Source organism: Bidens hawaiensis, unplaced genomic scaffold, assembly GCF_021521415.1.
Source record: "Bidens hawaiensis isolate Kalapana, Puna unplaced genomic scaffold, B.hawaiensis_p1.1 tig00027337_1, whole genome shotgun sequence".
In the NCBI taxonomy this organism is placed as follows: Eukaryota; Viridiplantae; Streptophyta; class Magnoliopsida; order Asterales; family Asteraceae; genus Bidens; species Bidens hawaiensis.
In genome coordinates, this window is record NW_027494427.1 from 160,045 (window position 1) to 232,133 (window position 72,089).

At 36.1% G+C, this 72,089-nt stretch overlaps 4 protein-coding genes and 4 pseudogenes across 6 annotated transcripts; 2 read left to right on the forward strand and 6 right to left on the reverse strand.

Moving 5' to 3' along the window:
• Positions 1–2,361: 2,361 nt before the first annotated feature.
• LOC143575346 (glutaredoxin-C11-like) lies at positions 2,362–2,916 on the reverse strand. The gene has a single exon (XM_077059752.1). It carries the CDS (start codon positions 2,890–2,892, stop codon positions 2,593–2,595), a length of 300 nt encoding a protein of 99 aa, XP_076915867.1. The 5' UTR covers positions 2,893–2,916; the 3' UTR covers positions 2,362–2,592.
• Positions 2,917–18,129: 15,213 nt separating this feature from the next.
• On the reverse strand, positions 18,130–18,825 carry LOC143575337 (uncharacterized). The gene has a single exon (XM_077059741.1). It carries the CDS (start codon positions 18,823–18,825, stop codon positions 18,130–18,132), a length of 696 nt encoding a protein of 231 aa, XP_076915856.1.
• Positions 18,826–22,663: 3,838 nt separating this feature from the next.
• On the reverse strand, positions 22,664–28,082 carry LOC143575333 (dihydroorotase, mitochondrial-like). Of its 2 annotated transcripts, XM_077059737.1 has the most exons (9): positions 28,036–28,082; positions 27,115–27,152; positions 26,787–26,938; positions 26,191–26,372; positions 25,073–25,209; positions 24,807–24,972; positions 23,877–23,993; positions 23,613–23,773; positions 22,664–23,102 (listed from the first exon to the last, which is right to left on the reverse strand). In XM_077059737.1, the coding sequence occupies exons 2-9, from the start codon at positions 27,142–27,144 to the stop codon at positions 22,905–22,907; spliced, it is 1,143 nt and encodes a 380-aa protein (XP_076915852.1). In that variant the 5' UTR covers positions 27,145–27,152; positions 28,036–28,082; the 3' UTR covers positions 22,664–22,904. The 2 variants fall into 2 exon arrangements, with proteins under 2 accessions (XP_076915852.1, XP_076915853.1); XM_077059738.1 differs by lacking the exon at positions 28,036–28,082 and having other exon boundaries at positions 26,787–26,930; positions 27,115–27,151.
• Positions 28,083–33,351: 5,269 nt separating this feature from the next.
• Positions 33,352–34,025, forward strand: LOC143575335 (nuclear transcription factor Y subunit B-1 pseudogene; annotated as a pseudogene).
• Positions 34,026–35,455: 1,430 nt separating this feature from the next.
• Positions 35,456–39,113, reverse strand: LOC143575347 (potassium transporter 5-like). Its single transcript, XM_077059753.1, has 7 exons — positions 38,702–39,113; positions 38,393–38,609; positions 37,991–38,239; positions 37,519–37,569; positions 36,964–37,224; positions 36,474–36,896; positions 35,456–36,391 (listed from the first exon to the last, which is right to left on the reverse strand). Exons 1-7 carry the CDS (start codon positions 38,903–38,905, stop codon positions 35,529–35,531), a joined length of 2,268 nt encoding a protein of 755 aa, XP_076915868.1. The 5' UTR covers positions 38,906–39,113; the 3' UTR covers positions 35,456–35,528.
• Positions 39,114–50,677: 11,564 nt separating this feature from the next.
• Positions 50,678–51,351, forward strand: LOC143575348 (nuclear transcription factor Y subunit B-1 pseudogene; annotated as a pseudogene).
• A 1,431-nt stretch (positions 51,352–52,782) lies between these two features.
• LOC143575349 (potassium transporter 5-like) lies at positions 52,783–56,440 on the reverse strand (annotated as a pseudogene).
• Positions 56,441–61,912: 5,472 nt separating this feature from the next.
• Positions 61,913–65,876, reverse strand: LOC143575350 (potassium transporter 5-like; annotated as a pseudogene). Its single transcript, XR_013142742.1, has 7 exons — positions 65,547–65,876; positions 65,057–65,276; positions 64,508–64,755; positions 64,348–64,398; positions 63,495–63,755; positions 63,006–63,428; positions 61,913–62,844 (listed from the first exon to the last, which is right to left on the reverse strand). The product of XR_013142742.1 is annotated as a potassium transporter 5-like (transcript).
• Positions 65,877–72,089: the final 6,213 nt, after the last annotated feature.

Consider the following 72,089-nt stretch of genomic DNA (forward strand, 5'->3'; position numbering starts at 1 on the left):
GATGACCAAGACTTTAACATATTAATCCTATTACAATTAGATAACTAAACCAACTTGACCGACTTGCCAACTTAGGTCTTTTCATATTCACCAACTTGTGAACACGGTCCGGAATTACCAACAAGCATCCTCGTAATTTCATGACCGTAACTGTGACTTTATTATTCTTGTTCTTCAGCCATTGATCGTCTTAAGTTATATATTGATCCAGTCCTTCGGATCATGGTTCAGATATGAATTTCAACTTGAAATCGAAATTTGAATCGATTAACCAAGAAAATCAAATAATGGTTTTCTTAAGTTATATATGACTCAATCTTGGTTCCGTGGTTCCCAGAATTAATAAACAAGATCTGCAACGGCTTCTTGAAGCAATCGTTCGGTAGCCTTAGATCTTCCTTGGCGTATTTGATCGGTTGACCCTAGATCTCATTCTGTAGATCTCTCATTGGCAAAAGCGATCATCCCTAAATCTCTACACGATAGCGACAGGCTTCCATGCGGCGGCTAGATCTTGATATCAACCCCGGGTACCTCGAGCTTGGACCACAATTACATCAAGCTCCAATACCACTTCAAGTCCCAATTTTGATTTCAACTCCGGGAGCTTTGATACCAATTCAAATCCTGATCGATAATCAAACACAAAGTAAATGACTAACTCTCGTTTCTATTATCCAGAAAATATAAATAAAAAATCTGATTACAAACTTTCAAACATTGACTTGATTTGACTCTTAATGAACCCTAATTTGGTTGCATCTCATCTTAACAATCCCTAACTCGGTTGCCCCTATTTATAATGTTATCTCTAACTTAGCTAATAAAAAACCTAATAACCCTAACTTATTCAATAAACAACCCTTTTTAGTTGTTAGGCTGGGCCCTACACTTGGGCAATACAACAATTGAGCCAACAAAATTCTAGATCCGTCTTTGGAGGTAAGTTTTGCATACATCTAACCCTCGCTATACCCTACTAATAGTCTTGCTATTGATGGAACTTTTGACTGGGTCTGGTTATTGTATAGATGCCAATCAAATTTCCAAGAGTACAATTTGCTCGTTTGTGAAAAAGGGATTTTTAGTCAGCTATTCATCTGCTCCTAAGTCCAAATCTAATGTTTCGGATTCTTCACATGTTACCTCCATCGAGATTTTAGCTCCATCAGATGAGAATGGATATGAAGCTAGATGAAAATGGATATCAAGCTATATGTACTCTTAAAAATAATCACTACAACAAATCATTTTTAGGCCTACTTTTCAACACCTAGATCGCCTACTAGTGTTTATGAGTCTCATAATTTAATTGCTTTAAAATTATATTTAGAAATCCCGGTTAATCATATGTTAACTTCCATAAGATGAACACAAGCATTTAAAATGGAACAAAATGTGTACAATTGCGAAGAGAAATCAAGAAACAATTAAGACACAAGTTTATGCAACAATGGGTTAAAAAGTGATCCAAAATTTGAATTGTAGTACTTTTTTGGGTGCAAACAGATCAACTTTTAAAACTGTGAAAAGGAGGAAGAAAAAAAAAACTCCTTCACAAAGAAAACTAGAAAAAAACGATTTAATTTCTTTTTTTTTTAAATCTGGAACTTTTGGTGGGACTAGATAGCATTAGTTGTTAATATACCAGTTAATCCTTTTGGCGTAGGTTGACGAAAAATAGCACAAGTGAAATGGTGGATTAGGAGATGAAGTGTTGGTCAGGACGGTGTTTTGTTGTGCCATATCTGGACCAGCTTTGAGGATTTAAATATTTATGTCCAGTCAAAATAAAAAGGCTGTAGCTAATAGACCTACAAGTTATTTGATTATTAATTTTCTATTTTTAGTTTTTAAATTTAGTTTGGACCCAATATATTGAAAATGATTATAATTCATACCTATTTAATAAAAAATTATAATATATATATAATAATATATATTTACCCTAGGACCGATCATGACAATATGAGTCATATAGCGCAGTTGAAGGAAATAGTAGTGCATAAGGTATAGGGCATAAAAATCACAGTATTCACAACACCAACTCACGTGAGACATAAATTGATCAGCAGAAAAAAACACATCACTATGGAAACATGAAAATTCACATTTTTCACATTTTTATGGCTGTTAAAGACAATATTGTTCGTTTTCATCTACCTGCCAGAAACACCTTAGGTGTGGGCTAGGAAAGTTCGGCCCATTGGGCCTGATCTGACCCACATCATTTCCTTTAATTCCCACAACAGCTCTCTACCAATCATGGGCAAAAGATATATAGTGGCTTGGGTTTTCCTTTCTTATTTTCATGTAAGTTTCGCCATTGCTACCACTTACACTACTCCCTAAACTCCATATTATGTACAAATACACATATGATTAATACATAAAGAAAGCAATAGTTTACAAAAAGTTATGTATCTTGAATACTAGGAAGTCATATATTAACAAAGTGTGACTTCTTTAATTGTACAGTCAAGAGAGCATGCAAAAAACATTAGCGGCCCTTATAATTAAAAGTACAGTCATGTTATTCTCACATGATGTTGTACTTGGTATATAATTTTATTGTATTAATAAAACCACTAGCTAAAACCATATAGCTTTTGCCTCAATAAGCTTCTGTTTCAAGGTTCCATCAACATGAAGAGAAATGACATCGCGGGCCGACCCTACATATTTACCACCTATAAACACTGCTGGAATAGCGGGATTACAACCTAGGCGTCGTAGGGCCCACTCCATATCAGCATCATGATCAACTTCATGAATTGCGGGACTGGCACCGAGTTCATAAAACAGTGTCTTAATGCTGTGGCACATGCAACAAGAACTCTTGGTGAAGATAACTGCAGCTTTCTTAGATGCCAAGTCAATAACTCTATCCATTTAGTAAGATTGTATTATTAACAATGTATAGTAGATCAAATGTAAGATGTTGGTGGTAGACTTTGAGGTTTCATTGCTACTTATATAGGGGATGCTAAGGAAGAATATAAACAAATATAGACTATGATAGAAGAGAATTCTTTCGGGATAAGAATAATGCTCCTGATCATTATTTGTTTCAAAATAATCACTTTTGCTGTTAACAAGTTGACACATGGTACCACTTTTGCGGTTTGGTTTCCTGGCTGGGTTGTTTACTTTCAGTCGTTTTTTTACTTCATTTATCCTTTCAAGTATCATATTTTGACTTAGTTGGAATTGATGATACGGTTATATTGAAAATCATTTTAAGAAAATTTTATTATCAAAGCTTAAACTCTTAAACCAAACCAGACCGTTAATAACAGTTTGGTTTCAATTTTTAATGGTTTAGTTTTCGTTTAAAAACAATCAAGACCGGCATTGAACACCCCTACATAACATATTAACTTTTTCATCTGAAAAAATTATAATAATATTATATACAAATTAAAGAGAATAAAATACTTGTTTTTACGTTGCAATATTTTTACAAAAATATTAACGTATGAAAAACTTTTTGTCGTTTAAAAATCGTGGGTGAGAAGTTGGTTTGAAACTAAAAACATGATATGGTTTAAGATGAGGGGCTAAACTTGTAAGTTGAGTGAATTGTGTTTAAAAGACAAGTTTACTCTTAATTACACATGCACTTCATGCTTTAAGTGTTGTAAATTACTTAAAAATTAGTGTCTTAATTTGCACTTATTTGGTGTATTATATATAGTATAGATAATAGCAATACATACTATTAATAAAGATGATATTATTATTAAGGGTTTGGATCAAATACAAATGAAATTAACGTGATAATTACTCTATGATGTAATTACACAATTACTCTACTTGTATATTGTTGGTGCATAATGTCAGTAGTTCATAGTCTAGTGTCTGTAATCGAGTCTGTAATGATTAATTATGTTTTATATGTTTTTAGCGAAGTTGTTCTAACTTCACCTATGGCGTCTCCGCTGGTCTGAATTGCATAGCGACGGTCACAAAATGCACCAACATATATATAATTACTCTATTTGATTCTCACAATTAGCACGTTAATTTTATTTGTACGTTAACCTCTCACTTATTATTAATAACAATAGTTATAATAATAACAATAAGAATACTAATTAACATTAATACAACATGCTAGAAAACTTGATGAAAAAGAGTATTTTTCACCAAGCATAAAAGTGTACTTTTCATCAACCTTGGACACGAATATTTGTGACATGGCGTATGATGTAGCGTGCGAGTGGCGGACTCAGGGACATGTGGTGGCCACGTGTAAAGTGGCACGTGCAAGCAACCTACATGGTGTGTCTTATAGTGTTTAGAAGTACTCATTCTCATTGATAGGGCAAGACACTTTCTGTTTCATCTCCTTTCTTGTATAAGTATTTACGATTACTTGCAAGTAGTTGTACTTTATTGAGCTACGTGCTTCCTGCATTGTAATTTATGTAAACGTATTTTATTCCTTTAATATGTTTGCTTTCTACATAAAACTAATAAGTTGGTGATCACGTACGTTGTGGTGACACAAACTAGATTCACGAATGAACCCAATGCCTACGCATGTTACCTCGCTGGAAACCGAAAGGATATCCAAACCCCCACCCGCACCTCTCTCTCTCTGTAGTTGATTTAAACAGACACGATGCGGCCGAGACAGCGCAATAACTCGATCGGTTGGTATCAATTAAGTTCGTTAGGATACTGTAAATATATTTTGCGACCAAAGTTGAAACTAGAAAAGTGCGGGAAAAAAGTGAAAAAGGTTTATTTTGTAATTTGTAACAAATTTACAAAAGTACGTCTTGCATCTTTAGGTCAAAGTTTAAAGGCTAAAATTTTGTGTAATTTATAAGTGTTATAGTTTCTGGTTAAAATTGACATGCTATAAATATTTTGCTAAAAGTTTAAATATATGAAACAAACATATATATGATTGAAAAAGTAACAACGAAAGTTTGAAATGCCAAAAATCTTATATTAAAACAATAATATGGTTTGGGTGATGAGATGGAGCTAGGTGGAAAAGTGGGGGGATATATTCTTTGTAAATTATACGAATCTCTAATTGATTTGAGGCAATATTTTCAGGAAATAACTTATTCAATGATCTTAATAATAGGAACTCAAACAACTCGATCATTCTTAGCAATTACATCTTTTTCCATTAAAAAAAAAATTAAATTCATTAAATGATCCACTTAATCTAGATATTACTGTTATATATATGCTCACCAAGAAATAGCAAGAACTGGCATAAGAAACTTTACTTATGCAGTCACTGTCTAATAGAATATCAAGGGAATAAAAGGTTCTATTTCATTATTCTGGATGACGATTAGTATATAGTTTAAGAATCGCACGCAGTAAGGTTATGAGAATTTTATAATATTCACCTCAAGAAAGATATGCATGCATCACCAATCATAACCACCCAACGATTCTTATAGATAAGTCCTCATCTGTTAGTGCAGTGCATCACAGGTACTGAATATTGCTCACTTGTGTCCCAATGCTTCAAGAAATTAACTTGTTTTGAAAAAGATGCAGATATATTCATGATATATATATATATATATATATATATATATATATATATATATATATATATATATAGGATCAGGATCATGAGAGAACCCTTTTGAAATTGAGAACTTTGAAACCATTTTGTACCAAAAAAACCCAAAAATAAAAAAAAACACAAAAATCAAAAAAGTATAAAAACCAAAATTCTTATTTTATCATCCCGGTTTCATAAAAAAAACTTGGTTTAGCTAAATTATATATACATATGTATAATATATACATATATGTATATTTACATGTTTTTTTGTACACATGTGTATAATTTAAGATAAATGATACTGTACATATGTGTATATTACGAAACCAAAGATTATATAAAATTATACATATGCGTGTAATACGACGTTTTTTTTTATTTTTTTAATTTTTTTAATGAAACCGGAATGAAATATAAGAATTTTGGTTTTTTTTTACTTTTTTATTATTTTTTGTTTTATGATTTTTTAAATATTTTTTTAAAGGTGTTTTTAGTGTTTTAAAATAGTTCTCAAAGTTCACAATTTGCAAAGAGTTCTCTTAGGATCCTTACCATATATATATATATACATCTAATATATATAGGGGTGAGATCTAGAGAGAACTCCTCTTAAGAAGAGAACTAGTAAATAATTATTTTTAACTATTTTTAAAAAAATTATTTTGTGATTTTTTTTTCTTTACTCATTCTAATAAGATGATATTGATACTAAAAAAAATTTGTTGGTGTAGTACTGTAGTGCATATGTGCACTAATGCCTATTGCATATATACAACAGTGTTTTATTACATATAATACAACACAATTGTATTATCTAATACACACTATTGAATATATGCAAATACAACACTAATAATTTTATGCAAAACACATTATCGCATATATGTAATACAACACTAATGCACATATGTACTATATCAATTTTTTTAATTTTTGTATATAATATAACACTATTGCAAATAAATAATACAAATAACTATATATATGTTATTCAACACTATTTCAAGTATCAAAATGCACACTATTGCACATATGCATTATAAAAAAGTCGGTGTATTGCATATATGCATTACTCGTTAATTTTTTTTATTTTATTTTTATTTTTTTTGTGGTGAAGAATAACAACATATAAGAAGGATGAAAGAAAAAAAAATTAAAAATATTTTTTTTAATTAAATTAAAAATACTTCATTATTAGTTCTTTAGTTCTCTCAATAAAGTGGAGTTCTCTCATGATCCTCTCCATATATATATTATTACTAGCTATAGTCAGCCATAAACATTTCCATGCTCATGTAACTCTCATATATATATATATATATATATATATATATATATTATTACTAGCTATAGTCAGCCATAAACATTTCCATGCTCATGTAACTCTCATATAGGTCAATGACACAAATTCGATATATAATACATCTCACTATCCTAGAGTAGATGGGAATAAGGACTAAGGAGTATGTATTTGAAGAACGTACTCCATTTTTGGTAAAGTGGGTAACCGTTCAATTTTAGTAGTTATTATTAATATTTAATCATGTTTTAACTTAGGATAAGTGTCTTAGTATTAGTATTAGATTATTAAATATGTAGCATGTGTTGGAAATTTTTTGGACACAAATAATTGTTAGTATGTGTTACTAATATATTAATTGTTAACGTCTTTAAAATGGAGTAATGATAAATGCGACATCGATACTCTAAGTTGTGATTGAGAATTTGAACTATGAAAATGAGGTTATTCCACATTGATGAAATGAGAAATTATGTTTGTCCTACATTGATATAATGATAAACTTGTGGGCTTCTTATAAGAATGGAGGTTCAAAAGGTTGTATTCTTGAATGACAAGACACATTCAGTGGCATTTACAAGGGTGCGGAACACCCGATGCGCTCGTGTACGGGTGTGACGCTTTGATAGCGCACTTTACACTTCGCACACTCGTATAGCATGTATGTAGAAAATATACATCTCATATAACAACCATATCACACACCACACACCAAAGTAGTTTAGTGTGTTCATCTCCAGTTTTCACGTTTTGGTTTCGGGTACAGTTCGGTTGCTAGGTTAATTATGATATTACACACTGATACGGCTGTTGTACCCTGAGTGATAGACGGGTTCACCTAGATTGCCCGAAATCTGTTTTAAGGGACCTATGTATAACAAAAATCACCAGCCATGTTTTGTGCTTCAGACTAATATATGTTACTTTATAATAACGGTAGCAAATGTTAAATGTAGTTTAGTACTTTAGCTAGAACTCACTTAGTGAGACTGACTTTTTAGTAGGGTTGTCATTTGCGTACAAGTTTAAGACACGATAAGACATATTAATAAAATAAATGCGGTATGTGATTTTTTTTATTTTTAAAAGTAATTGAAATTAGTATGCTAAACTCTATCATTTTCCCTTATTGGTACATGAAACTTTAAATTGTCTTATAAGAATGACATATAACGTAGTTAAACAAGTCGTATTCATGTTTGATAATTGTGTTAAGTGCGTCTTTTCTACCTGTTAAACATGTTAAGACACAAATTAACATCCCTACTTTTTTGTATGTACGTCAAGTTGACAGGTAAGCACACGTGAACAAGGAATGACTTGTATTTGGACGGGTTATCCAGGCTAAAATCTGACATCCATTAAAGTTGAACTTTTATTATTTAGTAATTATGTTTAAAGACAATGTTTTATTCCGCTTTGTTTTATGTTCACTTTACACTATTTTCGTTGCTTTTATGCTAAAATTTGAAGTTTATGAACTATATTGTATGTGACATTCGTCAATTTTTAAACTCGAGATCCAACGCGTTTTAAATTTCAATGTAATTTGGATTCTCATTTAATCAATAAAGTTTTGGCTTTTATGTTATTTTTTATGGATATATTGTCATTTATGTCACTTTACGCGCACAACTCATTTGAGAATTTATGTTAACTTATTCCGACCATAGAAACTTTGAATAATTACACATATATGTTTTAACTATAAGAAATATTTTTATAATAATTATGTACATTCATTGATAATATGACAGATTACATGTTATACTAGACTTTTGACTAACGTGTACATCAATCAAATTAATATTGTAATATCTTTCTACCACTTTTTAAACTCTTTTAAAAGGGTCAAACTTTCGCCCTTAAATCACTCCACAGATCAATTTTATCATTTAAAGCATTCTTAAAGTAACATCTTTCTTGTAGTATAAATAGGAGCAAACTCCTCCATTCAGGTTTTGCACCACTCTTTGACAAATTTAAGAGAATTATTCTTTTTCTTTTTCTCTTCAAAGGTAGAATTATAATTATTCAAGTGTTCTTCATCTTATTTTTGTTTCTTTTAATTCTTGTCCGTCCATACTAGTTAATCAAACGATCATATGGCCATAACACAATCATGTCTAGGAATCCACATAATCCATACTCCATAGTGTATAGGGTGGATGGGACAAACAACACAAGGAGATGATCGATTACGAGAAGGTCACACTTGAAACATTCTTATATATTTATTTTTCTAGTTTTGAATCATTATATGTTATTAAAAGGACCTTGATATTATTGATGATATATGTTAATAAATGTTATATCATAATATGCTAAAAATCTAAAATTTTATTTTATCAAAATTCTTTTCAAAATCGTCAAAACATTGCTTCTAGCAATGTTTTAGTTTTGACATCAGTTTTAGCAACAAATTGAAAAAGTGCAAGACGGATTCTATGAAAAACTTCATTGAAATATGATTTTAATCATTTATTTTTACACATTTTAATTCATTTGTATGCATTCGCAATAAATATTTTAGAAACAATGCGCAAATTCATACCCTCTGATTTAAACGTCTGTTTTGGTATATTTAGGGTCTAGATTTGTTAAACTTTTCTAAATTTTCTTACTAAAGTTCGTTAAAACATCCTTATAATGTTTGGTTATCAAAGTTCAAATAATCGAAATGCTAATAAATTTACAAAGCAAGCTGACATTCGATTGATTATAATTTTTTCTATAAACTGCATTCTTTCATAATAATGTATTTTTCGTACGTCTCGTAAAAGTACATTATCTCGGAACAACTTGGTTTTTAATAACCATTTTATCAGAATGCTGAAAAACAAAACTAAACAAAATTGTGTATCATTGTATGTACATAAATTTTAATATGACAAGTTATTAGAGAATATTTAATTATAGAGAAAAATATTCAAAATTTCTACAAGCGGGTCCGTATTTTCGATTAAAAATTGATTGACCACCTAAGCATGTAAAGAATTCAACAATGATGCGGATGCCTACTGCCTAGATAGTAACAGGTTACAGGAACAAAATTAAAGGGGCACTTTCAAATATACCACCTACCCTGGCTAAGCACCCTGAGTTGAGTTAAAGCAGCCTCATTCCATACATATGGTCACATCAACATTCAGATCAATTATTGGTAACTATAAACCTCAAGCAATATACATGCATGCATGTTCCAAGTGAAATAACATGCTGGTAACTAAGGCTAGCCAATAGAATTGAAAAGATGAGGAACCTAGCTAGCATGTATTATTGGTGTAAGCATAATATGATGTAAATTTTATTCCTAAAATGTCTTTTTTTCATGAGATTTAATTCCAGCTAGCTAGTGTGCTAAGCATATATAGATGCTGCATCACACCAAGTGTGCAAATGGTTCAGGGCATTTTCTGGTTTGTCTCCCATGATAGCAGATATTAATTACATAACTATAATAAGAGAGTGAGACGAGGAAAAAGAACCGATCAACTTGCCATAAATGTATATGCATAAATGTGGCATTCACATGCATACCAGCGGTAGCAAAAATATTCGGCTTATAGTTTTAAATTTCAAGTATTATGTTATTTGAAAGATGCATTAAGTTTTAAATGACTCTTTGCTTGGTTTTGAGCTAGCCAATAACGTCAATAACTCAATGTAAAACCCCAACTAATGACGGATTATTCGTCTGGGCACGAAAAAAATGATTATTCATAGCAAATGACATTATTAAAAGTTATAATATTAATTCATCACATTAAATCATGCCACACAATACAAATTGCCTCAAAGAAATAACATAACAAGAATGATAACATTGTTTATTGATTTATTAGCCCAGACCTATTGTGGTTCTAAGTTTCGAACTTCAAAATAAACATTAAGCTTGCATATATGCATCATGTATAAAATATCTATCAACTACAAGTAGTTGGTGAGCAACCATAGATTGATATATAAATAAACATTTAATAAACTAGTGGTCCATATTAAATTCCCGCACTAAGATCAGTTCTCACATTAAGTTCATGCGAGAAGTGATCTTAGTTCCAGAATTGCGAGAAATCAATATGGACCACTAATTTATAGGTTTTAAATGTTTAAAAATAAATGAAAAAAATTTAATAACACTAAAAACCTTCTCTCTTCAATTAATAAAACTAATAAAACCATTGATTTATTTCTTTAATTAACATAATTAATCAAAATAATATATTTAAAAAAATATAAAAAAATCATCTATTTTATAATCAATTTATCTTCTCTTTTGGTTTTTATCCTAAATGGATACAATTTATTTATACACTGCAATTTCTTTCTATTTAAACCAATTTTTCCAACACAATATAATGCATAACTTTTTTTAATAGATGCCAGTACATATTTTTTTTCTCGGTTGACATAACTACAAAAATCACTATGATGAATAATACAAAATATATATCATACGCATGCGTCCATTAAATATCAAAAATAAAATATATGAGTTACATAAATCAAAAGACCTACACTAGTTTTAAGCACAAAACAAGTATAACATACACAAAAACATGTTATTTACATATAAAATTCTACATCAACAATTATACAAACTACATAAAAATACATATATCATACATGTGGACATTATATTTTAGCAAAAATATACATCAGCAAAAATTTATATCCTATGCAAACATATATAACCTACACTTTTGTTTTGACATAAAAAAACATATAATGTACACATAAATATATAACATACATATAAATTTCAGCATCAACAAGTATATATAAGCTATGCAAATTCAGCCATCCCTTTCATCTAATACCCAAAATAGCCATCTTGACCTGTCGGATCCAACAGAAGCATGTCAGCCACCGACGAAACACAACCACCTCTAAAATTTTGCCACGTGTCAGCGTATTAATGGATCCAACAGAATACGCAACGGATCCAACAGAACGTTAAACTGTCTGACTGTCGGTGTAGGAGGCTGCTTTCGTCACGCCCGACGGTTTCACCTTCCCATCATATTTTTACAATATGAACTCTGGGGTTCATCACTATCTTGCGCGGATTCTCAACAACAGATGTGATTCGTGGAAAATAAAAACCATGGTTGTGTTCTCCTCATAAAATTAAGCGATTTACACAATGAATTTGCTTGATTCTATGAAGAAATAAGAAAGATGAAGATGGAAGTTGGTTATAGAGGTTAAGGGTTTGAGATGTAGGAGATGAAGTTTTTCATCGTATAATGAACCCATTTCGTTGGTCCTTATTAATAAATAAAAAAGGATTAAATATCATGCGAATCGATTAAGAAGTTGGTTGTTTTCTCTTGTCGGACGGGCTGCATACGATAAGATAAACTTACACAAAACTTTTTATTGTTTTTATAAAGTCATTCTATTATTATTTCTTAATTACATTCATAATGCATCTAATGACAAATATTATTATTGTGATAAAAATTGAACACATAGAGGGAAAGACCAAAAAGGAAAATAACAAAACGAAGCTTTATGGTTTTTGATTTGATATTTAAAAAAAAGCTACAAAATTACAAAAAAAAAATGTTAAAGGTGAGAAATATGTCAAATAAAATTGTTAAAGAAATTAAAAGTTTAAGGGATGGGGTATGACAAGTAGGGGTACGTATAGCCTAACCCCTTTTTGAGTTTGTATTTTACGGCCTTTTGTTTTTATGTCCATGCCTTGTTTTTTTTTCGGAAATGGCCATGCCTAAGGAAAAATCTCCAAAATAGCCATTTTGACCTCCGCCTTTCCACCTTCAGCCATCGGATCCGACAGAAACATGTCAGCTTACGACGAAACAAAACCACCCCTAAAATTTTGTTGCGTGTCAACGTATTAATGGATCCAACAGACTACGCAAGGGATCCAACTGAATGTTAAACCGTCGGACCGACAATGCTGGAGGTTGCTTCCATCAGGTCCGACGGTTTCACCCTCCTGTCATATTTTCACTATGAACTATAGGGTTTGTCACTTTCTTGCGTGGATTCTCAACAATATATATGACTTAAAGAAAACAAAACCTATGGTTGTGTTCTACTTGAAAAATTAAGCAATCTACACTATGAATTTGCTTGATTCTGTGGAGAATTAAGAAATACGGAGATGGAAGTTGGTTATGAAGATTAAGGGTTTGAGATGTAGGATATGAAGTGTTTTTATCGGATGATAAACCAATTTCGTCTTTCATCGAATGACAAAACATGTAGGCACGTGGCAAGTTTTTAATGGCTGTTGCGTTTTAATCTAGAGTTTTATTAACTTTGTATCTTATTAAACTTAATTTTTTAATATTTTCTATTTTTATTATTTATTGTTAAATGTAATTATTTATATTAGTTTAATAATAAACATATATTCAAATTTGCATTTTTTATAATTTCCTTCCGTGTGATAAATGGAAACCTAGTTTATACAATAAATCATTGTTGGGTTCTGAATGTTTATGAAAATTTGAGTTAGAGTGTAGTGTATATATGAAAGAGATGAAATAAATTTACTACTTAAATTAAGTTATGTAATGCTAATGCCAAACACAAGCAAGCACACTTGGGTGATATGCTATCGAGACAAATTATTTGATTAAGATAACTCCTTAAAAGAGTCTTTTGTTTCTTCTATCTCCCGATGTCGGATTGGTCAAAATAGTAAATCTCAAAGAATCAAAAATACAAAAATATTGCAAAAAGTATGGAAATGACGATGCAATATACGAAGTTAAACTGTGATAATTATTATATATGTATCCGAATCCAATGGTAGTTTTGTCATTGAAACTTGAAAGAAGACTTTCAGAGAACATGCAAAATCTCAAACCTGATAAACATAGAAATCCAACGGTTGCGATCATGTTCTTGTTCAAATTAATATTGAGGGGTCAAAAACATAAGGCGAAATCCATTTGACCCGTTTCCAATTTACCTAAGAGGCTTTTTATATTACTCTGTTGACATGACCCAAACATTTCCATTGATACTAAACGAGTTAAAATTATCCTCATCAATGTTAAAATTTGAAAACTTGAAAGGCTTTCCGTTTTAAAACTTAACATGACCCAAACGAATTTAATGCCTTAACATGCCAAGCCAACCGGACTGTTAAAATTTAATGCCTTAAAAATATCAGTAAAAATAATGAAAAGGTTAATTGTTGGGTTAAGAAGGAGTTCGCTTTATCCAAGGGAAAGGGACCACCATGGTGAATCGTTGCTTGGCAGATTCGTACGCCGATAAGACCAAGGCTTGGCTGGTGGGTACTTGGACTAGCCATGACGTTAATTGTGTGTGAACCAGAAGGTGGTGCCCACACCATTCCCTACCAAAAGTAAGCAACCCAAACCCTCGGAAACCAAAGCGGCTCCTAGCTCCTAACCCTTCGTATAACCTTAATGCTCCCACTTGGGTCACAGGCCCACGTAACTGTGCCCGGCAGTATTATGGCTCAAAATGAGTTTTAAAAATAGCACTTAGGTTCTTCTTGCTACCAATGTGGGACGGGCCAAAAACAGTAGTTTTATGATGTAAATTTGCTCAGAAAGGATTGATTCTCATTAATTGAAGAAGAGATACAAGCCTTAATATTTATACACATAGCTGAGCTAATAACTGAATTCTAACTAACTAACTAACTAACTAATGATAGTTAAATACAAAGGAAAATAAAAAGATAAATCCAACATCCCCCCTCAAGTAGGTGGTATAGAAACACCTAACTTGTGTAGAATATCTCGATGTTGTGGAACACCCAAGCTCTTTGTAAATATGTCCGCAAGTTGATCCGAAGTTCTAGTATGTGACAAAGTAATAAGTCCCTCTTGTAGTTTGTCACGGACAAAGTGACACTCAAGCTCTATATGTTTTGTATGTTCATGGAAGACCGGGTTTTTAGCAATGTATATAGCAGCTTGGTTGTCACATTTGAGAGGTATAGGAGTAACATCAGGAACATGTAGCTCGTGTAATAAATGAGTCAACCAAGCTAATTCAGCTGTGGCCCGTCTCATGGATCTATACTCAGCTTCTGCTGAACTTAAAGCAACCGTTGGTTGTTTCTTGGATTTCCAGGAAATTGGTGATCCTCCAAGAGTAACAAAATAACCACTTACGGATTTTCTAGTATTGGGACAAGAGGCCCAGTCAGAATCACAATAAGCATGAAGATCAAAAGAATCCGAATTATTAAAAAATAATCCTTGTAAATAAGTGTCTTTCACATACGATGGAGTATGTAATGCTGCATTCCAATGTGAAAGTCGTGGTTCTTGCATAAATTGACTTAGGAATTGAACTGCAAATGAGAGATCTGGCCTCGTATGTGTTAGAAATTCAATTTACCTATTAACCGCGTGTGTCTCAAAGGATTAGAAAGCAATTCACCTTCATTAGTTTTCAACTGTAAATGAGGGGGAAGAGGAGAATTTTGAATATGAAGATTAACATCATCAAAATCAGCCAACAAATCTTTGGCAAACTTTCTTTGTGATAGAATAAGACTTTTGTCATGATGTAAAACCTCTATCCCGAGAAAATAATTCAAAGATCCCAAATCTTTAATTTGAAAAGTATCATGTAAGAACTCTTTTAAAGAAGTAATCTCCTCAACATTATTCCCGGTTACCAAAATATCGTCCACATAAACAGCCACATGGACAGTAGATGAGCCCATTGATTCAGTGAACAAAGAATAATCATTACCAGATCTCACATAACCTTTTGATTTAAGAACACCTGATAGCTTGCCATACCATTGTCTTGAAGCTTGCTTTAAGCCATAAAGAGACTTTTGCAATTTTAAAACTTGATTAGAAGGTAAAGACATACCAGGAGGAGGTGACATGTAAATTTCCTCATCTAGATCACCATGCAAGAATGTATTATTCACATCAAGCTGGAATAAAGGCCATTTAAATTTTGTTGCAATAGCAATGAGCGAACGAATTGTTGTCATTTTTACAACCGGTGAAAATGTTTCATTATATTCAATGCCAATTTTTTGTGTATCCCCCCTCACAACCAAACGGGCTTTACACCTTTCAACCGTTCCATTGGCATTATATTTAATCTTGTAGACCCATTTACACTTGATAGGTTTCTTCCCTAAAGGAAGATCAACAACTGTCCATGTATTATTATTTTGAAGAGCCGTAAATTCTTTGTTCATCGCATCTTGCCAAGCTAGGAATTGAACAACTTGTTTATAAGAAGTAGGTTCATGCAAGATATCAAGGTGATGAGTTATGTTTTGGCTGGAATTAGAAAGTTCAAACAAAGGAACTGAAACAGTGGCAAGACAAGCATTTGTTAAAGTATGACAACAGTTAACATGTGAATCCGAAAGATGAACATTATTGCAAATATAATCTTGCAAATAATATGGTGGATGAGATGTTCTGGTTGTTTTACGAACATGAGGAGGATCTAAATGATCAGAAGATGAAGAATGAATAGGAGAAAATGGAGTAGGAGTATCAAAATTTGGAACATTTGTGGAAAAAGATGGAGAAGAATCAGAATGTAAAACATTGTCGTGAGAAGTTGAGTCATCAAAGAAAAAACCGAAATTATCAATTGGTGGGAAGATGGAAGATGAATTAGAGGATTTGAGAGATGGAAAAAGATGCTCAAAGAAAACAACATCTCGAGAAACAAATATGGAATTAGTGGTAAGGTTATATAGTTTGTAACCTTTTTTACCAATAGGATACCCAATGAATAGACACGCTATAGCACGAGATTGAAACTTATCACGACCATGTTTAACAGTAGAAGCATAACACAAACACCCAAAAGCTTTGAGATGAGAATAAGAAGGAGGTTTATTTGTTAGAACCTCATATGGGGTTTTGTTACCAAGAACCGGTGTAGGAAATATGTTTATTAAATGAGTTGCGGTTAAGACACACTCTCCCCAAAACGTTAAAGGAAGTTTTGACTGAAAAAGCAAGGCTCTTGCAGTTTCTAGGAGATGTTTATGTTTCCTTTCGACAACACCGTTTCTTTGATGAGCATGTGGACAGATTGTTTGATGAATGATTCCTTTACTTTTAAGATAAGTAGCATGCTCATGACTACTTCCCAACTCAAAGGCATTATCCGATCTTAAACATTTCACTTTGACATTAAATTGAGTGTCAACCATCTCAATAAAACTTTGTAAAATGGAAAAAGCATTTCCTTTAGTTGCCAATAAGTGTGTCCATGTAGTTCGACTAAAATCATCTACAATTGTTAAAAAATATTTGCAACCATTGTAAGTTGGAACTTTGTAAGGGCCCCAAATATCAATGTGCAAAAGATCAAAGATAGCATCAGTAGATCTATTACTAGACGGAAATGGTAAACATTTTTGTCTAGCTTTACGACATATGGAACAATGATCAAGAACATCCAAGTTTTTATTGGAAATGATATCTAAAAGTTTCAACTTATAGGTTGGTAAATGACCAAGCCTATGATGCCAAGTTGTATTAGAAACAACATAATTACATTCAGAAGTACTAAACAAAGAAACATTAGAACAATTGAAGGAAGGAGTGTTTGTTTGCAAAATGTACAGCCCATCTAAGAGATCACCCAAGACCAGTGGACTCTTCATTGATGGGGCTTGCAACAAACAAGATTTATTAGAGAAGTAAACAATTCCATGATTATTATCACAAAGTTTAGAAACGGAGTGTTTGAAATCAGGAACGAATAGAACATTGTAAAGAGTTAAAAGTTTGTGAAGGATAATTGTTCCAATCTTATGAAGCGATATAACATGACCATTAGGAAGACCAATAAGAAAAGGTTTTGAAATTGAATGAAGGGAAGAAAAAAGATTTGGATCATTGCACATGTGATCACTTGCACCTGTGTCAATAATCCATTTAGAATGAAATGAAGTAGAATTACAGGCCATAATACCTGCAAAATTGGCAAAGTGGATGGAAGAAGTAGGCTGTGGGGCTGCAGCTTTACCAAGATTGTGTTGCTGAAGAAGCTGCATTAACTCATGGTATTGATTGATAGTAATTGAAGATGCAACATTAGTTTCTTGTGGAGAGGCAGAAAATGGCAAGTCTGACTCCATCTCAACATTATTAGCAGCCCCACGTTTTAGCTTGGTGAACTTGAAGTCTTTTGGAAATCCAATGATTCGATAACATTTGCTAACAAGATGGCCTGACTTCTTGCAGTGAGAGCAAACTTGATTCTTTTTGTTATCATTATGATTAGCATAAGATACATTCATAGAGGCAGATTCAGTTTGAAACTAAGAAAATGAATGAATTTCTCGTTGTTTCTCATCTTGAACAACAAAAGAATATGCTTGATTGATAGTAGGTAAGGGTTTCATCATGAGAATATTACCTCTTGTTGTATCATAGCAAGAGTTTAGGCCCATAAGGAACTGCATAAGCTTTTGATCCTCATCTCTTTTAGCCATTAGAGGAGCAGTGTCACATGTACAAGTAGGAATTGTGTTCAAAGATGACAATTCATCCCATATGGTTTTGAGTTTGGTGAAATATGAAGCAACATCAGAATTACCTTGAACAAGATCCGATAAACTCTTCTGTAACTGATAGTATTTGGCACCATTATCTTGACCATACCTATCATTGAGTTCTAGCCATAGTTGACGAGCCGAAGTAACATAGAGAACACTAGCACTGATTTCTCGAGACAAAACATTCAAGATCCATGAAATTACCATATCATTACACCTATTCCACATACTAATTTGAGAAGTATCAGTTGGAGAAACAAATTCGCCATTAACGAACACCAATTTGTTCTTTGATGATAAAGTGATAGTCATAGCACGTTTCCACGCACCAAAACCTGAACCATCGAACGATTTGGAAACAAGAATCATCCCTGGATGATCAGACGGATGCAGAATCAACAGATTGGAAGAATTGATTGAAATTGAATTTGGAACAGATGCAGATGAAGTTGCAGACATGATGAAAAACGGAACGAAATGAAGTAATCAAGAACTGAATTGAACGAAGATTGAATGCGGAAGCGAAACGAAAATCAGAAGAAGAAGATTGAAATCAGAATCGATGTGGATGATACCATGTAAATTTGCTCAGAAAGGATTGATTCTCATTAAATGAAGAAGAGATACAAGCCCTAATATTTATACACATAGCTGAGCTAATAACTGAATTCTAACTAACTAACTAACTGAATAATGATAGTTAAATACAAAGGAAAATAAAAAGATAAATCCAACATATGAACCCAAAGTTTTTAACACTTCAAAACAGTTTTTAACTGCAAGACTTTTATGTATGTACTGGTTGTCAAGGAAAGTGACAAACTAAATGCATAAAGTAAGGGATCAAACAAACGGAAATGACTTGAGACATATATTTCTTTTTGATTTCAAAATTTGAATGCTTGATCATTCATGTGCATTACCCAGAAGCTTGGTTAGGACGGCATTCGCTGATGCGGATAATTTTATCCATGGTGGTTATCCATTGAAGGGTAACGATTGCGTCTTCCAAATTACTTTCTTTTCGCAAATTCTTTTTAAGCCTAGCTATTTATTTATTTAGGGTCGTTCGTTGATGCATTGTTTTAACTACACATGGTCTTAGTTCACCTTGTAATTTGCCGAAGCTATATCACGTGACAAGCTGCAACATTTGTTGCAACATATTATGCTTCAGTCAATGAAAAAACAATCACTTGTAGTTTCTTCGAGCTCTAAAAAATAACACATATCTCAACCAAGAATAGATTGGCCGAATCATTGTTATATCAATATCTGAAGCTTATAAGTGATTGTGTTGTTGTTCCTTTATGATATAATTTCGCGATATCGTATAGTATAGTAAATACATTTTATTCGATCCGTATCATACGTTTATACACGTACATGGAAAGTGAAGATCCATAACATATAAATCCATTATCTGCTTTGAAATGAAAATCATTGCTGTAAATTTAGGATGACAATCAAATAGGCTGAGAACCCAAATTAAACTTTCAATGCATAAAGTTTCTGAACATTTTACTAAAAACAAGATTTTTCTTGAAATAATAATAATAATAATAATAATAATATACATGTAATGTTGTATCGGACACACAAATTATATGTACTGTTCTCTGTGTATGTGTAAATCACCTTAACTTTTGAGTTAATAGAAAGGTCAAACTCAAAGGTAGTTTTGTCAATGAAAGACAACTTCCAGAGGCTGGTACTATTGTAATTTTGTAAATTTAAAAGTCAAGGGTAGTTTTGTCAATGAAAGAAAACTTTCTGTGAGCACTATTGTAAAATCTGTTAATTTTGAGGTCAAGGGTAGTTATTTCATTGAATAACAAAATTTGGTTCATTTTGATGTCAAAGTAGTTTTTTCATTGAATGAAAACTTCCAAGGGTATTAATGTAATTTGAGGCCAAGAGTAGTTTTTACATTTAAGCAGCTTACACTTACAGTTTCACAAATGATATTATTTTGAGTAAATTAGGTTCATTTTGAGGTCAAGGGTAATTTTGTCATTGAAACTTGAAAAGTGTATTTGTAGCAACTTATATCTTGTTTTGCACTTGTCATAACATTTAAATTTCTATATTTTTACAATTTATTAATTTGGGTCTGTAAACAAGAAGCAGGTTGGGTCAAGACGTTATGTTGACCCGAAACAACCCTCCAACTTTTTTGAAATTTCTTTTCATACTTTGCAATACGTGTACTAAAAACTGTATTACATAGATAGTCTAGTTATTTATTTGAATTATATGTTTTAGCATATGTATTATGAATAAAATTGCACTTTGGGTGACTTTCCTTCCATTTGACCCGTTTCCAGTTTATATGACAAACGAATCCATTGATAACGGGTTAAAGTTATCATCATCACTAAACAAAATTAATTCATGACAACTGGGTTACTATTGCTTCTATATAGTTTTCTATTCTAAAAAAATGGAAAGCAACAAAAAGGTTAACTGTTGGGTGGGTTAGGAAGGAGTTTCCCTTAGCCAATACCTATGGCTTTTCCTTGGGAGTTCAAACACCACGGCGAATCGCCGATACCACCTAGCCATCTCTTTGGCTGGATCTAGTCTAAGGCCTAATCTGGTCCTTGCACTAGCCTGAACAGTGTACACCATATAATGTGTGCAACACTTAATAATTAAGAACATTCCCCACCATAGGAACCATGAAGGCCAAAGCGACCCCTAGTTCTTAACCCTCCATATAACCTTAATGCCCCCACTTGGGTCACAGGCCCACGTAACTAAGCCCGGCAGTTGTATGGTTCAAAATGCGTTTTATAAATAGCACTTTTTTTCTTGTTGCTACCGATGTGGGATGGGCCAAAAATAGTACTTTATGAACCAAAAGTTTTTAACACTTCAAAACAGTTTTTAACTGGAAGATTTTTATGTATGTACTTTTTGTCAAGGAAAGTGATAAACTAAATGCATAAATTAAGGGATCGAACTAACGAATATGGCTTGAGACGTATAATTCTTTTTGTTTTGAAACTTTGACTGTTTGATCATACATAGCAATTGGTAGTATACAACTTACTGATGCTACAAAATAAGTTTGGTTTTTCAAACATACTAAGATCAGATATAATAAGTTTAGTTTTCATATGTCTAGAGTTTTGATTGTTTATTCCCAATTGAAAGAGAATAAAACTGTGTATTATTTCCGATAGGAAAGATGGTTCACCTGACGAGTAATTTTGAAAATGGTAGGCCAGAGACTTGTGCTTAACACTGTGTTTGTTAGCGATTTCAAAAGCAATTTCATGAAGAGGTTAATGACTTCAGCTTAAAAGGATATTGTTAGGTTGCTATGAAAACTATAAAAAGTAAGTGGTAGGGAAAAATAATATTGGTGACACTACTAATTTACTAAACAAATGATTATCATTTCCGGTCGTTAAATGACACATTTTCCTTGCTTCGTGATTCTAATAAATCTTTTAACAGTAATAGTTGTGCATCCCACATCTCGAAATATACTAGGTTACCATTTCCTACATTGTTAACTCGTACCATGTTTTTCAACATTTGGGGATCATTATCACAATGATTTTGTTTGGTTAGCATGGCTACATTCGTGATCTAATAGCTCACAAGCTCTTGATTCATCTGATACTTTTAATTTAGTTACGATTTATGAATTGAATTTATGGATCTAAAAGCTATTTTAATATATGGTAATGCATATTTACGTTTTTATGGTAGTGTCTAATAATACCATCAATAATGGGTGAATCATGTGAAGATGCAAAGTATATGTGGTTAACATTATTATTTTGAACAGGTTGATAACAGTATTTAGAGTAGGTTAATTTGTCGTTCAAAAAGTATGTAAACTTAATAACGGGCGGTGAATCATTTCTAGAAATTTAAAACTATGGTCTATATCAGCTGGTACCGTCTTTCTCTTCGTTACGGGCAAACTGAAGTAGCCAGGTTTTGTGACTTTGCAATTGAACTGGTTGTTCAACCAAATATTTTCTAACTTATCTCACACTAATCAAATTAATTTCTAAACTTAATACTTTTAAAATGGTTATATTTTATCCAAGTAATAAGTGTTCCTTTCTTAGAGTTCTTGTAATTTTTATGTTTACTTCTAATTTTTACATAGAATCATTAGTATAAATACTTCTAACAGTAACCAAGTTGTGGATGCTCGGTTTTTTATGTGAAACAAAAACAAGATGTCACAATTTATTTTCCAAAAAAAAAAAAAAAGAATCACATAATGTTCATAGAAAGTGACGAAATTATAATATACCAAAAAACGCAATCCAACTACTTTTTATTCATTCTCACCTTATGTTAATCTCTAAACATACAAAAGTCAATCCTAGTTCACCTCTAGTGTACAGAAGATCAGAAACCAACACGGTAACTTATGCATAGAAAGAACATAATTCGCTGTCGGTCTTTATGAAAAGAAAAGTCCTGCAGGCGCATTAACGGACTCCGCATAGTTGGAACAAAGCAGCAGCTTATTATAGGATTTTGGAAAAAGGTAAATGCGATTTAGGTTAAGAAGGTAAGTATGGAAGCCAGTCAAGGGATTCACCAGCAGACATTGGAACTATACTTCCAGAAGCATACGAGTATGCTTCCGGAACCTTCCATGTTGACTTTTTCAACGTGATTTTTCGTGTGTTTCTTGGAAGACTATAAAAGTCTGGCCCGTTAAAGCTCGTAAACGCCTCAAGTTTGTCCAGCGCACCAGCCTAAAACAAAATATTACAAGAAAAAATTTAATATTATATATTTCTATAACATGAAAAAGGTAACGATAGTCATATCTAACCCGTTTAAAAAACAAGTCATGTTCTGGGATGACCTGTTTAGTAAAACAGGTCAACCCATTAAACCGATTAACCCGATTTTTACAGCCCACAACTCGATTAACACATTCACACCTTGGTTATCATTTGTCAGCCCGCCAATCAAATTAACACGTTTAGATAAACGGGTTAAACATGCCGTGTTCGGTTTGCAAGATATCAAACGTGTGCGTGCTTTTAACACACTTAAAATCTTGCAACCCGAACATGATTGACACCTCTATGTTTGATCTCTAACGGGCCAAAGGAGTAAATTAAAATATAATTTGCCAAAAGGACAACATGTCAAATGGACTGAGATGAAACCCACCTAAAGTATACTTTTAATAAATAAACCCTCCAAAATATTTTTTGTTAAATGATTAAACTATTATGGAAATAATCCTTAAATACCTCTTCAAAAACCTTAGCATAAACAGACAACGCGACGGGAGCGTTAAATACACCAGCACATCCACACGCGCATTCTTTCCGTTGCCTGTCATGCGGTGCACTGTCCGTTCCTAGGAAAAACCTTCTATTCCCACTTGTTACCGCAGCAACAATAGCCTGCCCTACATTATAATAATAAAAATAATAATAATAGCAATAGTAATAATACAAATAAATGATAACAATAATGATAATACTTCGAGTTAGAATATAGAAAACACATACTGTGAATTTCCCTCTTGAGTACTGGAAGGCAATAATTATGTGGCTGCAATCCTCCTTGAAAAAGCGAGTTTCTATTCAAAAGAAGATGCTGTGGGGTGACCGTAGCCGCAACACAACCTAAACACCATAAATTCATGTTATAAAGGTAAAACTGGCAATCATGACCCGTTCTTAAAAAAATAGGCTGATATGGGTCAACGGTGTAAACTTGAGAGAGATTGAGCTCAAGCTCAAACGCGGCTCCGGCTCAGCTCGTTCATTATTAATAAATTAATTTATACACATTTTAAAGATAATACAAATATATACACACACACGCACATTATTTAGTTAATTTTATCACAATTTTATATATAAAATAAGTAATTATATATTAAACAAAAATTATCTAAATAATAGACCCGTTTAGGCTCACAACGCAGCCCGGACTCTACTTGTATTGACTATTGAGCTCTATAAGCTTGAGCTCGGCTAGTGATTGTTTTCAAGCTCAAGCTCGGCACACTTGCTATTTATTAATTAACTTATATACATTTTAACTATGTTTTATATATATTTCAATTATAATTTATATATAGCATTATACATATATTTAGTTACTTTTCTCATAATTTTATATGTAATAACTATTATACTAATATATAGCAAATATATCAAATAAAAATTATACAAATAGGCTTGTTTAGGCTCACAAGCCAGCTCGAGCTCGACAAGTAAAACTCGGGCTCTGGCTTGTTTATTAAACAAGCTAATTTTTAAACTCAAGCTCTATTAGCCTCAGTTCGATCTGAGCTTTTAGCGAGCTGGTCTCGAGTAGCTCACGAGCAACTCAGCTCGTTTACACCCTATGGGTGACTCAAATTATACAACAGGTCAAAATGGGTCATGCCCATAAAACTAACCAACTTAAGACAGATCAAAACAGAGTACCTTCCTCACAAGACTCAACAAACTTAACAGCATCCATAGTAGTGACATGCTCCATCACAACTTTCAATTTTGGCAACTTTTGAATCAACGGTTTTAAAATCCGATCAATGAATACTCTTTCTCGATCAAATATATCGATCTCGGGATCCGTGACTTCTCCATGAACCTTGCCATACCATCAACATTACAAGTATAATATAAGTTTAAAATATTAATTACAAATCGCGTATTATTGGATGGTTAAAGATGTAAAAAAAGGAGAGTACCAAAAGGGGCATATTAAGATTAACCATTTCTTCCAAAACAGGTAAACATTTACCGAACAGATCAGTTACACCGTCTTGAGAATTTGTAGTGGCGCCTGCGGGGTACAGTTTTACACCATACACAACTCCGCTCTCTCCTGTAAACAAACCGAACGTTCAGTGAATTGTTCAGTGGGAAGTTCGTGAATGTTTGTTTAGTTAAAACAAACGAACATGAGCACATGTATTGTTCGTTCATTTATGTTTGTGAGCATAAGCTCACTTAAATTCGTCCATTTAATTTTATTTGTTTCCGTTAGTTTACGTTTGATTAAGTTCGCTAGTTTATTTTTCTTATTATATATTTATATTCATTTCAATCTTTTAAGCCCGTTACAACTTAATCTAGTTTAAAACCATTTAGGCCCAACACATTGTTCACATTTACCTTTAATTGGTTTTGGCTCAGTTATGTTTGTTCATTAACGTTCGTGAACCGTTCATTTATACTGTTAACAAACGAACATAAACGAAACTGAAAACGAAAACAAACACATCCATTTTCTTAACGAACAAACATGAACAAGAAGAACATGTTCGGTCGATTGTTCGTGTTCGATGGTTGTTCGGTTAAAGTTATACAGACGAGCACGAACATGCTCCATTCATGTTCGTTTACAGTCCCACAAGTTATTTATAACAAGTTTAGTTGGAATAATTATAAAAAATCAAAATGCTCAACAACACGAGTTTATTTGTTTATTAATCACATTTGGTATACATTTTGGTTGAACTAAATTATGCAGATTATTAACATTTAAAAAGTGTATTTGGGGATCTATACCGAACTACCAACTAATTCTTTTATAAGTAATATAAACTTTAACATCAAAATTATTCTAAAACTCTTTTTTCTCTGAATTTAAACAAAAAAATATTTTAAAAATGTGTAAATGTTAATATCAACAAAGAATTATATTTGTATGTGTAATGTTCATATATTAAGAAAACCGTTTCTATAATCTAAAAGAATCTCAGTTAGGATTTGGTTTCAACCCGCCAACACGACCCGTTTAACAGCCCAATTCACATGAACTTCCAAAACGCAAATAATACAAATAAGAGCATGATAATCTTACTTGCTAGTTTGATTTCATGTGGACTCGTTTTATCGGTTAAATATAGCGTCATCAACGGTGTGAAATCAGTGTTGCCTTTTAATGCTTTCATGATGGAGTCGCGATACGCCACTGCAGCAGCGGTAGTTGTTACGGGTGGTCTCAAATTTGGCATGATTATTGCCCTTCCAAATTGTTTTGCACTACATGAATATAATTGTCAAAGAAATGTAAATATTAGTATTTAATTACAAAAGTATTTATGGTTCACATAAGAAAAGAATACACAAGAATCTTATGATTATATATATTTAAATTGGTTATTACATATATATATGAACTTGTGATTAGATATATGTAAGTAATCACAAAATTACATATAACAAAAGACAAAACTACCCTATGACAATATTAACATATAAAATAAATAACTAAACTAATATATAAACGATTGGTTGTTAAGAGTTCTTGAAGTTCTTAAATTTCTTGGGAGTTATGAAGAGATCCAAATCCAAAATAATAATTATATTAAAAAAAATAACCTGAGAAAGACACAACAAAAAAAAGTATAACAACAACAATAATAATAGTAATAACAATGTTAACAGAGATATAACCTGTGAGAAACAACGGCTTCAAGAAGTTCACCATCACGAAGATGAAGATGCCAATCGTCTGGTTGAGCAATCGAAAGTTCCATCCGCACACCGTAATTGTGGCTTTTAAATTGTTTGAAACCTCCAATATTTGAATTATATGGTCTGGAGGGCTATCATAAAAAATGTTACTCTTCAAAAAACAAATAAAAAGATATGTTTTTCTCATAGCTATTGGAAGTGATATATTCATCTATTGAATTGTCATAAGTGAATACATTCGCAAATCATGCAAACATTGGCAAATATAATACAAGTAATAAGTTAAAAGATTGCATCGGCTGCTTACTCTGTTAGGAAGAGCAAATGTTTTAATCATGTGTGCAACTGCAGGATCAAACAGGCAAATGAGATGATATTAAAAATTAAAATCCATCAATCAATTTTCATTAGAATCACTCTAAGAGCATTGGCGAATCCAGAACTTTTTGATGATAGTGTTGACCATGGAATCTAATACATATAAACCTACTTGCTAATTTCTTGATGAATTCTCAATGTCTATTGACTAAAAAGTGATCATGATCAGCTAAGATCAAAATAAACAAATAATTAGTTTTCTGAAATCTGACTATTGACATAAACGTCAATCATCATCAATCCATATAACTTAACTAAAAACCATCATTCCTTAACTGAATCCATAAAGTTTGTCGATTTTCTAAAAACCCCCTACCTCTCATTACCTATCTTTATTATTATTATTATAGATATTATTATTATTATTATTATTATTATTTCTTTCTTTTTCCTCCATTTACAAAATATTTTGGCTTATTAGAGTATTCTTCTAAAAGTGATTTCTAATAAATTTTTGTAAGAGTTTGACCAGTTATGGATGTTGATTGGTATATTTTTTTTCAGGTAGTTTGAAAACATATTGATTCACTTTAATTTGAAATAATCAGATTAAGAAAATAACGAAACGACTAGCAGGCATCATATAAAATAAATTCATAGATTATAAGTGTAACTAATAAACTAACAGGCAGGCCTGAACAAATTACCATATATCTAACTAAATAATATCTAACTAAAGAACTGAATCAATTAGGCTTAAAAGGATGCACAGAAGTTGAGAAGTATTTAAGCTGTGCATAAACAGTAAAACTTGAAATAATTACATAAAAAAGAATGCTTTTCCCATAATTTCAACCACCGGACTGACGGAGAGTAAAATCATCAGATAGTTGAGTTAAATTCGACTGACCGATAGAAATATTGCCGGTGACGGTGACAGTGGCGTCGGGAACTGTCGTCTCTCAACGTCAAACTAGGGATGATTAAATGGGCTATGGGCTTTTATTTACAAAGGATTGAAGAAAAATGTCAAATCGAATGCTTGACCAACTGCTCTTAATAATGTAACTAGTGCAGACTGCAGAGTAAACATTAGAGCAAAAAACGGATTATGTCACTAATCAATTCAAACATATCATTCAAATAAGTTCAATTTGTAGGTGTAAATTAAAATTTGAACATTTAGGGTTTATATACAGATACAATTAAAAAGTGATAACTAAACTTAATCTAACAAATCGATACATACCTTTAGTCGTTTAAAGCTTGATTGTTGACGCTTGACAACAAGCAGTAGCTTCAATATCGGTTGGTCGATAATGGAACCCTAAAATTATTAATATATTATTAATAAATCCTAATTAATTTAACAGGTAACAAAAATATGAGAAGGAAATGAAATATAAGTAAAAATACTCAAAATGAAGAATAATGGAAAAAGAGGTGGTTTCTTTGTTACCTCGGTAAAAAGGTTAATTGTTGAAAATAAAACAATAGAAAATAGTTATATCATAAAGAGGAGTAAGCGGCTCCGGCTAAGTGTAATATACGTATTTGGAGGGCGGAGATGGATAGAATTCCTACTCGGGGAGCGTTGGAACGAAGGAACATCAGGGTTACGGATAGTGTGTGTGTTTTGTGTGATATGGGGGAGAGTCGGCCGACCATATCATGACGGGTTGTGGGGTTGCGGCGGTGGTGTGGGAGCATATTAGCCGTTGGTGCAAAGTTCCCCCTATTTTTGGATTTTCGGTTAGAGACCTTCTTGAGCTCCATAAAACCTTCAAGCTTGGACTTGTTGAAAAATAGGCGTTTCATGGGATAATTATAATTGCTTGTTGGAGAATTTGGAAAGCGAGAAATGAAAAGGTGTTTGAAGGTAATGAGGTTAAAGTGGAAGAGATAATTAGAGATATTAAAGCTTTGGTTTTTTTTGTTTAAGTATAAGTTAAAGCATAGCTCGATAGAATGATTAAATTGGTATAACTTCATTTTCATGTAATTCCTTTCTTTCGAGGCTACTTCTAGGATGTAGAGGCATCTTGGTTGGTATTGAGCCCCATTGGGCCAAGCCCATATTGCTTCTGGGCTAATTAAGGGGCAGCTATGGTAGGATTGGAAAGGGAGGTTGAACTCCAAAACAATAATATTTTTCAATGAGGTCACGTGCTTGGATGTCTATACATATTTCAAATTTTGTGGTTTTGTTCGGTTGGGTCGCATGATAAAGAATTTAATACCAAATCCAACAACAAAAATCCATAATGAAAAGGGTTATTGGATTTAAGTGTTAGGATATAATTAGAAGTTACATTCTCTTAATAAGCCTAAGATCACCCGTGATGGGCGTTTCAAGGAGGAGAAAACGGCCTAAAGGGCGGGAAACAACGTTTTGGGAACCATTTTGGTGGCCGTGTTGTGTACAAACGGTGTGGAGGGGGAGACTTTGTCAAATTGATTATTGATAAACGGTCATGTTAATAAAAAAATCAACTTTTTTCTTATATAATTCATTTAATCCCCAATCAAAACTCACGTTTTGTCTTTATAAAATGGAATATCTCATATAATAGTGACCAACTTTCAAAAGTGTTCCAATTAGGTCACTCATGCATGTTTTTTTCAAATCGGGTCACTAAATCTTCAAATCGAGCCTCACCGATTTTTTTGTTTGTTAAGAAATAAATGGAGGATAAGACGGGGGGGGTCGGAATTTGCAATATAGGTTGTTATATTTTTTAAAAATTAAAAAACGTTAATTATATTAAAAATCAAAAATAAAAAATAAAATTCACGCCACCACTCAACGTCAACATCAAAAAAAAGATAAAAAGATTTTCTATGTGAAACAAAAATTAAAAGCGTTAAAAAAACATGTTAAAACCTTTAATTTAATAAAATATGAAAGTTGAGTGACCTAATTGGAACACTTTTTAAAGTTGAGTGACCTAATTGGAACACTTTTGAAACTTGGTTACTATTCTATAAAATCGCCCCTTTATAAAACTATCTACTTAAATTCTACAAAATTCTTCATGAATTCTCCATTTTCTTCAAATATATACAGTCGGTTTCTAGTGAATAGCAACCACACTGTCGATGACCAGGTGGGCGGAAGAGGCACTTACGAGTGCATATACGCCCATGACAAAGTATATAAAATCTCTTCATTCTCCAACACGCCCGGTCTTGAAAAGAGATTATATTGAACTATACCATTTGAGCGTGAATGCCCGTTTGATGACATATTACTTTACTGACATGCCGAGATGCAAGAACCTAAAGATTTTTAAGTGTCGATTTCGGATGTCTAAACGTTTATTTTTTCACATTACTGAAGATATGGAGTGCCAGTTTGATTAATTTCAGCAAAAACCTGACACGCGAGGGACGCAGGATTACTATATAACCTAAAGAAATATAAAACTAAAAAAGTAATGTTTACATATATGTTTCGATAAACATGTATATATGTTTTAATATAATCGGATGAGAGGAAATCATCTAATAATATACCTATGGTTTTTTTAAAGAGCAAACTGTGGTTTTCGTCCATGTGGTTTGTCCAATTTTACGGTTTTAAATAGTTTTAAAATTGTGATTTTCGTCACTGTAATTTCAATTTACTTGCAATTAAACCTGAATTCACTAGCCCCGGTAAGTTTGGTCGTTAAACTCATCAACGTGTCCCTCACGTGAGGGGCAGTTTTGTCTTTTTCTCCCAAAATAAACCCCAATCCTAATTCGCAAGCCCGCTCACGTGTGGGGCTAGGTTGTATTTGGAAAGAAAAATGACAAAATTGCCCCTCACGTGAGGGGCACATTGATGGGTTTAACGATCAAACTTAACGGGGTTAGTGAATTCGGGTTTAATTGCAAGTAAAGTGAAACTACATGGACAAAAATCACAAATATGAAATTATTGGACTAAAACCGCAAATTGTGACAAACCATAGGAACGAAAACCGCAGTTTACTCTTTTTTAATTCCATACCCAAATAAACGATACGTAAGTTTTGTATTTGTTATTAGAAAAAAACAAAAGAAATTAAGAAAAAACAAGAGACATCATACTATGATAAATAAATATATTTGTTTAATAGTCGCTAGTTCATGATTAATTATTGCCAATAATAGTCTAATTGTAATTACAAATTTGCAATTTAACATACACAAATTATTATTTAACACATAGTTAAGAAAATGGAAAATAAACTAACCGTTAACAGTTTCCATATTAAGACAAGTCGATTTCGTTGCATAGCCTGCCATAAACCGTCGTTAACTAAGTATCCAACATAAAGGCCAAATAGGCTTTCTATTTTAAGTCTGTCTTTAGTTCCTTAATGTACAAACATTGAAAAGGCCAATAAACTCTACATCTCCAATCTTCCTAATTGGACATATCAATCTTCAATTTCGCTCGATACCAAACCCACAGACACCCAAGAGAGCTTTTATATCCTCGATCAAGCCATGTATGGGTTTTTCTTCAACAACCAATGCATTTCGGACCTTCCACAAACACCAAAATGAAGTAACAATAACCTCGTGTACAACTTTAACCATCTTTTAAGAACTTATGGATATCCAAAAGGTTTCTCTAAAATCTAAAATCTCATTTAAAGATCACATGCATTGTGATACGCACATTATTTAAAAAGTCTCATGGTCGAGCTTCATTGTTTGGTAAATGTAATAATTTTGAACTTATGCGTTGTCAAATAAGATTAGGTTAGTGTTAAGTTATTCGTGTGTGAGTGAATTTTGGAACCTTTTTTTGTCAAGTTCGGTACATAAAGGATAAAAAGGTTTAGGTTTTAGTATTTTACACGCATAGATGTCTAACAACTATGATCACTGATGGACCTTCACCAACGAACTACTGACGATCTATATTCACTGGGAAAGTTCTGGCGGATTTGTTCATCACTAAACGCCCGCTATCTGTAGTAAAGTAAATCTTAAATTACAATACACTTTACCATAACCTAATTACGTAAGTTTAATTGTTATTTCAAGTGGCGATGTTATCCATAAAGGATAAGGGTGACACAATTGTTAAACCAAAGATTAATAATTAGGTAATCCTGGCAACCTAAGTTTTGCAAACGAATAGTTCAAATATGAAGGTTTGATAAATTCTTTTTAGGTTTTGTTTGGTAGCACTCATATTACGAGGTGAACACGTGCTTCCTCAAAATAAAATCAATTAAAATATCCTTTTAATCCAATAATTGTTGACACCATTACCACAATTACAAATTATTAAATTAATTAGTGACCTAGTTAGTAGGGACCATTAGTTACTTATTGCAAGCCATTTTCTCTTTTAGGGTTTTATAAATTGGTCCTTCTACTTTGAATCAAGCATTTTAAAGTAACCTAACATCATTAATAACGGCTTTAACGCAATCAGTTGCAGGAAGACTCTGAAAACTTACCATCAGCATATAACCCATCTTACGCTAGTTCGTATCCTAGAAGAGTGGTGTTCTACTCAATTAGTGACATACAGTTGTTGGAATCAAACTAGGGACTCCCATGAGGTTTCAATAAAATTTTCGTCACACGCTCGTCTCACACTTAATCTAACTAGCATTTTTCAACTGAACCAATGATCATCAACATGAGAGAGCTTAGCTAATTAGATATGTTTGTCTTTGGATGCTTGCTAAGATGACTAGGCTATCTAATTTTGCAAGACGGTCTTGATCGAGTTGAAGATCTAAAGCGAAACTAAAATGTGAAGTTTTTTTACTTTAGAATTACAATAATTGACAAGCATTAGTAACCCAATAGTAAACATTAAATTGAATTATAATTCTACAATATGCTACATGTACTATTCAAAATAGACGAGGACATGATCTTTGTTTGTATTGTTGGTTCATTATTTATAACAATTTCTGTCACTCTCCTTTATCTAATTATAAGTTATGTTTTATGCTGAATATCAACCGTTGATTTCAAGATGTCGTGAACGATCGATACTGGTGGTAATATATTAGGTTTTAACTAGTGGTGTGGCCAGGTCCGCACTTCATAACATCATCAAATTATAGTTTTAAAGTAATGATAAAGACTCAACACTATAGATGATGGATGATATATATGTATATATAACTATATATAATAACTTTTGCATATAACATTGGAGACCAATTGATATAAATAAAACAGCAACGTGTCTGTATTTTAGAGGATCAAGATTTACTTAACCAACATGGTTCACAGTATAGGATCTAATCCTGAGGTGTTAAACACATATGATGTTAGCACCGGTGCATCGATATCTCAACAAGATCCTGAAGTGATCAAGGAACAAGATCGATTGCTACCCATCGCGAATGTAGGTCGTATCATGAAGCAAATCCTCCCACCAAATGCAAAGATCTCGAAAGAAGCTAAAGAAACTATGCAAGAATGTGTGTCCGAGTTCATCAGCTTCGTGACAGGAGAAGCTTCGGATCATTGTCGAAAAGAGAAAAGAAAAACGGTAAACGGAGATGATGTTTGTTGGGCGATGTCCAGTCTCGGGTTTGATGATTACGCTGAACCTATGAAGTTGTATTTGGACAAGATTAGGGAACTTGAAGGTGAAAGGGCTAACCAAAATGAAGGGAAAGATCGTGTCGATCATCTTCGTAGAGAAAGTTCGGCGGATTACAGATCTGCAGGTAACCAAGTTACTAGAAAAGTTCCTCTTTCTTCTTCCCCTAATCTTATAAAATTCACTGTTGATGATAAAAGCAATAGATGTTAGGGTTCATTTTGGAGATATGTTTTGGGGTTATTTTAGATGTGTCAAGGTAGAGTTAAAAACTTGTATGATAGAAGATATTACACCAATTTGGTATTCCATTTAGCCTCTTTTTGTGTTAACTTTTGAAGATGTTGTGTTCTAATCTGGGTAGCTAGGTTATTTTAGTGTTAAATTTCAAAGGTATTCCGTTCTTCGATCCAGATAGGTCTTTTCGTGTTATTGTTTTATATTTTTGAAGATATTGTGTTCTTTGATCTGGCGAGGTTCCGTTTGCGCTAGTTTTTCTTAGGGTTAGAAAATGGAGTTTGTGTATCATATTCGAGCTTCTATCAGTGCGAAGACTGACTGTTTCGATTTTTAGCTTCCAAAGTCGATTTTAACAAGATCATGATTCCTTTTTTTCTGAAAGAATTTCATCGAGTTATAATGTGTGTGCTTATTGTGAGAACTCTATAAACATGGGCTTTAGATTTTGTGCCTGCAACATAATTGAAGATTATTGATACAATGAACATCAAAATGCATGTGCCCAAAATAACCATGGACGAGTGATTTGATTTCTTTGTATCCCGTGACCATTGAGCGTTGGATTAACTCGACCCTCACAACCTTCTGATGCTTATCACCCGACTTCATAGTCATATCTAAACCCGTAGTTCATGATGGGGTAACGTACTATGTGAAATTACCTACCTAGCTAGCTAGTTGTCAAATACGATTATTAGAAATATGCCAATCACTCCCAACAATCTTGGAAGAAGAAGAAAAGTCCTGGCTTAGAATACCATATAATATTAAAGCATCCAACATAGATTGGACAGTATCTACAATGTAAGATCTAAAAGTGAATAAACTAGTAGAAGCTAGTGAAACATCACTATCACACTCAACTAAATTAGTAAGCCCACTTGAGATAAAAAAAAGACTACTTTTTTGAAGACTCTAGAAACCATTTAACACCACTTTTATGGCCTGTCACTTGAATTAACTTATTATCATCCGTAATCAATATACAGAGATGAATCGGGCCCACGGCCCATACTAACAAAACCCTGAATACTGTACTTCTGTATTATCCAACAATATTACATACCTTGAAAATAAATCTCAAATCATCTAGAAAAGCAATCAGCAGCTTAAACTTTAAGTGATTCTAACGTTGAAATGTGACAAATATATGGTCTAGTTTGGATATTATTTAGGTACATAGTATTGCAATTTATTGGGGTTGGCAACTGCTGCTTGTGGAAGTTAAGTTGTATGGATGAGAAGGGTGTCCTGAAATGTGTGTAATGTTCAAGAAGAAAGCACCACATCATGTATGACAGTACCTCAACAACTTAGCCGAACGAACATGAGCAAGAGCGTGTTCGTGTTTGTTCATTTAACTTAAGCGAACACAAATGTCTAAGTGTTGAGAGTAGTTGCTTAGAGTTAGGAGTATAAGATATTCTGCTTTAATTAACGTGCTAGCAGACGTAGGAAACATTTAGTCTAACATATTTTCTAGCATTCTGTTATTACTTAATAAAGACTATTTAAATTCTAATGTAGCATACTAGCGTTCAATAAAGGAAGTAAGTTTCATCTAGTTGAAAGAACACAAGTTTTACTCTACACGAGCCCATTCATCCTCGTCAGAGCTCGTAAGTCATTCCAACCTTCAACATCCTTTTGTGAGGAATTTCAAACACGTTATAACTTTGCCTCAAGTTCATCTCCATGAAATTATAAGCATAATCGATGATAAACTTTTTCCCAATTGAAGACCCGACCCTTGAGACAATCTCATGCTCGCCTACTAAATGCACGACTCCTGTTTGCCAAGCTTTGTCCAGTTTCACCATATCCTCCTGATCTGCTAAACCGCCTGGTTGTGGTTCGACTCCATAGTCATATTCAATGAACTCTTTCAATCTTTCGAATAAAATATTTTCAAACGACTCCTTTTCATTGTGTGCATCCTTGTACCCGTACCTCACCACACACCTAAAAACATACAATCCATTTGGCTTCACTCTCCGGAACAAGAACCTCTCTTCTGGTGCCACCCTACTAATTGGCAATGACTTGACGGAAACAAACACAACCACCGAATGTAAACCAGGAACATTGTCAATATAGTGTTTAAAGATAGGGGGAATGCCATGGGCAAGCTCCGAGTAGAAGATTGCAAGTCCTCCCATACGACTCATGTTCGTGCCCATAACAATGTCTTTTATGGCTTCTTGTGATACTTTGTGGCTGAGCTCATAATTGTATTTTCCTCGATAAACATAGTTCCAAGTGCACATAATGAACACTAGCACAACCGCCAATGAAAACGGCAAGTATCCACCTTCTCCAAATTTGTATAGAACTGCGCTTAAGTAGATGTATTCCGTGGAGCTAATCACAAGTACATATAAAATCACGAGAAGTATATTGGTTTTCCAAACAACGAGCATGATCATTACCATGAATCCAGATGTGAGCGTTTCAGCAAATATAACCGCAATACCTTCACCGATTAAGTAAAAAAAAAAACAAAATTAATCACACTCTAGCTAGCACATATTTGGAAAAGGATTGAGTAATTTTACCGTAAGCATGGCCGATCTTTTCGGTAGTTTTGAATGAAACAGTTACAAGAACACAGCCAATCATTAGAAGATAATTCACTTCCGGTATGAAAACCTGTCCTTCATACTTAGCTGATGAATGCAATACTTGAACACGAGGAAAACACCCAAGTGAAAGCCATTGCTTAATAATGGAAAAAGTCCCAGAGATCATAGCCTGACTTGCTATAATCGCCGCCATAACAGCCACCACAAACACTGGCCAGTACAAGGCATCTGGAGCTGATTTATAAAATGTGTCTGCAACTTCATCCTGATGTTTTCTTAGCCATGATGCCTGACCACTATATGCTGTTATTAGAGCGGGATAAACCACACAACCCATGCTTATTTGTATGGATTTCACAGTGAAGTGTCCAAGATCAGCAAACATGGCCTCGGTTCCTGTTACATCAAACCAGATTACTAAAAAGTTATAGGAAAACTAAAATGAGTATCATGAACAGTGTACCTGTAATTGCAAGAACAATGCCACCAAGAGAAATCCATCCATCTTTTCCGTTTCGTTTGAAATAATCGATGATGTATTTAGGGTTTATGGCTTTGGCGACAGAAGGGTCAAACTTGATGAAATTGTACACGCCTATCCCAGCAATGAGTGTGAACCATACGCAAATGATGGGGGCAAAACTGTAGCCAACTTTATCGGTTCCAAATCTTTGAACCATGAACAAGGTTATCAAGATTAATACTGATACTATTACGATCCTCCCTGCATCAATCCGCTTCCAAGGTGTTAGCAACTTAGCATACTCGTGTTTTCTTTTTCGCGACAGGAAATTGAACTTGATATCATAAATTGAGGCTCTTGGTTTCGTTGTCTCACTTCGTGTGTTTTCTATTTCTCACTAGTTTATTTTAAAATTGTAAATTTACAACCTTAGATAGCATATATATCAATGAGTAGATACGTAAAGTATTACGCCACGTCTCAACTTTACCTAGTGTTTAAATGTTGTACAACACAAAACTACAACACAACACAACTCTAATATCAAAAACTTACCTTCTGTCATGGCATCAGTTGCTTCCTTGAGTCCTGATACAGCTGATAATACTATATGGAAAACTTAACTTGTTAAGAACAACACAATTAAAAAGAATTCAACTTTTTTTATTAGTAGATGGTTTATGATTCAACTATGCATCGATCGGTATTTTTCTTTCTTGTACTTTTAGGCAGTTTGCCATACGGAGTTCAGTGAAAAATTGTAAGTGACAGGTGAAATTTAGTGAAACCCCCATGGAGTTCGCTTGTCATGACCCTAGCTACGTACTTACCACACAAACTGAACCAAAAAAACTATAAGAACTTGCATGAGTTCTCATCTTGCAGGATAGCAAACTTAGCAGAAGTATAAGATCTTTCAAAAAATGCCTAAAAGTACGTAGTTGAACCTTAGACCGCATACAAATCCAAAAAATTCAATCAATCATAATGAAGGAAAACGATAAAATCAGTTAATTAAAGTAATCACCCGAGATGGAAGGAGTGAGAATGCCGTCACCAATGACCATGGAAGTCCCAAGCATGGCAGCAAATAGGAGTGCAAACTTGGCAAAGTTTGTACGCTCAATATTTTTCTTGACCTTTGACGCTATTGTATTACGTTTGCTCGGTAATTCAAGTTGAAAATTCGAGACCTCATGGTCCTCTGGTTGTTCACTTGGGATTAAGCCTACCTTTGCATATCTACACAATTTCGAGTACAACGCAAAAGTACCTCCTAGAATCCAAGAAAATACACTATTAATTTCATTATACACCAACTCTATAGGTTATGTTATCATGTATCTTACGAAAAAGCGAGACAAACATAACGGCTAACACAATAAATCCCATCTCGTCTACTACAATCAAGGAGGAAATTAATGCGTACCGTCACCATTATCGTTGGCATGTAAGACGATTGTAACATACTTAAGAACAGGAATTACAGTGATTGTGTAAAAGATAGACAAAACGCCCAAAATGTCATCTTCGTGTTTGATCCCATCACTAAAGGTACTTGCGTACACGTACAAAGGTGATGTGCCAATGTCGCCATAAACCACTCCAATGCTTTGAAAAGCAAGTCTGAGTATCACTCTCCAGTCCTTCAAACAATTCCATTTTCCAAATATTAGGGACAAAGTTAAAATGTCGGTAATAATTGAGAGAAAAAAAAACTAAAAACTCGCGTGCTAACCTTTGTGTCATGGTGACCATGATGGCCACAAATTTTAGCAGACTCGATATCTAAGGAATCGTGACGCTTCAAGCCAGTGAGTTGTCTTTCAGTAAGTAGAATATCTGGCGTGTGTTCGGAGTGGATCTGTTCACTGTTTTCTTCTTCTTCTTCTACTGCTTCGACGTTGCCAGAGTTTCTGTTGCTACATCCGGTAGAAGACATATGCTATGTTCGTTTTGGGTTTGATCCCGGAGATCAAAGCAGTCGTTGTTGTGTAGCGACTAGCGAACACTTTGGATTGCAGAGAGTGAGATCGATGTGGGTCTGGATCTTATTTAGAGGAAAAAGATGTAGTATTTAGTGGTTCAGCTTGATCAACTGCTAACTTAAAGTCAGGATCTTCAAAAGAAAGCATCAAATTCCCTATTCATTTTTTAAAAATTCATTTCACATTTAAAATATGAGTGTTACACACATATAGCGTTTAATTTCTTTACGATAATTCATTTACCCAATTCTAACGTATTTGTGAATATCAAAATATTTTTTGACCATTTCTACAACTCGGCATTCGGCAATTGTTTTCTTGTTCTTCTTATAATTGTTTGTTAAACGTGTCCAATACTAAATCAGATTGAAGGCTTCTAGAATCTCGGAGAATATTTAATATAATAATTATTTTATTATTATAAAATAAGTTAATCTTATTTTATTTTAATCCCATTTGTTTTGGATTCAAATTATGTATTTGAGTTAGTATAGGATTAGGAACCGTGGGTTTATATATACCATTGGTTCTATGTGTTAGTAATTATTAAGTTTTTCTCGTTTGTCGTTTTCTTAATAAAAGAGTCGATCGTGTGTTGATAAAATCTCGTGTTCATGTTCTTGATTCACCCGCTAAAAGTTTAACATTGTTAGGGTTGTTATATTCAAACACCACCCCCATGGTGTGTTAAGAACTCTATATGATTCGTGTGAGGGGCTATACGAGTCGCATGCCCTCACATGACTAAATAATGCACGGATGACAACTTTTCCAGTCTATGTGGGTCGTATAGCCCTTATTCTAGCCATATAGCTTCAAACACCTGACACTCTCCAACACAAAATGACAAAAAATTTGTGCCTATACAACGTGTATAGCCCCTATACGAGCCGTATAGACGCATATGGTGTGGGAATAACGGATAACCTATATCAATTGTTATATAAGGTTTTAAAATCAATCAATCAATCAACCATACCCAGTGGGATCCCACCAATAGCAAGCTATAAGTAAGATCTGGGGAGGGTAGGATGTAGGCACACCGTACCTCTATCCAGATGGGATAGAGAGGTGGCTTCCAGGGAGACCCTCGGCTCTAAAAACATATGTTTGAGGGAATATAAGAGGAAATTAAAGTTTAACATTAATATAATTAGTAATAGCCCGTAATAAAATTAAAACTACTAATAAATAAAACTATATAATATATGACATTAAAATAGCGTAATGGTGTGTGACCAAAATAAGGTAAACAGTAGCCCCTTTAATAATTCATATCGCCCTAAAATCCTTAGCTTTAATTCTACGTCTCCAAGAACTCCTATCCTCAACCATGTCCTCTGAAAGGTTTAGGTCTATTAAATCCTGCCTAATCCTCTCCTCCCAAGTCAATCTAGGTCGGCCTCTACCCCTCCTCCCCTCTATAGTAATGTTTTCTACGATTCTAACAGGATTCGTCGTCTGTCTTCTCTTCACATGACCAAACCATCTCAGTCTCCACTCTCTTATCTTGTCGGATATGTTAGCTACCTCTAATCTCTCCCGGAACACACCGTTTCTTATTCGGTCTAACCTCGTGTGTCCACACATCCAACGTAGCATTCTCATCTCTGCTACCTCCATTTTCCGTACTTGCGCCTTCTTGATGGCCCAACATTCTGTACCATACAACATTGCGGGTCTGACAGCCACCCTGTAAAATTTTCCCTTTAGTTTAGCTGTGAATCTCTTGTCACACAATATGCCTGTGGCTACTCTCCACCTACACCATCCTACCTGAACTCGATGGGCCACATCACTGTCTAATTCCCCATCACTCTGAACAAATGATCCTAAATACTTGAACGTCGTTACCTGCGGGACTACTTGCCCGTCAATGGTGATATGGATATCCTCATTGTCAATTACCCCACCAAAGTCACAGTGTAGGTACTCCGTCTTAGAGCGACTAATCTTTAAACCTTTTGTCTCTAGGGTTGTTCGCCATTCCTCTAGCCTCATGTTTAGATCTTGTTTTCTCTCAGCAACTAACACTATATCGTCTGCGAACATCATGCACTATGGGATTGTCTCCTGGATCGACTTTGATAACTCATCCAAGACTACAGCAAAAATAAACGGACTCAGCGCTGACCCCTGGTGTAGGCCTACCTCGTCAACGGTGATGTACAGGCAGTTCTTCGACAAGCTAGATGACGAAGACAAGGAACGCCTGGAAACGGTCTACGCCTCGATGGAAGGGTTCGACGGCAGCACAAACACCCCCCTGGGTATCCTATCTTTCCCCGTCACTCTTACGGACGGGAATCACTCACGCACAGAAGATGTGGATTTTGTCGTGATGAGGAAGCCACACCACACATACGACATTCTCTTCGGAAGAGACGGGATGGCAAGATTCAACGCCGTGGTATCTTCAGTCCACGGCATGATGGGATGGCCAACAGCTGAGGGTGTAGCGATGATCACCGGCATTCCCCAGGTATGCATCGCATCTGTCTCATCTAAACCCAAACCAAAGATGGCTAAACCAACCATCACTGAACCGGAAAGATGGGCCTTCAATGGCAAATACCCTGACCAGGCCGTTACCATTGGCCCAACAGTTGTTGATCCCACACGCACCTTACTCAAACGCTTACTACAGAAAAACGCTGACATCTTCGCGTGGACACCAGCTGACATGACTGGTGTACCCCGAAGTAAGGCAGAGCATAAGCTCAAGTGCGATCCGGCTGTTACGCCAGTCGTACAAAAGCGCAGAGTAATGGGGCCAGAACAAACTAACGCGTGTAGAACCCAAGTCAAGGAACTCCTTGACGCAGGCATCGTATGCGTTAGCAGATATCAAACATGGGTTGCAAATCCCGTTATGGTACCGAAGAATAACAAACAATGGCGCATGTGCATAGATTTCAAGGACTTAAACAAAGCATGCCCCAAAGATTGTTATCCGTTACCCGAAATTGATCTTAAGGTGGATTCGTTAGCACCGTTTCGCCTTAAATGCTTCCTGGATGCGTATAAGGGGTACCATCAAATCCACATGGCCGTTGATGATCAGGACAAAACCGCTTTTCGGACGCCCGATGGCACATTTTGTTATCAAATGATGCCATTTGGACTTAAGAATGCCGGGTCCACATACCAACGCCTGATGGACAACCAGTTTCATGCTCAAATTGGGAGGAACTTGGAAGTCTACATGGATGACTTGGTCATCAAAAGCCCTGACGCAGAAGCGATGTTGAAAGACATCGAAGAAACTTTCAACACGCTCAGGAAGATAAACATGAAGCTCAACCCGAGCAAGTGTGCCTTTGGAATGAAAGAAGGGAAGTTCTTGGGGGTCATCGTCACTAAAGATGGCTTCAGAGCGAACCCTGAAAAGGTCGAAGCCATTATCAAAATGGAATCACCTACTACCATCAAACAGGCTCAGACACTGAATGGACGACTAGTCGCACTTAATCGCTTTTTGGCAAACCACGCGGATAAGTCGTTTCCTTTCGTGTCAACGTTGAGAAACTGTTTAAAGAAAACGCACTTCCGCTGGACACCAGAAGCGGAAGCAGCTTTTCAGGAGATTCGGTCACGCTTGATCGAACTCCCAACGCTCACAGCACCAAAAGCGGGGGAGGAGTTAATCCTATACCTTTCCGCAACAAATAGAGCAACCGGGGCGGTCCTGCTAGTCGAACGGAAAGGCATCCAGATGCCAATCTATTATGTCAGCCGTATCCTAACAGACGTAGAAACCCGGTACTCTACCCTCGAAAAATTAGTCTTAGCACTTATACACGCTTCACGCAGGTTAAGACGATATTTCCAGGGTCACCCAATCACCATTCTCTCAAACTTCAAACTTGCAAACGTTCTACGCAAACCAGAGTTATCGGGACGCCTAGCCAAATGGGCAATTGAGTTGGGGGAATACGCGATAAAGTATAAGCCAAGACCAGCCATAAAAGGCCAGGTTTTGGCCGACTTTATTGCTGAAGTGCCTGCATCGCGGGAAAAAGAGTGCCAGGAAGAGGCTCAACCCTCTCCAGCACAGGACATCAATGATGTCTGGCGACTCTACACTGATGGAGCAGCCAGTAACGAGGGTTCAGGCGCAGGGCTGAAACTAACCAACCCAGCAGGCCAAGAATACACTTACGCTATTCGACTGGATTTTCCAAGTACGAATAACGAAGCCGAGTATGAAGCATTCTTGGCCGGGCTGAGATTTGCGCGTAAGATGGGAGTGAAACACTTGGAAGCCCACGTGGATTCCATGTTAGTAGCCAACCAAATCAACGGGACGTACACGGCCGTGAACGACACAATGGCCCTGTACCTCGCACAAGCAAAAACCCTTATGCGCGATTTTAACGATTGCAAAGTCATACACGTCAAGCGTAGTGAAAACAAATCTGCGGATGCGTTAAGCAAGCTTGCATCATTAGCCTTCACCCACTTGGGAAAGGACATCCGCATTGAACTCCTCGAGGCACCTTCAGTCCCGCACAAGGAAATTTGTGTCATCCAAACCGGCACAGAAACGTGGATGACACCAATAATAAATTACCTTGCGGCAGGTACACTACCAGAGTCAAAAACACAGGCAAGAAAACTACGCTGTAAAGCACTGAATTATCAACTCATCGATGACATCCTTTACAGACGTAACTTTCTTGGCCCACTCTTAAGATGTGTGGACAACCAAGATGCTGACTACCTCCTAAGGGAAGTACACGAAGGCATCTGTGGAGTACACGCAGGTCCACGCGCTGTTGTAGCTAAGCTAAACAACGCGGGATACTTTTGGCCGGGGATGCATGCGGATGCGCTGGCATACATCAGAAAGTGCAGGTCTTGTCAGCTCTACGCACCCAACACGCATCGCCCGAAGAATGAACTTGTTCCAGTCACCTCTTCATGGCCATTTCAGAAGTGGGCCATCGATGTGACAGGCCCATTTCCTACAGCAGCAGGAAATGTTCAGTTCCTAGTGGTAGCCATCGACTACTTCACCAAGTGGATAGAAGCAAAACCCTTAGCCCAAACAACCGCGAAACATATCAAAAAATTTATTTGGGAATTTATTATTTGTCGTTTTGGACTTCCACAGAATTTGGTGAGCGATAACGGCACCAACTTTGCTGACAAGAAGCTACAAAAGTGGCTGGAAGAACTTCAAATCACCCACACTTTTACCTCAGTGGCGCACCCGCAGGGTAATGGTGAGGTAGAAAGAGCAAATAAGAGCATCGTCGAAGGCATAAAGAAAAGACTCTTGGAACACAGATCCGGCTGGGTGGACGAGCTTCCGCACGTCCTTTGGGCAAACAGAACGCTGAAAAAGGCCAGTACGGGAGAAACCCCGTTCAGTCTCACTTATGGCACTGAAGCCATGGTCCCGGTCGAAATTGGTTTACCCTCACCAAGGGTCTTGATTCAGCCAGAAGACAATGATGCGGAAAGACGGTTATACCTTATGCTAACCGAGGAACGCAGAGACTTAGCCGCAGTGCGTGAAGAGAACTACAAGCGACAAATGCAAAAGTACTACAACACGCGGGTAAAACTCTGCAACTTCAATGTAGGAGACTACATACTGCGTAACAACGAGGCTTCGAACCAACAACGCCCAGGAAAACTGGCCCCGGTCTGGGAAGGGCCATACATTATCAAAGAAGTTCTGGGAAAGGGCGCATACCGGCTCGAAAGGCTCGATGGCACTCCCATCCCAAGAACATGGAATGGAGCTCAATTACGCAAATGTTATATGTAGATCAATTCCAAACTTGTAAAGAAAAGGCCTAGAGCCACTTCTAATGGAAATGATTCTCCTTTCACAATGTGCTGATAGCCTTACCTTTATACTTATGAACTTCCCACACTGATGTGCCGGTATTCAACGCATAAATATGGGAAGAAGTAAGTCGTTACGTGTGGAAGGCGGCAAAACCCGCATAAACACAAAACGGTAAAAATTTCAAAAGAAAGGGAAAACCTTCACGCAGGTCAGTCATAGGTAAACTTTGGTCATCCCACTAAATGAAAGTGCCGGTCCTAACCGCACAAATCATGATAGAGGAAACTGAACTAACCTATTGACAACCGCGCGCCGAACGGTTAACTTATTCAAAATGCTTAGAAAATTTCTAACAGAAGAATGAGGAAAACCTCCACGCAGGTCAGATGTAGGCAAAGTTTAGCCATCCTACTAAGTGCAAGTGACGGTCTTACCCGCACAATCACGAATGAGGAAGCAAAACTTCAACCTATTATCTACCACGTTCAAAAGTTAACTTATTCTAAACACTTAGAAAATTTCAAAGGAAAAGATGAGGAAAACTTCCACGCAGGTCAGATATAAGTAAAGTTAAGCCATCCTAAGTGTAAGTGACGGTCATACCCGCACAATCATGAAAGAGGAAGCATAAACTTATAATCTGTCACGTTAAAAAGTTAACTTATCTAAGTAATAAAGAAATTGCTAAGTTAAATCAAAACATGCGTAAAATAAACAAGGCAAGGAATTAGCACATAATCTTTATTCCATCAAAATTCAAATATTACAAAGATTGCTGGGTGCATACCCGCATACAAAAGAAGCTATACAAAAATAAAAATCTACACTAATGGTGGAAAGGATCTTCAGGATCAAGCTTCAGGACCACTTCCACTTGGACCCGCACCATCAGTAGAGCGTGGCGGTTCAAGGAAAGCTTTAAGGATAGCTAGCCCATCATCAGCAGCAGCAACTTCGTTCACCTTCTCCACCACCGGATGCGGGAAGGCGGCATACTGGTTCACTACTTGGTCATAAACAGCTTCAGTATCCACATCATACAAAGGGAAGTTGGAAGGCGGGATGCCTTTCTCAACGAACCCTAGACCAAGCAGGAAGCCGGCCTTTTCCCCATCCTCATGAGAAGCGTTGAGGGCTGCGCTCATGGCATCGTCGTATGATGTGTCCGTGAAGACTCAATGCACGACCTACAAGAAAAAATACAAGTGTCAAAACCTTTTCTATGTGCAAAGAAAAGTGTAAAGATATGAAATTACGCATACCTGAGACAACGCTTCTCGAAGAAGCCATTCCTTGGTAACCAGAGCTTCCTGGAGGGCAGCTTGAGCTTGGTTACGGGCGCGTTCGGCTTCACTTTTGTTGAGGTTGGCAAGCAACACTTCTTTAGCCGCAGCCTCTTCAACGCCCTTTAGCTTCCGCTCAGTGTGGTCAAGCACCCCCCTCTGGTCCAAGATCTCTTGGAGCTTCTTGGCGTCTTCCATCGCCAAGGCATCATGAGCCTGTTGGAGCGCCTCTAGTTTGGCTTTAAGTTCCTCATTCTCGAGGCGTAGAGGCTCAGCAACAGCTTCAGCCTTGGTGGCCCTTTCAGTTGCGTTCCGAGCAGTTTCCTTAGCCAGCCGAAGCTGTTCGTTAACAGCTTGGGCAGCCTTGGAACGGGCCTCGAGACGGGCCTGAACTTCAACTTCAAGGGCCTTGAAGGCCTTCTCCTTCTCCGCAGCAACGGCGGAGAGCCTCCTATTCTCCTCCCGGACAACCCGCGCCTGAGCTACTTCTTGGATACGAGCTGCTTTTAACTTGTCGTTTTCACGACAAAGCAGCTCGACGCGCGGCTGCATCCGGGCCAGGAGAACCCGAAGCTCATTGGTTAGCCTACCCTCCTGGTAGCTAGCCATGGCTTCCCCCAACGCACCACTGGGAGCTGCGTGACGAGCCCACTCCACGCACTCCACAGGCGTGCGAAGGGTTGTTCCTCGGCGGATGTTCCATCGTGGAACATACACTTCATTGGAATCCGACACTGCAAAAAACAAAAAGCAGTTAGGAAAAAATGATATAAAAAAAAGGCCAAAAGAACCCTACGCACCTGTAGGGTCGACAACAGGCCGATAGCCGCCAAACCCATCACCTGAACCCAAGGGAAATCCGTCCAAGAGGTCAGGCAGATGGGAAGGAGGCAGAGGTTGGTGAGAAGCCCCAAGCATACCTGAAGGATCGGCCGTCGTTGCCGATGACGGAGGAGGCATGGTGAAGGCCGCCGCGGTAGTAGAAACCAACGGAGGTGAACTCACCGTAGGTGAACTCACAACCGTGGTCGCCGCTGCGGAGGAGTCCGCAGAAACAGTCACCGCCGGCTCAGTAAAAGATTCAGTAAATATGGCACTGACAGCCGGCGGTGATGTCATCACAGTTGGAACAGTTGGCTCAACTGAGTGAGCAACTGAACCAACTGAAGCAGGCGCAGCCGCCTGGGTCATCGCCTCAGGTAGGCTGACCAAGACTACCGTCATGGGTCCGGAGGTGCTCCTCCCCGCTCCACCCTGGAATGCTGGTAGCATCCACGCCTGCACAAAGAAGATAAGTATTAATGATGGAAAGCTATGAAGTTAAAAGTAAAGGAAGTTTGTACTTACGGGTTTTCTTGAGCCTAAAAGTGCGAACAGGCGGGGACGAACCCGATGGAGCCGGCCTCTTTACGCCGCTCACCGTCGTCATCCTGGGCTCTCCGGAGGTGACAGTCGTCGCAGCCTCCGGAGCAGTGGTCTTATCACCACCAGGGTTCCCCGCCACCTCCTCGCTCTCGGTCTCTGAATCAGACCGAGGCACCGGATCGGCAGTGGAGGCCACCTTCGCCTTCCCCTTCCCGCCGGCAGCCTTCTTTTTCCGCACCAACGGAGGACCATCTGCGGATTCCTCATCAGAACACAAGATTAGAGGAATTCCAGCAGAGGTTTCAGCATTGAGGGGTCGAGGGTTGAATAACTCCTTACCTGGCCGCCTGGCGCTCAGGATCTCGTGGCCTGGCGGGTAGACCTCCACGAACCGATCCGCCGTCTGTTCAAGGATGGGCAACTCGTTCTCATCTAGAGCACGAGTACCCATCCGAGCGGGACTATCAGCCTCCCGCGGATGCAGGAGCGACTGCAAGTCGTTCCCATCTGAAATAAAAGAAACAAACAGTTAGAAGACAAACCTATATAAACAAAGAAGAAAGAGCATACCGTAAGGAACAGAGTTCAAACCGTATTCGAGGACGATGGGAACCTGTGACGCCTCCTTCCACACCCGGCTCATCCCAAGCATCACCATCCCAGACTCCGCAAAGCGGTATACCGGAGTCTGGACCCGGGGAGATCTTGGCGAACCACTCCGCCTCCTGGTAGTTGAGGGCGTGAAGGGCGGGGAGTGCTCTCCCATTCTTAAAGGTCATCGCAAGGGGGATGACGCGAGCGGAGATATAAAAAAACTCACGCTTCCACGACCGAAGACTGCGCTCGGTAGCGCAGATCTTCAACCCCTTGATCCGATTGACCAAGGTGTACCACCCCTGGATGCACCTCCAAAAATAGAAGGTCATCAACCGGTCAGCATGGGGCTCCACGCCCAGAATGAGGCACACCCACTCAAAGTGGCGGATCTTGGCGATCAACATCGGGTGTACCTCCGTCAGATGCACGCCGTGCCTCTCCAAGACACGGTATACAAACTTCGTCAATGGGAACCTGAGATTCCCATAAACGAAGAATGCAGCGTACACCCCTATCTTGCCCTGGGGCATCGTACACCGTCTGGTGTGGCTCCGGAAACTCAGGCTCGAACGACTCGAGCATGAACTTCCGGACGACGTACCGATACAGGTCGGCCGGAAGAGCACACTGGCACTCGCCAGCTGTACTCTTATCGTCCTTATCAGAAGTGGACAAAGGATTCTCGACGAACACGTCAGACTCCTCGGCAAAAGAAGACATGTTTGGATGTACAGAAAAACGATTTCAGAATAATGCTCGGCGGAATAGTGAGTATTCGCCGGAAATCGTTTAGAAGATGAAGAGAAGTTAAAGTGTGGATTGCAAAGGACCCTCTCCCCCTTTATATACTCATCGCAATTAATGCGATGAATTTAATGCAGAAGAGAGAGAAATCGCAGGTGCAATGAAACTATGACACGTGGCAATGAGCAAGCTGGCAACAGTTGTTGAAAGGACGCGTGCCATTAATTTCGCGGCCACGCGAAGCGCCTGGAATGACCATATACTGTCACGTCGCCATAACTTCCTGCACGTCCTGACACTGTCAGAAGAAACCGTCGGACGACGTTTCAACAGTTTGGACTGTTCTTATCCTTTCACCAACTCTTCGAATTTCAAAATTTCAAAAAGATTCAAAAGTAAGCGGGAAAATACCCCTTACCTTGGCAACCAAGTAACTATAAGACGAGTACGGGTACAGTGTCAAGGCAAAACCCTTCACATACTTAGCACCCGCAGGGAATTAACTATAAGACGAGTACGGGTACAGTTTTAGTATTTTACACGCATAGATGTCTAACAACTATGATCACTGATGGACCTTCACCAACGAACTACTGACGATCTATATTCACTGGGAAAGTTCTGGCAGATTTGTTCATCACTAAACGCCCGCTATCTGTAGTAAAGTTAATCTTAAATTACAATACACTTTACCATAACCTAATTACGTAAGTTTAATTGTTATTTCAAGTGGCGATGTTATCCATAAAGGATAAGGGTGACACAATTGTTAAACCAAAGATTAATAATTAGGTAATCCTGGCAACCTAAGTTTTGCAAACGAATAGTTCAAATATGAAGGTTTGATAAATTCTTTTTAGGTTTTGTTTGGTAGCACTCATATTACGAGGTGGACACGTGCTTCCTCAAAATAAAATCAATTAAAAAATCCTTTTAATCCAATAATTGTTGACACCATTACCACAATTACAAATTATTAAATTAATTAGTGACCTAGTTAGTAGGGACCATTAGTTACTTATTGCAAGCCATTTTCTCTTTTAGGGTTTTATAAATTGGTCCTTCTACTTTGAATCAAGCATTTTAAAGTAACCTAACATCATTAATAACGGCTTTAACGCAATCAGTTGCAGGAAGACTCTGAAAACTTACCATCAGCATATAACCCATCTTACGCTAGTTCGTATCCTAGAAGAGTGGTGTTCTACTCAATTAGTGACATACAGTTGTTGGAATCAAACTAGGGACTCCCATGAGGTTTCAATAAAATTTTCGTCACACGCTCGTCTCACACTTAATCTAACTAGCATTTTTCAACTGAACCAATGATCATCAACATGAGAGAGCTTAGCTAATTAGATATGTTTGTCTTTGGATGCTTGCTAAGATGACTAGGCTATCTAATTTTGCAAGACGGTCTTGATCGAGTTGAAGATCTAAAGCGAAACTAAAATGTGAAGTTTTTTTACTTTAGAATTACAATAATTGACAAGCATTAGTAACCCAATAGTAAACATTAAATTGAATTATAATTCTACAATATGCTACATGTACTATTCAAAATAGACGAGGACATGATCTTTGTTTGTATTGTTGGTTCATTATTTATAACAATTTCTGTCACTCTCCTTTATCTAATTATAAGTTATGTTTTATGCTGAATATCAACCGTTGATTTCAAGATGTCGTGAACGATCGATACTGGTGGTAATATATTAGGTTTTAACTAGTGGTGTGGCCAGGTCCGCACTTCATAACATCATCAAATTATAGTTTTAAAGTAATGATAAAGACTCAACACTATAGATGATGGATGATATATATGTATATATAACTATATATAATAACTTTTGCATATAACATTGGAGACCAATTGATATAAATAAAACAGCAACGTGTCTGTATTTTAGAGGATCAAGATTTACTTAACCAACATGGTTCACAGTATAGGATCTAATCCTGAGGTGTTAAACACATATGATGTTAGCACCGGTGCATCGATATCTCAACAAGATCCTGAAGTGATCAAGGAACAAGATCGATTGCTACCCATCGCGAATGTAGGTCGTATCATGAAGCAAATCCTCCCACCAAATGCAAAGATCTCGAAAGAAGCTAAAGAAACTATGCAAGAATGTGTGTCCGAGTTCATCAGCTTCGTGACAGGAGAAGCTTCGGATCATTGTCGAAAAGAGAAAAGAAAAACGGTAAACGGAGATGATGTTTGTTGGGCGATGTCCAGTCTCGGGTTTGATGATTACGCTGAACCTATGAAGTTGTATTTGGACAAGATTAGGGAACTTGAAGGTGAAAGGGCTAACCAAAATGAAGGGAAAGATCGTGTCGATCATCTTCGTAGAGAAAGTTCGGCGGATTACAGATCTGCAGGTAACCAAGTTACTAGAAAAGTTCCTCTTTCTTCTTCCCCTAATCTTATAAAATTCACTGTTGATGATAAAAGCAATAGATGTTAGGGTTCATTTTGGAGATATGTTTTGGGGTTATTTTAGATGTGTCAAGGTAGAGTTAAAAACTTGTATGATAGAAGATATTACACCAATTTGGTATTCCATTTAGCCTCTTTTTGTGTTAACTTTTGAAGATGTTGTGTTCTAATCTGGGTAGCTAGGTTATTTTAGTGTTAAATTTCAAAGGTATTCCGTTCTTCGATCCAGATAGGTCTTTTCGTGTTATTGTTTTATATTTTTGAAGATATTGTGTTCTTTGATCTGGCTAGGTTCCGTTTGCGCTAGTTTTTCTTAGGGTTAGAAAATGGAGTTTGTGTATCATATTCGAGCTTCTATCAGTGCGAAGACTGACTGTTTCGATTTTTAGCTTCCAAAGTCGATTTTAACAAGATCATGATTCCTTTTTTTCTGAAAGAATTTCATCGAGTTATAATGTGTGTGCTTATTGTGAGAACTCTATAAACATGGGCTTTAGATTTTGTGCCTGCAACATAATTGAAGATTATTGATACAATGAACATCAAAATGCATGTGCCCAAAATAACCATGGACGAGTGATTTGATTTCTTTGTATCCCGTGACCATTGAGCGTTGGATTAACTCGACCCTCACAACCTTCTGATGCTTATCACCCGACTTCATAGTCATATCTAAACCCGTAGTTCATGATGGGGTAACGTACTAATGTGAAATTACCTACCTACCTAGCTAGTTGTCAAATACGATTATTAGAAATATGCCAATCACTCCCAACAATCTTGGAAGAAGAAGAAAAGTCCTGGCTTAGAATACCATATAATATTAAAGCATCCAACATAGATTGGACAGTATCTACAATGTAAGATCTAAAAGTGAATAAACTAGTAGAAGCTAGTGAAACATCACTATCACACTCAACTAAATTAGTAAGCCCACTTGAGATAAAAAAAAGACTACTTTTTTGAAGACTCTAGAAACCATTTAACACCACTTTTATGGCCTGTCACTTGAATTAACTTATTATCATCCGTAATCAATATACAGAGATGAATCGGGCCCACGGCCCATACTAACAAAACCCTGAATACTGTACTTCTGTATTATCCAACAATATTACATACCTTGAAAATAAATCTCAAATCATCTAGAAAAGCAATCAGCAGCTTAAACTTTAAGTGATTCTAACGTTGAAATGTGACAAATATATGGTCTAGTTTGGATATTATTTAGGTACATAGTATTGCAATTTATTGGGGTTGGCAACTGCTGCTTGTGGAAGTTAAGTTGTATGGATGAGAAGGGTGTCCTGAAATGTGTGTAATGTTCAAGAAGAAAGCACCACATCATGTATGACAGTACCTCAACAACTTAGCCGAACGAACATGAGCAAGAGCGTGTTCGTGTTTGTTCATTTAACTTAAGCGAACACAAATGTCTAAGTGTTGAGAGTAGTTGCTTAGAGTTAGGAGTATAAGATATTCTGCTTTAATTAACGTGCTAGCAGACGTAGGAAACATTTAGTCTAACATATTTTCTAGCATTCTGTTATTACTTAATAAAGACTATTTAAATTCTAATGTAGCATACTAGCGTTCAATAAAGGAAGTAAGTTTCATCTAGTTGAAAGAACACAAGTTTTACTCTACACGAGCCCATTCATCCTCGTCAGAGCTCGTAAGTCATTCCAACCTTCAACATCCTTTTGTGAGGAATTTCAAACACGTTATAACTTTGCCTCAAGTTCATCTTCATGAAATTATAAGCATAATCGATGATAAACTTTTTCCCAATTGAAGACCCGACCCTTGAGACAATCTCATGCTCGCCTACTAAATGCACGACTCCTGTTTGCCAAGCTTTGTCCAGTTTCACCATATCCTCCTGATCTGCTAAAACCGCCTGGTTGTGGTTCGACTCCATAGTCATATTCAATGAACTCTTTCAATCTTTCGAATAAAATATTTTCAAACGACTCCTTTTCATTGTGTGCATCCTTGTACCCGTACCTCACCACACACCTAAAAACATACAATCCATTTGGCTTCACTCTCCGGAACAAGAACCTCTCTTCTGGTGCCACCCTACTAATTGGCAATGACTTGACGGAAACAAACACAACCACCGAATGTAAACCAGGAACATTGTCAATATAGTGTTTAAAGATAGGGGGAATGCCATGGGCAAGCTCCGAGTAGAAGATTGCAAGTCCTCCCATACGACTCATGTTCTTGCCCATAACAATGTCTTTTATGGCTTCTTGTGATACTTTGTGGCTGAGCTCATAATTGTATTTTCCTCGATAAACATAGTTCCAAGTGCACATAATGAACACTAGCACAACCGCCAATGAAAACGGCAAGTATCCACCTTCTCCAAATTTGTATAGAACTGCGCTTAAGTAGATGTATTCCGTGGAGCTAATCACAAGTACATATAAAATCACGAGAAGTATATTGGTTTTCCAAACAACGAGCATGATCATTACCATGAATCCAGATGTGAGCGTTTCAGCAAATATAACCGCAATACCTTCACCGATTAAGTAAAAAAAAACAAAATTAATCACACTCTAGCTAGCACATATTTGGAAAAGGATTGAGTAATTTTACCGTAAGCATGGCCGATCTTTTCGGTAGTTTTGAATGAAACAGTTACAAGAACACAGCCAATCATTAGAAGATAATTCACTTCCGGTATGAAAACCTGTCCTTCATACTTAGCTGATGAATGCAATACTTGAACACGAGGAAAACACCCAAGTGAAAGCGATTGCTTAATAATGGAAAAAGTCCCAGAGATCATAGCCTGACTTGCTATAATCGCCGCCATAACAGCCACCACAAACACTGGCCAGTACAAGGCATCTGGAGCTGATTTATAAAATGTGTCTGCAACTTCATCCTGATGTTTTCTTAGCCATGATGCCTGACCACTATATGCTGTTATTAGAGCGGGATAAACCACACAACCCATGCTTATTTGTATGGATTTCACAGTGAAGTGTCCAAGATCAGCAAACATGGCCTCGGTTCCTGTTACATCAAACCAGATTACTAAAAAGTTATAGGAAAACTAAAATGAGTATCATGAACAGTGTACCTGTAATTGCAAGAACAATGCCACCAAGAGAAATCCATCCATCTTTTCCGTTTCGTTTGAAATAATCGATGATGTATTTAGGGTTTATGGCTTTGGCGACAGAAGGGTCAAACTTGATGAAATTGTACACGCCTATCCCAGCAATGAGTGTGAACCATACGCAAATGATGGGGGCAAAACTGTAGCCAACTTTATCGGTTCCAAATCTTTGAACCATGAACAAGGTTATCAAGATTAATACTGATACTATTACGATCCTCCCTGCATCAATCCGCTTCCAAGGTGTTAGCAACTTAGCATACTCGTGTTTTCTTTTTCGCGACAGGAAATTGAACTTGATATCATAAATTGAGGCTCTTGGTTTCGTTGTCTCACTTCGTGTGTTTTCTATTTCTCACTAGTTTATTTTAAAATTGTAAATTTACAACCTTAGATAGCATATATATCAATGAGTAGATACGTAAAGTATTACGCCATGTCTCAACTTTACCTAGTGTTTAAATGTTGTACAACACAAAACTACAACACAACACAACTCTAATATCAAAAACTTACCTTCTGTCATGGCATCAGTTGCTTCCTTGAGTCCTGATACAGCTGATAATACTATATGGAAAACTTAACTTGTTAAGAACAACACAATTAAAAAGAATTCAACTTTTTTTTATTAGTAGATGGTTTATGATTCAACTATGCATCGATCGGTATTTTTCTTTCTTGTACTTTTAGGCAGTTTGCCATACGGAGTTCAGTGAAAAATTGTAAGTGACAGGTGAAATTTAGTGAAACCCCCATGGAGTTCGCTTGTCATGACCCTAGCTACGTACTTACCACACAAACTGAACCAAAAAAACTATAAGAACTTGCATGAGTTCTCATCTTGCAGGATAGCAAACTTAGCAGAAGTATAAGATCTTTCAAAAAATGCCTAAAAGTACGTAGTTGAACCTTAGACCGCATACAAATCCAAAAAATTCAATCAATCATAATGAAGGAAAACGATAAAATCAGTTAATTAAAGTAATCACCCGAGATGGAAGGAGTGAGAATGCCGTCACCAATGACCATGGAAGTCCCAAGCATGGCAGCAAATAGGAGTGCAAACTTGGCAAAGTTTGTACGCTCAATATTTTTCTTGACCTTTGACGCTATTGTATTACGTTTGCTCGGTAATTCAAGTTGAAAATTCGAGACCTCATGGTCCTCTGGTTGTTCACTTGGGATTAAGCCTACCTTTGCATATCTACACAATTTCGAGTACAACGCAAAAGTACCTCCTAGAATCCAAGAAAATACACTATTAATTTCATTATACACCAACTCTATAGGTTATGTTATCATGTATCTTACGAAAAAGCGAGACAAACATAACGGCTAACACAATAAATCCCATCTCGTCTACTACAATCAAGGAGGAAATTAATGCGTACCGTCACCATTATCGTTGGCATGTAAGACGATTGTAACATACTTAAGAACAGGAATTACAGTGATTGTGTAAAAGATAGACAAAACGCCCAAAATGTCATCTTCGTGTTTGATCCCATCACTAAAGGTACTTGCGTACACGTACAAAGGTGATGTGCCAATGTCGCCATAAACCACTCCAATGCTTTGAAAAGCAAGTCTGAGTATCACTCTCCAGTCCTTCAAACAATTCCATTTTCCAAATATTAGGGACAAAGTTAAAATGTCGGTAATAATTGAGAGAAAAAAAAACTAAAAACTCGCGTGCTAACCTTTGTGTCATGGTGACCATGATGGCCACAAATTTTAGCAGACTCGATATCTAAGGAATCGTGACGCTTCAAGCCAGTGAGTTGTCTTTCAGTAAGTAGAATATCTGGCGTGTGTTCGGAGTGGATCTGTTCACTGTTTTCTTCTTCTTCTTCTACTGCTTCGACGTTGCCAGAGTTTCTGTTGCTACATCCGGTAGAAGACATATGCTATGTTCGTTTTGGGTTTGATCCCGGAGATCAAAGCAGTCGTTGTTGTGTAGCGACTAGCGAACACTTTGGATTGCAGAGAGTGAGATCGATGTGGGTCTGGATCTTATTTAGAGGAAAAAGATGTAGTATTTAGTGGTTCAGCTTGATCAACTGCTAACTTAAAGTCAGGATCTTCAAAAGAAAGCATCAAATTCCCTATTCATTTTTTAAAAATTCATTTCACATTTAAAATATGAGTGTTACACACATATAGCGTTTAATTTCTTTACGATAATTCATTTACCCAATTCTAACGTATTTGTGAATATCAAAATATTTTTTGACCATTTCTACAACTCGGCATTCGGCAATTGTTTTCTTGTTCTTCTTATAATTGTTTGTTAAACGTGTCCAATACTAAATCAGATTGAAGGCTTCTAGAATCTCGGAGAATATTTAATATAATAATTATTTTATTATTATAAAATAAGTTAATCTTATTTTATTTTAATCCCATTTGTTTTGGATTCAAATTATGTATTTGAGTTAGTATAGGATTAAGAACCGTGGGTTTATATATACCATTGGTTCTATGTGTTAGTAATTATTAAGTTTTTCTCGTTTGTCGTTTTCTTAATAAAAGAGTCGATCGTGTGTTGATAAAATCTCGTGTTCATGTTCTTGATTCACCCGCTAAAAGTTTAACATTGTTAGGGTTGTTATATTCAAACACCACCCCCATGGTGTGTTAAGAACTCTATATGATTCGTGTGAGGGGCTATACGAGTCGCATGCCCTCACATGACTAAATAATGCACGGATGACAATTTTTCCAGTCTATGTGGGTCGTATAGCCCTTATTCTAGCCATATAGCTTCAAACACCTGACACTCTCCAACACAAAATGACAAAAAATTTGTGCCTATACAACGTGTATAGCCCCTATACGAGCCGTATAGACGCATATGGTGTGGGAATAACGGATAACCTATATCAATTGTTATATAAGGTTTTAAAATCAATCAATCAATCAACCATACCCAGTGGGATCCCACCAATAGCAAGCTATAAGTAGGGTCTGAGGAGGGTAGGATGTAGGCACACCGTACCTCTATCCAGATGGGATAGAGAGGTGGCTTCCAGGGAGACCCTCGGCTCTAAAAACATATGTTTGAGGGAATATAAGAGGAAATTAAAGTTTAACATTAATATAATTAGTAATAGCCCGTAATAAAATTAAAACTACTAATAAATAAAACTATATAATATATGACATTAAAATAGCGTAATGGTGTGTGACCAAAATAAGGTAAACAGTAGCCCCTTTAATAATTCATATCGCCCTAAAATCCTTAGCTTTAATTCTACGTCTCCAAGAACTCCTATCCTCAACCATGTCCCCTGAAAGGTTTAGGTTTATTAAATCCTGCCTAATCCTCTCCTCCCAAGTCAATCTAGGTCGGCCTCTACCCCTCCTCCCCTCTATAGTAATGTTTTCTACGATTCTAACAGGATTCGTCGTCTGTCTTCTCTTCACATGACCAAACCATCTCAGTCTCCACTCTCTTATCTTGTCGGATATGTTAGCTACCTCTAATCTCTCCCGGAACACATCGTTTCTTATTCGGTCTAACCTCGTGTGTCCACACATCCAACGTAGCATTCTCATCTCTGCTACCTCCATTTTCCGTACTTGTGCCTTCTTGATGGCCCAACATTCTGTACCATACAACATTGCGGGTCTGACAGCCACCCTGTAAAATTTTCCCTTTAGTTTAGCTGTGAATCTCTTGTCACACAATATGCCTGTGGCTACTCTCCACCTACACCATCCTACCTGAACTCGATGGGCCACATCACTGTCTAATTCCCCATCACTCTGAACAAATGATCCTAAATACTTGAACGTCGTTACCTGCGGGACTACTTGCCCGTCAATGGTGATATGGATATCCTCATTGTCAATTACCCCACCAAAGTCACAGTGTAGGTACTCCGTCTTAGAGCGACTAATCTTTAAACCTTTTGTCTCTAGGGTTGTTCGCCATTCCTCTAGCCTCATGTTTAGATCTTGTTTTCTCTCAGCAACTAACACTATATCGTCTGCGAACATCATGCACCATGGGATTGTCTCCTGGATCGACTTTGATAACTCATCCAAGACTACAGTAAAAATAAACGGACTCAGCGCTGACCCCTGGTGTAGGCCTACCTCCACCGGGAAGAAATCAGTATCCCCCACGGGCGCACGGACACTTGTTGCACTCCTGGTATACATATCCCTAATTATCTGTATATATTTCATCGGGACCCCTCTACCCTCTAGGCATTCCCAGAGCACTTGGCGTGGCACACTGTCGTACGCCTTTTCTAAGTCAATAAACACTATATGAAGGTCACGCTTCTTCTCTCTATACTTTTCCATCAATCTTCTTAATATGTGTATTGCCTATGTGGTGGAACGGCCCGGCATGAAGCCAAATTGGTTCACCGTAACCTGAGTTTCCCGTCTAAGTCTAACCTCAATCACTCTTTCCCATAGCTTCATAGTATGGCTTAGTAGTTTGATTCCTCGGTAGTTGCAACAACACTGGGCGTCTCCTTTGTTCTTATAGATAGGGACTACGACGCTGCTCCTCCACTAGTCTGGCATCTTACTAGATTTGAGTATAATATTGAAAAAAGTAGTTAACCACATTATTCCTTCTTCTCCCAGACCCTTCCACACCTCGATGGGTATGTTGTCTGGGCCAACCACTTTAGCCCTTCCCATCCTTCTAAGTGCGGTCTGCACCTCTTCCCGTGTGATCCGTCGGCAGTAGCAGTTATTCAGTTGTTGTCGTTGAAAGGTTGTGTTGTCATCTTCTTCTTGGTAAGCTCTCCCATTGTTAAAAAGGTTATGGAAGTAGGTTTACCATCTTAGTTTGATTTCCTGCTCCTTAACCAGTACATGTCCCTCTGTGCCTTTTATAAACTTCACAGGCCCTAGGTCTTGCCTTCTGCGCTCCCTGGCTTTTGCAATCTTAAACATAGCATGTTCCCCCTCTTTTATTTCTAAACGTTCATACATTCGTTTATAGGCCGTGTTCTTTACTTCCGACACCGCCTTCTTCACCTCTCTCTTGGCTGTTTTGTAGGCCTCCCTCAATTCCACTCGCTCCTCCTCCTCCTCCTCCTCCTCTGTGCACCTCATAAGCTCCTTAAAACTTTTTTGTTTGTCCCTTATCTTGTCTTGTACTACCTCATTCCACCACCAAGACTCCTTACGCACAAATTGTTTATTACATCTATAAAACATTTTATGATATTTTTTTAATGTCAATATTTACCTCTTATCCTCTAGACGTTATTTTATACAGGGAGGTTTTGTCTAAAGTTCATTAAAATAATTAATTGGTGCTAGAATTTATGGATAGCCTATTAAAGGTCAATCGATCACACAATATATAGTATTATGCATAAAGTCATGAATTCATAAACATATGACGTGTTAACTCATTCACTTAAACGGCCGGGCTTGCTTATCACATACGGGTTAGACGTGTTAATCCACTTTGACATGTTCGCAACATAGCATTAACGAGTCGATATATTTATGATGAACCGTTCTACCGTATATCCAAATAGGAGTGCAAACGAGCCGAGCTTAATCGAGCCCGAGCTCGAGCTTAAAAGTAAGCTCGTTTAATAAACGATCCCGAACTTCACTTATCAAGCTCGAGCCAGCTCGCGAGTCTAAACGAGTCTGTCATTTATATAATTTTTAATATATAAATTTACTAATTACATATTAGTATATATAATTTTATGAAAAAATAAATAAAATAAATAAATAATATATATTATTTAGACATAAAATTATAATTGAAACAAAGTATATATGTATACAAAAATAATTAAAATATATAAAAAATAATTAATAAATAGTAAATTAACCGAACCCAAACCGAGCCCGAGCTTGAAAATCTACTCACGAGTCAAAATCAAGATTTGAAAATAGAGCTCGAAACGAGCCGAACACGAACTCGAGCTCCGTGTAAGTTAAACAAGCCGAGCTTGAGCCTAGTCGAGCTCGGACTCGGCTTGGCTCATTTACACCCCTATATCCAAATTAGTTTAACAACTAGCTATAACCGACACAAATACTTATATCATTTTTAATACCACCATATATGAATCTTTCAGGCTAACAAATATTAAACACAAACATATATACGTTAAAGGTGTACTTTGACAAATAAAGTTTGGTATTGGACAAAATGAATGACATCACGCTTGATTTAAAAATTATAATCGTATGTCTCACTATTTTAGTTTCATTCATTAATAATTATGATTCATTCTCCTTACTTTTTCTTATTCATCAAGTCTGTATTACATCAGTATCAACTCATATTTTCCTTCATCGATCATTCAATTTCACACTCAACTCCCTGTTATACATCATTCTCCACTTCTATTTAATAACAAAATGAAATAAAAAGAAAAAGAAACTAAAAACATTATCATATGAGGGGTCAAAGGACCAATGTAACCACCCTCATTTGCACCTCATCATTCTCCATCACGGGGAGGGATGCGCGGTGTTCCCTTTCCCTCATTCTCATCATCTCCTGCCACATAGGATCCTTGAAGGGTATGGCATGAGCCATATCGCTCATCCTTAATAGGCCATTTGTCGGTTTATTCTAGTAGGCTCAACGTGTATTCACTAGCTCACTATATTGAACCAAATGAGGACATGAGATGCTATGTGTAAGGTTATATTAAAGAGGCCATCATACCAAACACCTATTGGATCAATAGTTATCGCCTAATATGATGTATTGGGCCATTGTTAAGCTTAGCGAGAACTTGTAGTGGGGTAATTACTAGACATAGTATATAAGTATGATGTAACTATCATGAGGAACACTATCTTTTTATGCAACACACAATAAGGTGTATACTTGAGAAAAAAACTTTGAAAATTCATCTTGAGTCCGTTTGTTTGTGCTTATATCTAATCAAATCATATTTTAATTCTTCTATGCTCTATATCCACATGATCTAGGTGTTTCCACCACCCCAAATCTAGTTGTTTTGATTTGTTTAGTGTGAGATCCATGAGTGTTTAGGACCTATAAATTATACCAAAGCTTGTATAGCTCGTTTTAGCGAGTTTGTGGATCATTTCAATGGATTTTGGCTTGCAATTGAAGAATGAATATACATCAATGTTCTTCGTTGATTTAGAGTGTTCCCGCAGCATATTCGATGTTGTTCCCGCAGCATATTCAAAATTGGGTTCAGTTTAAAGCTACTTTTTTTTGTGAAGAAACATTTGTATTATAACTATAGTTTTTTAGAAAGATTTATGCTTCTACTCTAGAAGAAATTCCAATTGACAATAATTTTTGTATGTAAACTTTGTGCCTGTTAATCATAAAGAAGTCTTTATTTTTGTAAGATTTTATTTATGAAAAAGCTTATATTTACAAACATTCCAATTAATATAAATAATCATATACATTTCAACGATAAAAATGACATACGCCCATAAAAAAGCCAATACATAATAATAGTTCTTTCTTACATTCTGAAATTTACAACGCAAAAACCAGAAGCAAAACAAGAAATAACAATCGATAATAGTGGTGAAGCTCGGACGAAAACTTCCCTGATCGACAACACGAAAGATAAAAAAAACATATAGAAAAGGTTAATATTTTAGTATGTTATTGAAACATTCTTCATTAACTTAACACACAAGGCCCGTTCATCGTCCTTATAGCTCATACGTCATTCCAACCTTGAGCAACTTTTCATGAGGAATTTCAAACACGTTATAGCTTTGCTTCAAGTTCCTCTTCATGAAATTGTAAGCGTAATCGATGAGAAACTTCTTCCCAATCGAAGACCCCGGCCTCGAGACAATCTCATTCTCACCCACCAAATGCATGACTCCCGAACGCCAAGCTTGGTCTAGTTTCGCCACATCCTCGTCTCTTACACGACCTTGTTGTGGTTCGGTTCCATAATCATATTCAATGAAGTTCTTCAAGTTTTCTACTAGTATCTTCTCAAACGACTCCTTTTCATTGCGTACATCCGTGTACCCATACCTCACCACACACCTAAAAACATACAACTCGTTTGGCTTCACTCTTCGAAACAAGAACCTCTCTTCGGGTGCCACCCTGCTAACTGGTAATGACTTAACAGAAACAAACACAATAACCGAATGTAAAGCAGGTACGTTGTCAACATAATGCTTGAAAATTGGTGGAATGCCATGTGCCAGTTCAGAGTAGAAGATTGCAAGTCCACCCATACGGCTGATGTTGGTGTCGGTAACAATGCCTTTTATGGCCTCTCGTGACACTTTGTGATCAAGCTCATAGTTGTATTTTCCTCGGTAAACATAGTTCCAAGTGCACATTATGAACATTAGCACAACCGCAAACGAAAAAGGCAAGAATCCACCCTCACCAAACTTGTAGAGAACTGCACTTAAGTAGATGTACTCTGTGGAACTGATCACAAGCACAAATAAGATCACAAGAAGTATATTGGTTTTCCATATCACAAGCATGATCACCACCATGAATCCTGAAGTTAGCGTCTCAGCAAATATCACCGCGATTCCTTCACAGAATAAGTCAAACGATTATCTACTGGAGTGTGTAAACTTTTAAGAACAAAAAAGAAGATTAACTATACATTCAGTCACTACCATAAAAGCCAATATTAGTGATTGAATAGATAGTTGGTTTTCATGAAAGAAAACTTGTAGATTAATTTCTTACCGTAAGCATGGCCGATGTTTTCGGTAGTTCTGAACGAAACAGTTACAAGAACACAACCAATCATAAGAAGATAATTCATTTCCGGTATGTAAACTTGCCCTTCATACTTATGTGATGTATGCAAGACTTGAACACGAGGAAAACACCCTAACGAAAGAGATTGTTTGATAATGGAAAACGTCCCGGATATCATAGCCTGACTTGCTATAATCGCAGCCATAACCGCCACCACAAACACTGGCCAGTACAACGCATCTGGAGCCGATTTGTAAAACGTGTCTGCCACTTGGTCCTGGTGTTTTCTTAGCCAAGATGCTTGACCGCTATACGCTGTGATTAGAGCCGGATAAACCACACAACCCATGCTTATTTGTATGGATTTCACAGTAAAATGTCCAAGATCAGCAAACATGGCCTCGGTTCCTGTTGCAATCAAACTGGATTAACAAAAACTGTAACAAAATCAAAACAAGTACGACAAGTTTGTACCTGTAATTGCGAGAACAACTCCACCAAGCGAAATCCATCCGTCTTTACCATTTCGTTTGAAATAATCGATGATGTATTTAGGGTTTATGGCTTTAGCAACTGAAGGGTCGAACTTTATGAAATTGTACACACCAATTCCACCAATGAGTGAGAACCAGACGCAAATGATGGGGGCAAAACTGTAGCCAACTCTATCGGTTCCAAATCTTTGAACCATGAATAAAGTTATCAAGATTATTACTGATATAATGACGATCCTTCCTGCATCAGTGCATTTCCAAATTAATTGTTAAAAATAATTCAAATAGAAAGAATAATGGGTTGATTGAAAAAAAAATAATGAAGGATAAGACCGTGTATAGTGGGCGTTAACCTGAACGTCAAACCTATTTTAATAAATACTTTTATTTTTTCATTTTTATCCATTTTGCTAAAACCAATCTTAGATCCAAAGCAAGGTGTTTTATCATCTCCGTGGTTTTGGATCATAACGTTCAAAGTTTTATCATCTTATAGCTATTAGATGTAATTTAAACTTGATGCGACATAATCACATAAATACTAATTATATATTAAGCATTAAGAGATAAATGATGGATATTGATATATATTTATCATTTCATAATAAGGATCAAATAATCATGCAGAACACTATACATTTATTATTATGCCTTTGGTAGTAACTGGATTATCATATTTAAACACACCCACCACTCATTCCAAAATATGTATGTTCTGCTTTTTATTTTTGTTTTTTTGTTTAGTTTAGAAACATCTTTCAAAAGTAGAACTATATAATAATTTAATATTAAAAAAAACATGTTATGTTAACATGTTCAAATTTAAATGTTACCTTCTGTCATCGCATCAGTTGCCTCCTTCAGTCCCGATACCGCAGATAATACTATATAGAAAAGTTAACATATTAAAAACGCTACAATACATCGACGTTGGAACATGAAAATAACTTTTTTCAAAAAAATAAATAAGAATAAAGGGGTAAAAGCAATCACCAGAGATGGAAGGAGTCAGGATGCCATCACCAATGACCATGGAAGTCCCGAGCATGGCAGCAAACAAAAGAGCAAACTTGGCAAAGTTGCTATGTTCGAGAGTTTTCTTAAGCTTTGTAGATATTGTGTTTTGTTTGCCCGGCAACTCAAGTTGATAATTCGAGACCTCTCTGTCCTCTAGTTGCTCGCTCGGTATCAAACCTACCTTTGCATACTACACAGTTTCGAGTATAATGCAAATGTACCTCCTGTTACCCAAGAAAAACACACTATAAGCATCATTATCTAGGGACTCATGACATGTGTTTTAGAAATGTTACCCAATCAACTATCATGGATCAAATTATTTGTGAATTCAAATATATATAAAGCTGTTTCTTTTCTCTGATTATTTATCATCATAGATTTAGAAAATTCAACAAGGTTTTAATTAAATAAATATATTAAATAAATCAAATTAGCTATAAACAAAATAAACATTCTTTAATGAATAACCATTCTTCCCAATTTAACAAATAAACAAAAGCAACAAGGGGAAAAAATGCTTACCATCGCCATTATCATTAGAACGTAAGACGATTATAACGTATTTAAGTACTAGAATTATAGTGATCGTGTAAAAGATGAGTGATAGAACGCCCAAGATATCATCTGGGTGTTTGATCCCGTTAGTAAAAGTACTTGAATACACATACAACGGTGATGTCCCGATGTCACCATAAACTACTCCGATACTTTGAAAAGCAAGTCTAAGTATCACTCCCCAATCCTTCAAACAAAATCATATTACAAAATAATTAGTGACTAACTACTAAACGTCACAAAATTATAGATATTAATTAATCAGGCCACATACAATATTAATTATTAGTGATGTTAATAATTTTTAATTTGATTTTTGTTTTGTTACATTAATCGGTCTCCTGGTATAGGGAAAGGTTTGCTATCATTTCACTATCCTCAGACCCTACCACACCATTTCATTATATTTCTACTAGGTATGTTTGTTTGCATTAATATACGGTGAGTATGCACTAACCTTTGTGTTGTGATGACCATGGTGGCCACGAATTTTAGCGGACTCAATATCTAAGGAATCATGACGCTTCAAGCCAGCTGGGAGTTGGCTTTCGGGAAGCACGTGATCAGAGAATTGTTCGGAATGGATTTGTTCACTGTTTTCATCTTCTTCGATGTTGGCAACGCTTGAGTTTCGTTTGCTGCCGCTAGGGGTGGAGACGTTGGAGAATCGCTTGCTACCCCCGGTGGAAGACATGGTGGCGTTAGATAGGGTTATGGAGACACCGGAAGATGGGAAAATCCGTAGAAATGGTGGTCGTTATATAGAGATGATAGTTGACTAGTTGTACGATGGTACTAGGTTCTTTTTTAATAGAAGAAAATTAAAAAAATAAATAAATTGATTAATGTAGTTCATTTGCACAAGGTTTCAAAAAGTAAACGATCATAAAATATTAGTTAACTTTAAATGTCAATATTTCCTACAGTTCGAAAATGGATATGAAATTTATTATATTGCCTCCCATGTTCCACCATTTTCTGTCTATATGATTAACAAAGTTTAAATCTACTTATAAAAACACACACACACACACACAAAACTAACCTAGTGTCCATACACTATAAGGATGTATGGATTGCCACAATGTTTTATGTTTTATGTATCACCTCTTAATTTCGGATGCACGAACTGGTCTAAAAATATAGATCCTTGTATTTTAACACAGAAAATTCATAGATAGATGATAATATATGAGCGGTTACAATTTTGAATTGTGTCCGCACTCTTTTTTTATTAAACATGGTAAGTAGACCCAACTTGTTCAGTAATTGATTCTAAAATAACAATGCACCAACACAAAATGAGACTGGAGCTTGATTATCTTGTTAATGACTCACAACCATGGTTGTGATTATAATAACTCTTTTTAAATTTCTATCTATAAAACTTAAGAAAAAGACCTTGCTTACGGGTGTGCATAGACTGGTTCTTATATATATAAATATATATATATATATATATATATATTTATATATATATATATTTTATGCTAATCGTACGAATTAAAGTTTTAAATTTAATTGATTACCCTATCAATTAATTTGTCAACGTTTATGTCCTTGTTTCAACTCTACTTTCCTTTCATTCATCTTTTTAATGCTATACAAACCAAAAATTATAATAAAATATAATGTCTACATATTTTGAACTTTGTGCACCATTCATATAATCATATTATCATACTCCACTTTAAATTAACATTAGATAGCATTCTTTCACGGTTAAACTAGTTTTAAAAAAAAAAATCCTATTTTCGTAAAAACCATGCATAGGCAAGAAACAACCGTGTTTTTAACAATAAATCTATCTCGACTCATAATCTTGTGGAAGAAATCAAGCTTCATGGCTTAACTTTGAGTTAAAAGTAGATCGAAATTTCCGACTTTGATATGGTCCCTGCAATTTTGATGTTTCCTTTGTTTAGTTCATAGCTCAAGTAGTCTTGTAACTTGGGCTTCCCTATGATCATCTTGTTCGTAGGGTTTCATTTTGTTGATTAAGGGGTTGTTTGGTTCATTCAGATCTGAATGAGTCAGATTTGAATGAGTCTCTGTCCCATTCAGCAACAACAATAAGTCTGAATGATTCAGACCTAATTTTAACCATTCAGATGTTTTTATGTTTGTAACCAAATAATCTAAAGTCTGAAGCCCCTAAATATTCTCCGTTTAAAAATAATAGTAAATAAAATCCTTAATTTGAGATATGATAACGGAAAATTAAGTCATAAGATGCACGGGGTGCCAACTTTAGTGAGCCTACATTCTACAAACAAATATCATTGGATGTTATTATTATTACTTTTTTAACACCAAATTTATTTTCTTCAAAATCCTTTTATTTAATCTTGCACTTGTATGGATTTGAACTCATTACCATCATTATAAAATGTTAAACATCATTTCACTAGACTATTAGGTCATTATCATTGGATGTTGTCAGCTATTTAATTCTATTTTTGGACGTTCAATAAAATTTTTATTTTAACTCATATATTTATTTTAAGTTTAATTATTTTATTTTATATAAAAAAATTAACATTTCAAATATAATATAGTTTTGTAAGTGTCATGGTTGTTCATGAAACGAGCCAAGCCTAACAACTTGGACTTGGTTTGTTTACAACCGAGCTAAGAATTGAGTTGATACTCGGTTTGAGTTTCAATTGAGCCAGCTAGAATCAGCTTGGTTAGGCTCATTGTTGGGTTCGGTTTAAGTTTAATTTGGTTTCCTATTCAAAGAGAGGGATACCCTTTGGTTATCGCAAAGCCAAGTGAGTTTTCTACTCATTTGGTATGAAACTATAAGACCATGCCAGTGTGGTCTGTAGCTGGATCAAGAAATACGATATAGGTATTTATACAAACCTATTATTATAGGTTAACATTATATTCATTCACGAATGTTTTCAAACGAACCATCGACGGTACAGGTGAATATGTTAAACATTTACAGACAGTCAAAATAGACTTATACTCTATAAGAGAAACAGGTTGTTTGTCTTAAAGAGTCATTCAAAAGTTTACATGAGATTACGTGATGTCTAAAAATGTTATAATACAAAATAAGAAAATAAAAGCAACTCACACTAATTACGCGTGCCTGGATCCAAGCATAACTGGCCCAGCAAATTTGCTAATGTCAGTCATAAGGGCTAGTTGCTCGAAGAATCCTTGAATTGTGTGTATGACAGTGATACAAATCCCGGAAATAAGAGACGTTTTCACTGAGCTTGTACATAAAACTATATTTGTATTGTAACAATGGTTTAAAAAGATTTCAGAGTCAAAGTGTTAAGCGTTTCACCAAAATATCGCTAATGTATTTTTCTCTCACATTTCTGGTGACTAATTTATTATGCATATACAAGGATTAAGAGTCATGGATAGACTTAGATGTTCGCTACACGAGGAGGACTTAATTTTAAATATTAAAATCCTTATAAAATAAGAAATGTGAATATTTTGTAAACACTCAAGTATTTAATCCCCAAGAGATTAAGAATGTAAATTAATATATAAACTCGCAAACTCTTATATATTTACAAAACATGTACCAACGTGTTTCACATTTCTAGACACTAAGTCGGGGCATGACACAGTGGTCGAGTAGCGGTGGTTCGTGATGGTGGTTGGAGGTGGTAGGTGGTGATGGCGGGAGTCGAGCGGTGGAGGTGGTTAGTGGTTGGGGTAGCGGTGGTGGTGGGTGGTGGTGATGGTAGTTGATCGGTGGAGGTATTGATGGGTGGTGGCATTGGTGGTGGGAGCTAGGGTGGTAGGGTGAAAAATGAGATAGAATGAAAAGGAAACAAGAGGTATATGAAATGAATTTGAAATGTTTTAGAGTGAATAAAATGAACAATGTAATATGTTATTCCATTCTATTAACCAAATAAACGATATTTCTTTCTTTTCTTTGCAATGATCTATTCCATTTCGTTTCTCATTCATGTATATCAAACACTAGTACACTACCTTAAGGTTAAATTTACTTTTTAACAAACCCTATATTACTATAAATCTATTTAACAATTGTTATAATTATTATATACTATTTATATAATTCTAGCTCGATTGAGTAGCGAGTTAAGACGTCGCAACGCACATGCGTAGTTCAACGATTTAACTATAATATTTGTTTGGTTTAATAGTATCACTACAACGCGCTTCACTTTTTTTCATAAGATTTTGGATATTGCCAAAGTTTATGCCATAGCGTGTGAGTTTACCTAGAAGATTTTGCCTTTTCTTTATTTCAATAAACTTTCAAACACAATAAACTTTTTCACATTTTAACACGTGAAATTTGTATTTGTTTTTATTGAATTTGTCGGGAATGCGTGGGTAGTGAAATACTAGTGAATACTTAAATTTACCATAACTATATTTCGAATAAACTTTTAATATATTACGTGATATATGTACAAATGTACTTTTATGTCTTTTTCTGAACCGTACATATTAATTTATACATGTCCCCACGTCATGTTTATACTTTATAATTTATAAACCATTACATAGTAAAACATTATCATTAGGGACACTTAGCATAAATTGAACATAAAATAATCGTAATTATTGTATATGTCATCGGATTGCCATTAATTGGCCTTTAATTGATTCATGCGTCGTTATAGGATTAGGCTAAGGGTAGTGGGGCTTGGTTGAGTCCCAAGTGATTCAATATATTTGCTCCACGCAAGCGTTGATGTAGCACATGATCAAGCCCCTCAACCAAGCCCGAGAAGGTGTAGTGGTCCATATGATCAGGGGCTTAATTGATTTTTTTTATTTATTATTTTTTTTGTTATATACACAAATATAAATTAAAATACTTCATTAAAACATAAATAAAAAGGAAAATCAAAAGAAAAATAAAAAGGGAAATAAAAAAATACATATAAATAGCGCTTTTATTTTTGTGTTGCCAATTCCTTCCGAATTCGTTCTTTTTCTTCCTCCATTAGCGCTTGGTCGTATGGAGGTAGGTGGCTAAAGTCTTTGGCTAGAAAAGCCAAACTCTTGAAACGGTTTCTTTTGTGTCGAGTTTCACCAATCGAGAGAAGACCACTTGACAATTACTTAATTTCTTTTTTAGTCGCCATCAACAACCGTTTTTTCCCCCGATCCCTACCCGGAGGGCGGCTACAACTTTGATCTTTCAAATGACCTTCGGACAAGTTTAGGTCGAAGTCAATTTGATTCTCCGACCCGCTCGAAGAGACGTTTGTGTCGGACGCACTAGTTTTTGTACGTTTTGCCCCATCGGTCACGTCCTCCGCACATAGTTCAATCCATTTCGAGCACTTTCTTAACACCTCCCACAAGTAGCCCTCGTCAAACGTCTTCACCACCCCGTACCTCCGCAACACCTCTTGTTTCCATTCATCACAAGTGAATCGATAAACCACGAGATCATCGGACCCACTCGGCCGCATTCGGTTTGCATTGCGATTATGTATGTTGGTAAACAATCCTACATATTTGCGAGTATCGGACCACCGACCCGATATCATATTATCGGTACGAGCCCTACTCCCCACTTGATCATAAAAGCATTCCCGAACCTTGGCCCAAAAAACTCGAGCTTTTTGAAAGTCGGCTACAAAATAAATAACAAAAAATGTAATAAGTACACACAAAACTTAAAAGATATATTAAACAATAAAATTCATGAAATAATTTACCCGCGTTCCGATCTTGGGATATTTCAATCCAAGCTTTCGCCAACGCAAGCTTCTCTTCTTTAGACCACGGAGTAGACTTCCGCTTCTCCGGTGCCGAAGGACCATCCGCTTCGCCGGTCTTCTTCCCCTTCTTTTTGTGGGATCGTTTTGCCGGCTCCTCCGGTGCCGGCTCCGGTTGTGTTTCCGGGACCGAATAATCGGGTTGTGACATCCCAATGAACTCTTGAAACGAATTGTCATCCATGTAGTTACATCCCTCGGGAAATTGAGTATCGTTGATGTTGCCCCAACCCGACATGGTTTGTAACTTGATAGATTCTTAAATTATTAGAGAGAAATGTAATGAGAATGGTGTGTTATTGTTATAAAATGGGGTAGTTATTTATAATGTGTTATTTGTAAAAAAAAGAATTTAAAATAGCCCACGGCTATTTTTTTGAAAACCAAAATAGTCCAACGGCTCTTTCTTCCCGCGGTCACAGCCACGCCAGACCACCGCGCCCCCAATCACCTGAGGGGTGTAGCGGTGTTCGCGAGCCACGTAGGCGGTCGCGCCCCCGCTCACCCCCCACTACCCTCAGCCTTACAGGTTATATATTACAAACCTTAGAACAATTAGTCTCGTTGTAGTCTGGTGAATTTTTTTTACGGAAGATCGCGGATTTAATTTTACACTCTCGCCTATTGTAATTTGTTTTGGGTTGAACTTAAGGGTTTTCCCCGTTGTTGGTTTTCTTCTGAGTGGTGGGCAGCGTGGGCTGGATCTTCACATTCCATTATTCGGCCTAGAAGGTAATTCATTTGTAAGAGTCATCTCAGGCGTTCGAGTATTTATCTTTAAAAAAAACAAGTGATATTATAAAATAGTTATAAAGAAGTTATCATTTACATTTACTAAATTTCAGCATTAGTATTTTAAGAACATTCTCAGATCTCAACACATCCCCTGTATTTTTGTGAGAATAATTTGTAAATTATAGGTTAGAGTTTTGAGTGGTTGAGTGTAAATTATTTGGTGGAGAGAAAATGTAGTGATTTTTTGTAAGTTTGGAGAAACTTTGTTTGCCCATATTTATTTTTAATATTGTTGAATTGATCATTTGGTTGTGAGTAGCGGAGAGATAAAACTGTAATGATAATGATATACAATAATACTATTTAATTAAACATGAGAGAGAAATGTAGTATTTTGTAGTGTAATTATAAAGATGAGGATAAGGACGGGTCAGGAATTCTCTAACAAAATATATAAAACTAGCGGTTACTCCTAAAAATACGTTAATAGAAAGTTCTTGACGTTGCATAAGCTTTTT

Excerpts from the sequence above, each read along its gene's own strand:
- LOC143575337 (XM_077059741.1), bottom strand. The coding sequence starts at position 18,825 with ATGTCTGCAACTTCATCTGCATCTGTTCCAAATTCAATTTCAATCAAT.
- LOC143575333 (XM_077059737.1), bottom strand. The coding sequence starts at position 27,144 with ATGATTAAAACATTTGCTCTTCCTAACAGA. Across the intron at positions 24,973-25,072 it reads ATCTTAATATGCCCCTTTTG|GTTCATGGAGAAGTCACGGA; the intron begins GTACTCTCCTTT and ends TGGTATGGCAAG. Across the intron at positions 23,774-23,876 it reads ACTCAAGAGGGAAATTCACA|GGCAGGCTATTGTTGCTGCG; the intron begins GTATGTGTTTTC and ends ATTATAATGTAG.
- LOC143575346 (XM_077059752.1), bottom strand. The coding sequence starts at position 2,892 with ATGGATAGAGTTATTGACTTGGCATCTAAGAAAGCTGCAGTTATCTTC.
- LOC143575347 (XM_077059753.1), bottom strand. The coding sequence starts at position 38,905 with ATGTCTTCTACCGGATGTAGCAACAGAAACTCTGGCAACGTCGAAGCA. Across the intron at positions 38,240-38,392 it reads TGCCAACGATAATGGTGACG|GAGGTACTTTTGCGTTGTAC; the intron begins GTACGCATTAAT and ends CTTGGATTCTAG. Across the intron at positions 36,897-36,963 it reads CATTGTTCTTGCAATTACAG|GAACCGAGGCCATGTTTGCT; the intron begins GTACACTGTTCA and ends TTGATGTAACAG.